This window comes from Podarcis erhardii, assembly GCF_964252035.2.
Source record: "Podarcis erhardii genome assembly, chromosome: 14".
Lineage (NCBI taxonomy): Eukaryota > Metazoa > Chordata > Lepidosauria > Squamata > Lacertidae > Podarcis > Podarcis erhardii.
Window position 1 is genome coordinate 16957148 of NC_138503.1, and position 72089 is coordinate 17029236.

At 44.3% G+C, this 72089-nt stretch overlaps 1 long non-coding RNA gene across 1 annotated transcript; it reads right to left on the minus strand.

Moving 5' to 3' along the window:
- Positions 1 to 6467: 6467 nt before the first annotated feature.
- Positions 6468 to 46110, minus strand: LOC309328934. Its single transcript, XR_014150912.1, has 5 exons — positions 45558 to 46110; positions 42359 to 42613; positions 37303 to 37493; positions 33021 to 35461; positions 6468 to 6661 (listed from the first exon to the last, which is right to left on the minus strand). It is a non-coding gene; the product is annotated as an uncharacterized lncRNA (long non-coding RNA).
- Positions 46111 to 72089: the final 25979 nt, after the last annotated feature.

A 72089-nucleotide genomic window follows, 5' to 3' on the forward strand; every position in this document is an offset into this window, starting at 1 on the left:
ACAACCTCCCTTTCTCCCTGCAACCCTTTGTTCTGAACTCAGCCTCTGATTCACAGATTCTCGAAGTTCTGAAGTGTCGTAAATCATGGATTCAAGTATTATTATTTTTATAAAAAAGCACAACCCAGCAACAAGTTGTTGAGGAAAGGAAAATATGAATAGGGTTGTTTTTAAGGATAAAAATTTATTTTTTATTTTTATAAATCACACTTCAAAATATTGTCTCAGATTTATTTATTTTTTTTGAAATAATTTTTATTAATTTTCATAAAACAAAAAACACAAAATTAAACAAACAAACAAACAATACATGACTTCCCCATGCCTCCCCTTCACTGCACCCCTGTGTCCGAAATTTTTAGCAATCCTTCATTCCTTTTCAAAGTTTGATTTCCTTCATGATTTTCCTAACTTAAATATTTCCAACTATAATTCTCTATTTCTTAACCCTTGACATTTTATCAGTCCGAAATTTTGCAACAGTTCTTAAGATATGATTTAAATTTTTTCCAGTCCTCTTCCACCGTCTCCTTCCTCTGATCACGGATTCTGCCGGTCATCTCTGCCAGTCCCATAAATTCAGTCACCTTCGTCTGCCATTCTTCCAGAGTAGGTAGTTCTTGCATCTTCCAATACTTTGCTAGGAGTATTCTTGCTGCTGTAGTTGCATACATAAAAAAGATCTTATCTTTTTTTGGTACCAATTGGCCGACCATGCCCAAGAGAAAAGCCTCCGGTTTTTTTACAAATGTCCACTTAAGGACTTTCTTAATTTCATTATAGATCATTTCCCAGTAGGCTTTAACCCTTGGGCAGGTCCACCAAAGATGATAAAAAGTTCCTTCACATTCATTACATTTCCAGCATTTGTTACTGGGCAAATGATATATCTTTGCAAGCTTGACTGGAGTCATGTACCATCTATAGATCATTTTCATTATGTTTTCTTTCAAGGCACTACATGCCGCAAATTTAAGTCCTGTGGTCCATAACTGTTCCCAGTCAGCAAACATAATATCATGACCTAAGTCTTGTGCCCATTTAATCATTGCTGATTTAACTGTTTCATCCTGTGTATTCCATTTCAGCAACAAGTTATACATTTTAGACAAATTCTTAGTATTGGTCTCTAACAGTTCTGTTTCCAATTTTGACCTCTCTTTCTGAAATCCTAGTTTCTTGTCCTGCTTAAAAGTTTCATTTATCTGATAGTAATGTAACCAGTCTCGAACTTTGGATTTTAATTTCTCAAAGCTCTGTAATTTAACTTTTTCGCCATCATATTCTATAATTTCACTATATTTTGGCCAATTAGAGTCCATGTTAAGTTTTTTTACCGCTCTAGCTTCCATTGGTGACAACCATCTGGGTGTTTTATTTTCCAGCAAATCCTTATATCGATTCCAAACATTATATAATGCTTTCCTGACAATATGATTTTTAAAACCTTTGTATATCTTTGCCTTGTCATACCATAGATATGCATGCCAGCCAAAATTGTTATCATACCCTTCCAAGTCTAAAATATCTGTGTCTTCAAGAAGTAGCCATTGCTTCAACCAGCAAAAAGCTGCTGCTTCATAATAAAGTCTTAAGTCCGGCAGCGCAAAACCCCCCCTTTCTTTTGCATCAGTTAAAATCTTAAATTTTATTCTGGGTTTTTTGCCCTGCCAGACAAATTTAGATATATCTTTCTGCCACTTCTTGAAACAATCCATCTTATCTATAATTTGCAATGTCTGGAACAAAAACAACAATCTCGGCAATACATTCATCTTAATAACAGCAATTCGGCCTAACAAGGATAATCTCAATCTAGACCATGTATCAAGATCTTTCTTCACTTCTAACCAACATTTCTCATAATTGTCTTTAAACAGGTTCATATTTTTGGATGTTAAATTCACCCCCAGATATTTCACCTTTTTTGTTATCTCCAAACCAGTTTCCCTTTGAAAGCTATCTTTTTCCCCCATCGTTAGGTTTTTTTCCAGTACCTTTGTCTTTTGCTTATTTAGTTTAAAACCAGCCACTTGACCAAATATTTCAATTAATTCTAAAACTCTTTTTGTACTGACTTCTGGCTGTTGTAATGTCAGAACTAGGTCGTCTGCAAATGCTCTTAACTTATATTGTTTAGCTCCGAGGTGTATTCCTTCAACCAGCTGATCCCTTCTAATCATATTCAACAACACCTCCAGGACCGATATAAATAATAGAGGGGATATTGGGCAACCCTGTCGTGTCCCTTTTTCTATTGAGATTTCATCCATAACTACACCATTCACAATTAATTTAGCTTTTTGCTCTGAATATATTGCACCTATACCGTTTTCAAAGCTTTGGCCTACCCCCATCCCATGGAGATTCTTCCTCATAAAACTCCAAGAAATATTGTCAAAGGCTTTCTCCGCGTCCACAAAAATCAATACTGCTTTTCTATTTAAATCAGTCTCCAATAGTTCCAAAATGTCTATAATATTCCTTACATTCTCTGACATATGTCTCCCTGGGAGAAAGCCTGTTTGGTCTTTCTGAATCTCCTCTACCAACACTTTTTAAAATCTTTTTGCTAAAATGTCTGCAAAGATTTTATAATCCACATTTAAGAGTGATATAGGGCGGTAGTTCTTAACTTGATGTTTCTCAGTTTCTGTCTTCGGTATAAGTGAGATGAATGCTTCTTTCCACGATTCGGGAGCCTTTTTCCCCTCCAAGATTTGGTTACACACTTCTTTCAATGGTTGTATTAACCATTCCTTCATTGCTTTGTAGTATCTCGCCGTCAGTCCATCTGGCCCTGGTGATTTTCCCAATTGCATATTCTGGATGGCACCCTCAATTTCCTGATTCGTAATTTTTTCATTTAAAGTCCTTTTATTTTTTTCCGAGATCTTTGATAGTCCATATTTTTTAATAAATTCTTCTATCTTTTGTTCATCTTTCGGCCCTTGTGCGTATAATTTCTTGAAGAAACTTTGGAAACAATTACTGATTTCATTTGGTTTGTTTACAAATTTCCCCTCTACTTCAAGGGACGTTACAGTATTCAACTTTTGCCTCTTTTTCAATTGCCATGACAGCAATTTCCCACATTTGTCTGCTGATTCAAAAGTTTTTTGCCTCATTTGTTTTATTTTCCATTCTATTTCTTGGTTCATCAGTTCCATGTATTGGGTCTGGTAGTATTTTATTTCTCTTAAAATCTCCTGGGATTTTGGTTTTGACCTCAGTTTCTTTTCTCCTTCTTTCATCTGATTCCAGATTTTTTCTTTCTTCTCATTTTGTTGTTTCCTTTTTATCGAATTTTGTTGAATTAGAAAACCACGCATGACAGCCTTACTTGCGTCCCATATTATTCTTCTTTCCAGATCTGTTCTAAGGTTTATTTCAAAGTAATCTTTCAGAGTTTTTTGGGCCTTTTTTAAAATTTCTTCATCTCTAAAAAGGGTGTCATTCATTCTCCATCTGAAAGTTCCAGCTGTTGTCAATTTCATTTCCATCTTTACTGCATTATGATCAGAGCAGGTTTTTGGGCAGATTTCTGTATTTTTAACCCTTGGTGCCAGATTACTGGAAATCCATATTTGGTCAATCCTGGTCCATGTCATTTTTGCTTCAGAGAAGAAGGTCCCCTCCCTTTCCAGAGGGTTCCTTGTTCTCCAAATGTCAATCAAGTCCATTGTGTCAGTCAGTTCAAAAAAGGTCTTTGGTAGTCTCCCATCCTTAGAGATTACTTGTCTTTGAGCTTTATCCATATTTGTGGAGACGACTCCATTCATATCGCCCATCATTATTATTTTATAGTCCATAAAGTCCGTTAATGTCTCATGCAACTTCTTGAAGAATTCAGCCTTCCCCTCATTAGGTGCATAAATTCCTACAATCAAGATTTTTTCTCCTTGTATTTGAATTTCCACTGCCAGAAACCTTCCTTGTTCATCTTTAAAGATCATTTTTGGTTCCCATTTTTCCTTAACATAGATCACGACTCCTCTTTTCTTAACTTTATCTGAGGAAATAAATTCCAGTCCTAATCTTTTATTTATCAAAAGTTTTCTATGTATTCTGGCAATATGAGTTTCTTGCAAACATATTATGTCCAGTTGCTCTTTCTTTAGTATATGAAAGACTTGGGTCCTTTTTCGGGGATGGTTAAGGCCGTTGCAGTTCCAACTCAAGAGTTGCAGAGACATTTTTGTTACTGGGTGTCTTTTCCACCAACCGCTCCAAGTTCTTGTTCCTGATCAGTCGGTGCTGGGTTCAGTCCAAATGATAAGTTTGCAATATCTGGTATTTCTCCCTCAGTCACAGTTCCTTTTTGAAAATCCTCGAAGTTTCTCTCCAAAAAGTGTTCCTTATCTTGAATTGTTTTTATTTTGATTTTCTTCCCTTTGAAGTTAAAGGACAACCCTTGTGGGAACTCCCATCTAAATGGAGTATTGTTTTTTTTCAGCAAATCCACTAAATCTTTAAATTGAGTCCTCACCTCCAAAAAATATTTAGGGATATCTTTATAAATCTGTATTTGAGAATTCTTGATAATCAATGCCTTCTGGAAATGTAGGTTCAATATTTTATCTCTTTCTTCCTTGGATCTTAAGGTGATTAGGCAATCCCTTGGTTTCTTGCCTTGCTTTCTGTATTGTCTCAGATTTAAATGACAAAGGCCACACTCCGTATCTAGAGATCAGGAGGTGAAAAGGAAATAAATGGGAACAGTGGGCTTAATCCAAGCAAGAGAAAGGCTCTCTGCACACCCCCCCTCTGAAAAAAAGACTGAGAATAAACCAAAGGATATGAGCAGAAGCAAAGGTGTCCTTTTTTTTTTTTGCAATTTAAATGCCTTGGCTTTGAATGCATTCTCCAGCTGAGTCTTTCCTCTTCATATCTGCAATGCAAAACTTACAGTAAATCCCACTGTTTCCTTTGGCATGCCTCTAGTGGAGTTTACCAATTCCAATTTCCATGTGGATTAAATGAGGCACAGTGGACCAGCGGTGTGCAATAACCCCGCCCCCCGTCATCTTCTTGACATGCATTTTCAAGTAATGAGCACCTTTCCCCTTCAACCTGACTAAAATGCAAAAGATAAAAATTCAGAAAAGAATTCAGAAAAGAAGTACAAATATGGAATATGAATATGAGCTGCTTCCACAACTCGAGTGCTTTGGATACATTGCTTTTCCCACAATTAACTGGATGTGGAGTTAAAGCAGAGTATGGGATGCGGGTGGTGCTGTGGTCTAAACCACTGAGCCTCTTCGACTTGCTGATCAGAAGGTCAGTGGTTTGAATCCCCGTGATGGGGTGAGCTCCTGTTGTTCTGTCCCAGCTCCTGCCAACCTAGCAGTTCAAAAGCACACCTGTGCAAGTAGATAAATAGGTACCACTGTGGCGGGAAGGTAAATGGCTTTTCCGTGTGCTCTGGGTTCCGTCACAGTGTCTTGTTGTGCCAGAAGCAGTTTAGTCATGCTGGCCACATGACCTGGAAAACTGGACAAACACTGGCTCCCTCGGCCTGAAAGCAAGATGAGCGCTGCAACCCCATAGTCGCCTTTGACTGGACTTAACCGTCCAGGAGTCCTTTACCTTTACCTTCCATACAATGTGAAGGTAGTTTCTTTTCTTTCTTTTTTAAAAAAGAAACCATCAAAATTCAAAGGCTGCTAGGACACATAAAATATCCTCCACCTTTTAAACTGAACTTTGGCAGGCTTCATTTACTCAGAACATCACCTGCAACTTTGTCCAGGTGTTGCCCAAAGGTTAGCAACGTTAAAGGCATGTGTTGATTTCACTCTTACAGTCAATGAGGCAGGATGAGTTTCGAAAGTGAGGCTCAGATCCAGATCCAAGGTAAAGAAGCTGCCCTCTGAAGCAGTCCAGGCTGGCTGAATCAGCAATAAAATAGGAATGACAGGAAGCTTTTAATTAAAGGACTAGTCACCCTTATAAGTCTCATTGGCGCTTTGCTTGTCCACACATTTTATTGCTTTCCCCCAGCCCTGATAAACTCAAATCAGGTGCAGAAAATACACAGGAGGATAACATTGAAAAAAAAACAGTGGAATGCAATGCTTTGATAATGTAGGGTTGCCATGTGTCCTCTTTTTCCCAGACACGTCCTCTTTTTCAGGGGTAAAATTTCTGTCCGGGTGGATTTTTTTAAATTAGCCAAAATGTCTCTGGCTATACGTTCTGGATGAGAAATTGACATAACTGGTGGTTGAAGACTTGCATTCCACTTCTCTTCTCCTGCCCCCCTCAGCAATATATCACAGCTTCTATAGCCTCCATATAGTAAGGTAAAGGTAAACTGTAAAAAGGTAAAGGTAAACCATTAGGTTCATTCGTGGCCGACTCTGGGGTTGCAGCACTCATCTGCTTTATTGGCCGAGGGAGCCGGCGTACAGCTTCTGAGTCATGTGGCCAGCATGACTAAGGCGCTTCTGGCGAACCAGAGCAGCACATGGAAATGCTGTTTACCTTCCCGCCAGAGTGGTACCTATTTATCTACTTGCACTTTGATGTGCTTTCGAACTGCTAGGTTGGCAGGAGCAGGGACTGAGCAACAGGAGCTCACCCCGTCGCGGGGATTCAAACTGCCAACCTTCTGATCAGCAAGTCCTAGGCTCTGTGGTTTAACCCACAGCGTCACCTGCATCTCTTAGCCTCCATATAGTAGGGGTATTTAAAATGGGAGTTGTCATAGCATCCTCTTTTTTCCTCTTCAAATTATCAGATAATGGCACCTGGATTCTCCATTAAAAGTGAGTGAACATATTGTGGAATTCTAGATAAAAAGAAGCAATGCAGGAACAACTGTGTTTTAAGCCTACATGTAACTTTAACAGTGTGTGTTCGTTTGCGTGTGTGTGATGTTTTACAAACAGAACATGGTGACTTTGACCCCTCAAAGCTCTTTCACACATACAGATGTGCATCTGCAAGTTTGAATCCCGCTCCTGACAACATGCCCTCTGCTGAGCAATCTCCTATGTTGGAGTAGCTGCACTGGAAACAATGGGCTTTACTTCTGAGTAGGCATACACAGAACCAGGCTGCAAAAATCCTATGAAGTTGGTTTGTATCTTTAACAATGCCATCATATACATGTCTACTCAGAGGTAGGGATGGAAAAATCTGCCCCTTTCCATTCTCTCCCCCCTCCCTTCTTAAATCCAGCTCTACACCTTTCCTCAGCAATTTGTGTGTTTTTCTTAAACAACCACTCTATAGCATTTTTGTGTGAATTTCTCTAAACCCATTTCTGAATGTGCTTTTGACTAATACACAATTGCAAGCAATTCCCCCCTAAAATAATGCATAGGACATTTTGACCAATTTATGCATTTTTAATGCATGGCTTCCCCTATACATGTCTTTTTGTACACATTGGAGAACTACATTGCAAAATTCAGAGAAATGTGGATTCCCAAAGACAGCTGCATTTCAGTTTGTGTATTGGCTTGAAAAGTGAGAATTGGGCAGTTTCTTATTAAAATGCAAACAAAACTGAATTTCTCTTTCATCCCTGCTTAGAAGCAAGCCCATGTGAGTTCAGTGGGACTTACCTCCAGGTAAGTATGTATGGGATGTCAGACTAAATCAGGCAGTACGTCTACACGAGGTTTGTAACAATCATCATCATAATTTTAATCATTTTAAAGGAGGTAGCGCAATTCATTAATGGTCTCTGCTAATGGGTTAGTCACTGATACAATGGCTCATTGGAAGGTTTGTCAGAAGCTGCCGTGATGGAGAGGCTGAAGGGATAAACTGCTGTTAGAGCCCATTGTCTGGCGAGGCCTCTTGTAATTGCCTCAAAGAAGCTGCATGGGAAAAATCCACCTCCACTGAGGCCTCTTTAAGTAATTCTGTAAGCCTGGTCCTACTTAAGCTTTTAAAGACCCATTCACAGAAAGCACCTTTGCAATCTTTAAGGAGACCCTCTTAGCTAGAAGGAAGAATTAAAAGAATTAATGATGATCAGGTACACAACACTTGTAAGCTCTTATTATTACTTCGCTTGATCTGGACACCATACTTTTGTTGATGCAGCCTAGAATAGCATTAGCTTTTTATTTTATTTTAATTTTTTTGCTGCTGCATCACGCTTTTGACCTGTTAAGCTTGTGGTCTACCAAGACCTTTAGATCCTTCTCACGTATACCACTGGCAAGCCAGGCATGCCCCAATCTTATATTTGTGCGGCTGGTTCCTCCTGCCTAAATGTAGACCCTTACATCTGCCCCCATTGAAATTAATTTTGTTAGTTTTGACCCAGTTCTCTAGTCTGCTAAGGTCATCCTGAATCCTGATTCTATCTTTGTAATAAAATCAAAAGAAATGTCTATACTGGGGCAAAGCGTGCCTATAGAAGGATATATTACAAAACACATTATTTTTGGGGGGGATTGTTTGCAAAAATGTGTATGTTAGGTAAAAGTGCCTGCAAATGTATATTAAGAGAAATTCAAACTTAAATGCTGGTGAATTTTCATGAGAACCTGGGTCGGGGGGAAGCAGACTGATGTGGAAATGTGGAGAACTAGACTGAAGAACTGATCCCCCCCCCAATTGACAGATTTGCCCATTCCTAGGAATGAAGGGGAGATGTTGGAATGCATGGTATCCCCTTTAAAAGAGGCAGCCTCTATTAACAGCACAGAATTAGTTTCAGCCTGCATGAACTGGGCTTGGAGGACGAGCAACGAATAAGCAGGCATTGCAAAGACAGATTGTAGTCTGTTTGTTGAAATAACCGCCCCACCTCCCCGTCAACGGTCAGTTTCATCTCTTCAAGCTAAGCAGAAGGTGTAGTTTCTCCTTCCTTTAGCCCACACTCATAAAATCTTCATGTAAACATACAAGCAACACTAAACCTGCCTTTTGGAAAAGGACTTTGGCTTGTGAGTATGAATTCCTTGGCTGCGTTTCCATTGCACCTATTTACCCAGGTGTGGTTGCCAATCAGCTTCCGTCTTCAGCACGAGAAGCAGGTTGCTCCAGGTGGACATGAATCAGTTCAGGATCAAGGCCAGACGCAGTGCACAGGCCATTAATATTCAAGCCAACAATTTATACCTGTGATTACACCTGAACCGGGCCTCATGCCTCGTGTAGCATGAACAATGGAGCTGCGATTGTAAGCCCCACAGGGAAAGATGCTGGCCCAGTTTTATTGCCTTCCACCAGGGGAAAAAACAACCCCCAGACAGATCAAAGCCCTTGAAAGCAAATTTAAGAATACAATCCACTCTCAGTGGGAGCTGCAGCGGCTGCTTCCCCCTGCAATGGTTTTCAGATGTCTCCTTAAAGAGAGGACTTATCACCTTGTTCTCCATCTCAATTTAATGATGTGAACCAGCTTGACTCTCGAAGACGCCTTCACCCCGGTATGGCTCCCCTTTATCACATACACAGCCCAACAAGAAAATGACAAAAATTCACCAACAGCATACAAATCAATATGGCTAACCTGATCCAAAACACCCACCCACCCCACTCACACATGAAAACAAAGACCACCACAGCCAATCACACACAAACGACCACACCCTAGGCCAACCTCAACCGCTCTCACCACCAAAGGAACACAAGTGAATAGCAGAGAACCTGCACAAGCGACGCTGACACAAAACCCCATATATATTAAGTATAATAGAGACATCACCACCCGACCCCACCCCCACTCACCTTTCTCCCCTCCCCCTCTTCTCCCCTTTTCTTCTTAATGTCTCAACAAATGAAACTGATTTGTAAAAAATGTTACAGTGGTGCCCCGCAAGACGAATGCCTCACAAGACGAAAAACGCGCAAGACGAAAGAGTTTTCCATTTTTTGAGTCGTTCCACAAGACGAATTTCCCTATGGGCTTGCTTCGCAAGACAAAACGTCTTGCGAGTTCTTGCAAGTTTGTTTCCTTTTTCTTAAAGCCGCTAAGCCGCTAATAGCCGCTAAGCCGCTAATAGCCGTGCTTCGCAAGACGAAAAAAACCGCAAGACGAAGAGACTCGCGGAACGGATTAATTTCGTCTTGCAAGGCACCACTGTACTTGGAAAGAGAGAGAGAGAGAGAGACATTGCACATACTTTTGTAAACCAAGAAAATCTTTAATAAAAATACACATATATATAAAAACACTTTCTGCTAAGCGTGGGATTGAATCCTGCCGTATAAACAAACTATTTGTTGTGAAGAGGCTCTACAAAGCTTAGATGTGCTCAGGCTAAATAAGGACCCTCAGCAATGCTTGGTGCGGGTGTGCAGAGTGCTCAGATGGTTGCAAAGCTTACCTGCAAAGCTACCGTATTTTTCGCTCTATAGGATGCACCTTTTCCCCCTCCAAAAATTAAGGGGAAATGTGTGCGCATCCTATGGAGCGAATGCAGGCTCCTTGGCTGCAGCGATACCAACACAAAGCCTCCGAAGTGCAGAGGGAGAGCTCCCTCCGCGCTCCGGAGGCTTCGCGTTGCTTTCGCTGAAGCCTGGAGAGCGAGAGGGGTCAGTGCGCACTGACCCTTCTTGCTCTCCAGGCTTCAGGGATAGCCGCCTGAAGCCTTCGGAGGGCAGCACGAGTTCCCGCTGCACTCCGGAGGCTTCAGGTTCCATTCGCTGAAGCCAGAAGAGCAAGACTCTCCTGACTTCAGCAGAGAGGGAGAGCTGCGCAGCTCCCCTTCAGCCAAGCGGGAGCAGAAATGGAAGGGGCCCCGTTTCTCCTGCTGCTTCACTGAAGGGGTGCTGAGCAGAGAGGGGGAGATTCCCCCCCTTGTTCTCCCTCTCTAAAATAAGGTGCGTCCTATGGTCCGGTGCGTCCTATAGAGCGAAAAATACGCTCTATAGACCAGTGGGGTTTATTCACTTAATAGACCAGTGGGGTTTATTCACTTACCTACTGAACAGGCGCATACACACACATGCAAAGGGAGAGAAGGCTAAATGACATTGGGTTGCAGGAGATGAAAGTCTTGCCGGTGCTTCACCCTCTAGAGAACACAGCAGTTACTATCTGCTCTCTTTAGTCAAGTGACTCAGAAGCAATTTGTGGCAGCCCGAACAGCTCCAAAACAATTATACCACCCAGAATGACGACCTAATTATCCCAACTGCTCCAGATATTCTGAAATTCCCAAGCAGCAACAATTAATGACCCAGTGACCAAAGACGCTTCAAGGGGTATGATATCCTGGCAAGTTGTCAGGAAACAAGTAAATAGCTGTTTGTAAAGGGTCAACGTGCAGCAACCTGAAATGCTGTTCTCTGTACAGGAGAGATTGGGGTTGCCCACCACCCTAATCTCAGAGGAGTGTGAGATTCCAGGGGTCCCTGGCGCTTATCAAGGGTTTGTCTTTCCTTTTGGGAATGAGGCACTGTGGTGTCTTTATGATACATGGCTTATTTATGTATATATGCAACCTGAGCCCACAATGGAGGGGCTCACAGCAGTAACACCCCAAAAAGGTCTTGATTCTCCCATAGCCACAGCCTTGGGTTCAAGCAGAAATCAGCCATGGCTCTCTCCCTGCATTTTTGAGCTTGCAGCTTTTGCTTCTAGGTCACACCGTAGCAAACTCCGCTCTCCAACTTTGTCCTTCTAACTACAGTGGTACCTCAGTTCTTGAACGAAATCCGTTCCAGAAGCCCGTTCGGCTTCTGAAACATTAAAAAACCGAGGCAAGGCTTCACATTGTTTGCAAGAGCTTCTTGCCTTCAGCGGAAGCTGCATCACATGTTCGGGTTCCAAAATACGTTCGAAAACAAAAGCATTTACTTCCAGGTTTTCAGCGTTCGAGAACCAAAACGGATGACAACGGAGGTGTTTGGGAACTGAGATTCCACTGTATCTCAGAGCTGGAGGAGGGGTTCCACCCATTTGCTGTCAGGCACAGAGGCCCCTCTCCTCTTAATGGCCTCTCCCCGCCCCCGGCTATTACCTCAGCACAAGAAACTACCTTGGCTTATTTTTTAACACTTGCTGGGTCCAAGGGTTGGAATGGGTTGGAAAGGGTCTGGCACCCACCCACACATAACAGTGTATTGGTGGCAATACCATCTGAAGAGATTCTACTTGTGTGCTGATCTTGCCCAACTAGAGATTGGTGGATCAGTCAGTTTCAGATCCTCCCAGGTGCACCCCACCTCTGTCCTGAATTCAGCTCTTCAAGGTCCTCGACTTGGTTCATCCTTTGAGGATTCTGTGCCTGGTCCCAGGTCAAGGCTTAGGTATGGCAGTAATAATGGTGCAATTCATAATGTGATTCATAACCTAATTCAGTTACAGTGAGCCGAATAATGCAGTTTTCATCAGAAGCTGAACTACAGAGGAATGGAAACAGCATTGCATGAGTTGACTGTGGGTTGCAAAATTGAAAGCAGCCATTTCATCAACTTCCTCCTGCAGTTTAACAATAACAATTTTATTATTTAAACCCCATCCATCTGGCTGGGTATAAATAATAAAGCCACTCTGGGTGGCTTACAGCAAAATATAAAAAAATAATAAAATGTCAAACATTAAAAACTTCTCAATACAGGGCTGCCTTCAGGTGTCTTCTAAAAGTTGTGTAGTTCTTTATCTCCTTGATATCTGATGGGAGACTGTTACACAGGGAGAGTGCCACTGCTGAGGTGGCCCTCTGCCTGATTTCCTGTAGCCTCACTTCTCGCAGTGAGGGAACTGCCAGAAGAGGGAAGTGGACCTCAGTGTCTGGGCCGAATGATGGGGGTGGAGACGCTCCTTCGGGTATATAGGGCTGAGGCTGTTTAGGGCTTTAAATGTGTACCAACACATTGAATTGTGTTCAGAAATGTACTGGGAGCCAGTGAAGATCATTTAGGACTGGTGTTAGATGGTGTTATATAGCATCTGTGATCCTGCCCACCCAAAGGAGTCAGGGGGCAGGGACCTGTTGGCAAGAAGAACAAGATGTTTCTGCTTCTGGCTCGGTAACACTGTCTTCAGGAGCCAAGTGGTGCCTTGGAGAGTGTCTTAGCAATCACACCAAGTGCGAATGCCAAGTGTGCACTTAGAACACTCAGAGGCTGCTTTCATCTCTCAAGACCATATCACTGATCCTTCTTAATTTATGTCTGCTGGGGCTGTGCAAAAACTAAGGCTAACATTGCTCTTTTCTGATCTTTTGAAGTATCAGATAAGGGATGCTGCTGAGAGTCTAAAGCAGGAATGGGAAGACTGGAGCTCTCCCCATATCATTGCACTTCAGCTCTCAGGATTCCTGACCATTGGCTATGCCAGAGGGCACTGATAGATTTCTATTTATGAGTTGCCACTATCTTATTACCATCATTCAGCCACACCAAAATAAAGTGTTGCTGATCAACCAGCTGTTTTGGTTAACTGTCTATCCAACAGTGCCTTACATGGCTTTGTAAAAGGGATGGCAAAGTAGACTAGGCATCAATGTGCAGTACCTGCAGGTAGCAAAGGGGTTTTTTTAAGCCATTATTTTAAATTTCTGACAGCGCTTGATGTAGTTTGGCTCTGGGAAATGTACAACAGCATCTCAAAAGCCACCTGCTTTTGACAGAGAACCACAAACTGGCAAGTAATCTGAAGAGAACAGACACTTTTACCCCAGTTCGGTATTATTTTAATACCAAATCAATATCAAGATGCCAAGATCCCCAGCCAATCAGCATTGGTTCAACTATGGCTGGTGTAGACAGAGAAGATACAATCCAAGAAAGAGGGATTCTGGGGAGGGCATCAGCAAGGGGGAAAGAACAAGGGGGAAGGTTCAATGATAAAGAAGGTTCAGATGCAAAAAAGCAAACCATTTTATAGGTTTTCAAGACCACTAAACTTAAGACTAGTTGCTTAGCTCTTTAACTAGTAGCCCACATTAATGCATATAAATATAAGCATTTTGAAACATGAACGATTACAGAGCTGTATGGGTTTTACATCCTATCATTATTCATAACAAACACTGTGAGCAAAATGGAAAACTGTCACAGATGGGTGTTTATTTTATGATTTGAAATTTGAACTTGAACCTACTTAGTATGTTGATTTCCTCCCTCTCTTTAATTTAATTATTTCTTCTTATTATTCTCATTTAAAAGGCAAGCTGTATGAAGTATGTATCAGGCTGAATTTTTATTGACAGTGTTTTGCTGATCTAGAGTATTTTGTATCCATTGTTTGGATTTTCAGTATGCAAAATTTAAAACAAGTGAAACCTCGAAAATTTTAAACTGCAAGTCATTAAAATCTCAGAGAGAGAGACAGAGAGACAGAGAGAAACTTCTGAGAAGAAATCAGGGTGCAAAGTCCTCCTGAAATAAAACTTTCTTGACCAGGCATCTGAAGTTGAGCCAGGGATGGTATCTGTCTAGCTTATTATGGGAGGGAATCCCATAGCTGGGCCTGCAAAACTGAAGGCATGACTCCCTGTTGACCTGGGTCATGCTTCTGTCTCAAAAGATAGTGTCGTGACTAGTAATGGTGGAGAATTTGGATAAATTTCAAATCGGTAGCAGAAATCACATCAGTTCAGGTGTTTGTGTTCCACCTGGAACGGAAATTCTGCTTGGAAAATTGGTATTTACTGGTTGCTGGGTTTTTTTTTTTTTTTTTTTTACATCCACAAACACAATGCGATTGATATTGTTTCTTAACATTTACTTCCATTGAATTGAATGGTGTGGCATCACATAATAGTCAACCAATAAATGAGATGAACAATGTGGGGTTTTGTTTCAAGAAAGGTGAACTTCAGCTCTTGGGCTGAAAAACGAGATACAGTGCTGCACATGATGAATCCCTTTTGTACATCCCTAGTCATGAACCACAACCCAGATACCATATGCTAAGTGAAAGGCTCCAAGGAGAATTAGGCTCTGGCCCTGATTTAGGGACCTCCTCAGGACCCTCCCGATTGGAAGGCACAGCTTTGCCTTCTTCTGTTTTAAAGGAAGAATCATTCCAAGGTGCCCTGGTCTCTCCAGGCTCACAGCAGCCAAAAGAATAAGGCAAGGGCCCTTTAACAGTGGCCAGCTCCTCTTAGGAGGCATGGCTTCCTGAACTACAGCCCATACATAGGCTTCCATACAAGCTTTGTTGTTGTTGTTGTTTAGTCGTTTAGTCATGTCCAACTCTTTGTGACTCCATGGACCAGAGCACGCCAGGCCGTCCTGTCTTCCACTGCTTCCCACAGTTTGGTCAAACTCATGCTGGTAGCTTCGAGACCACTGTCCAACCATCTTGTCCTCTGTCATCCCCTTCTCCTTGTGCCCTCCATCTTTCCCAACATCAGGGACTTTTCCAGGGAGTCTTCTCTTCTCATGAGGTGGCCAAAGTATTGGAGCCTCAGCTTCAGAACCCGTCCTTCCAGTGAGCACTCAGGGCTGATTTCCTTCAGAATGGAGAGGTCTAATCTTCTTGCAGTCCATGGGACTCTCAAGAGTCTCCTCCAGCACCATAATTCAAAAGCTAGCCACTTGCCAAAACTATAGGTTGCAAAGCTATCCAAGCAGAGCCCTGAGAGCTCTCCAAGGTCCTGTAGGTACCCTAGGTGTCTGGAATGCCTGCCTCTTGACAGGACACAACCTGGCTTTCCCTGGGAGCCCTGAGCTCCTCTAGAACAAGACCAATAGAAGGCCTTCAGTTCAACACAGAGCCAGCCCGAGACATTTTGCTGCTGCCTGAGGTGGAGCAGCCAATGGCACCCTGTTGCCACAACAAATCAAAGTGTGCGATGCCCAAGGGACCTGTCACAAGCACCTGCCCCATTTCCTGGTAGTAAAAATACAGGGAGCAGGAGAAATAGGACTACTCAGTTTTTCCTTTGTTTGACTTTTGCAGGTTGGCTGCAGCAGTTTGGGGCAGAAACCATGGAAGGAGAGTGAGGAGAGAGATTGAACAAATCACAGGTTAGAAATGATTGCATAGGAAATAATGGACATAATCAGTGCTGTTTTTCTAGAAAACAAGCTACCATAACTCACCATGAAGGCCTCCCTTCTTCACTTAGGCCTACCTGAGAGGTGCCGGAACTGAGTTTCGGTGAGTTCCAGCTGAAAAAAAACCTGGGACACCATTAGCTTGCTATGTGAACATTCGCCCAATGAACCGTTTCCTGGGACTGCGTTGTGCTCAGAAAGTGGGACCTGCTTGTAATTTGCACTTCCTAAAATAATATGTGAACAAAAGCACAGCTATCCTTCAAAACCTGCACTTCTCTGATGCAGGTCTCCAAACCAAAAACGTGTACATAAAGACCTATCGTGGGGGAAATCATGCGTATATGAGAATGAAAGGAACGTTTTAAAAAGTGTTTTATATTAGGTGAAACTGCTTGCAAAATGCACATGTTTTAACACAAATATGCATGTTAGGAGAAATGCTGTTTATATAATCACAAGCTTCTGTGGTTAACTGAAGAATGAGAAACTGCAACCACCCATCCCTGACTACCAGCAGGCAGTGTTGGAAATGGCAATTTCCGGGGTTGACCTCCAAACCAGAGTCAGCCCTGGACGCAAGATTGTGGAAGATGTTTTCATAGGGTCTTTCTGCTCGTGCAGTTGAACTGACCTTGATCCCCCCTGCAGTTTTTATGATACCTAGTTAAAAACATTGCTGCTCCTCTCTGCCTCTTTTTTTCTCACTCACACAATACCCAAACCTGTGCAACTGCATTTCACCTAAGGAAAAGGAAAATGTTGTGATTTTAAAAAGCACACACTCAATAGATTCCCACAAATCGATTTCAAATGTGCCAGTAGAACATTTGGGTTTCTTTATCAAGTCCTATGTGAAGCAGCTGTTGCCAAGGTAACGGCGATACTTTTAATGACAGTAAAGGAAGCTTATAAAACTTGCACATTTTCATCGGCTATGAGATGGCTGGCCTCGCGCTACCTTACTTTTGTGGTACATGCTCTTTTTTGTCCACAAGCTGGAATGTCTGGTGCTTCGTCATCTAAGACAAATGCAGTCTAGCTTGCTTGCTGAACTGTGTCCCTATTTCTTCCAAGAGGAAAAAAATAGTTTTCAGGTAGCTAGTGTGTTGGTCCCGAGGGTTATCTGTGAGGCGAGGTCCGAGTCCAGTCCAAGGTCGAGGGTGCAGTATGGAGGCTGTCCGTCAAAGCTGAAGCAGGGTACAAGGCAGGGAGTCGGGTGAGGTCAGGAACTCTGGCAGAAGAGCAGGACAGGGTGCAGGCAGGAACAGGCTACCAACAATGTTGCTCCCGCAACCTGGGACTGGGCTGGCTGGCTTTTATCTGCCCTGAGGCATAGGGTGGCCCCGGTCCACAGGTGACTCGCCTCTCCTGGCCTGGAGGCGAGCACTCCTCCTGTGGGAACTTAGTTCCCTCCGCCTCTCTGCCCTGAGCCTCTGCAGCTCAGGAGAGGCTGGAGGGTTACCGGACCCAGAGGCAACCTCAGCTTCCTCTGACGGGGCTGAGAGTGGAGCACCTGCAGGCAATGGGTCCTCCATCCCCTCAGGAGCCAGAGCAGACTCAGCTGATGCCTGCACCTGAGGATCCAGTACAGGTGAGGACCCTTCAGGCTCAGGCCGCAGCCCCGGCTCAGCTTGTTCTGGAGGCGGGGAATCCTGTGTAGGCTGGGATTCCTCACATTCAGCATCTGAGTCCAAATCCCAGGCCATCACACCTAGTCTCTAATATCAACTGCATTCGTGCATTTAACACAGTCCTCAAATGTATGCGCACAATCTTTAATGGAAACATTAATTAACTAAGACTGGATTTGTACGGACTTCCGGAGGTGGCGCCTCCGACAATGGCGGATTCCCTCTAACCTAGAGGAAGAAAGCCCCGCAGAAATCGGGTCCTACCGTTGCAGCGAAGCGGGGACCCTCTCAAAAATTGCAGGCGGGTGAAGCCTGCGACCGTGGGACTCGGTGGGCACCTTTTGCGCCCCCCTGACTGGTAAAGGAGCCCTGCAAAAGGCTCCGGAGCGAGACGGGGTGCTGGCGTGGTGCTGAGAGTCAATCGCTACTTCTGTGGAGTGAAGCTGCACAGCTGATGTCGGAGAGCGCTGTCCTCTTTCCTGTGAAATTCGGCTCTTAAACAACAACTCATGAGTAAGATAATTGAAAGATTGGGAGATCAAAGGAACGGCTCCTTTGATCAAAGAAACAATCTGGAATTTGGCACCGAAGCGGGAAGGTGTAAACAGGAAGTCCGCCTCCCGTTTTTTGTAATTAGACTGAAGCAAAGATCTTAAAAGCTAAAAGCCGGAAAATTGATCTTAAAATTGAAATCTCTTGCATCTATAACCATCAAAACCCCCCTCGACAGCAGGAGAAAAGGGGGGACGGAACTTTGACACTTTAATCCTGCAGAGAGAGTGAAAGAATATAAGCCTCCGTTGTCCCAAACCTGGGGACGGAATGTCAGGACAGAAAATAATCGGTGATGCCTATTAACTGGAAACGGAAAAATCTTTGACAGATAGAACTCAAAAGAGAAACAAAATAACTCTAATGCTCCTTTCTGCTTGTTCGTTTTATATCGAAAGGAAACAAAGCATTTGAAAATCGAAAGTAATTTTCCCCTTGCTGGTTACATTTTAAAGATGGATGTTAAACAGTAACTGTATCCTTCAGAGGGAGCTAGCTGCGTGTTTGTTCCAACTCACAGGGAAGGAATAAGAAAATTAGACCGTGGGAACAGCTATCTGACCTTGACAGAAATGATTACGGAGGAAGCCTTTCTTGATGCCCTTGGCAAAGTGAATGCTGTACTCCTGCAGCTGGATGAGAAAGTGACTTTGATGAACCAAAAAGTGACATTGATGAACCAAAAGCTAGATTTGATACCTGCAGCAGCAAGTAAAGGTGGATTGACAGAAAATGAAGTGAAAGAGACCGTACAACAACCAACCCAGGTGACTGGTTTGGCAGGGCAGGTTCAAGGGCAGAGGAAAATGGAAGAGGTTGCGATTGCACCTCAGGAGACGTGGAGACTCAAAATCCCGCATGACCAGAAGATGCGATATGGGAAGACTGAATTTGGAGAACATTTGCCAAACTTTGGAGTTGAGGACGCCCTTGGCTCTGGTGGGACTGTGAAACAAGTTGAAGATTACTTTTGGATTAATTATCTTTTGGATTACAAATCAAACATCGGGGAGTGGATCACCGGGGATTTAGATATTCTGATAAAAGAAGATGGAGAAAACTACTGTATGGACTCCCCTGGCGATCCGCTCCCCAAGGAAAAAAGGAAAAAAAGATGCAAGAATCCAGCAAGGGACAAGGATGTGTGCAAGCATAATTGGGTACAAGAAAACCTGCAGAAGGGGCATAGAAAGGACTTGAGAGCCTCAGATATTAGAACACCGGACTGATGGACAGGATATAATGGTGTAAGGACTGGCATTATCCGAAACCAGGAAGAAGGGACATTGGACAAAATTAGAATGAGAATTTCTTTTTATAAATTACTTTATTTTTGGATACAGATAGGTAGCCGTGTTGGTCTGCCATAGTCAAAACAAAACAAATTCCTTCCAGTAGCACCTTAAAGACCAACTAAGTCAGTTCTTGGTATGAGCTTTCGTGTGCATGCACACTTCTTCAGATATCTCTGAAGAAGTGTGCATGCACACGAAAGCTCATACCAAGAACTGACTTAGTTGGTCTTTAAGGTGCTACTGGAAGGAATTTGTTTTGTTTTTATTTTTGGAATTAGTGTAATATTAATACAGTAATGAAATATTAAAATGTGCATGAAAGGAACTAATTGGCTTTAGCAGAAAGGTTGGAGGGAGTTAAGTTTAAATATGGTTTAAATTTTGAAATTTTAATGTTTTGAAGGTGAGATAAGGTTAAAGAAGTTATTAGTAAAGGGAACTGTAAAATTTTCAATGTCAATGACTCTGAAATGAAATGAGGTACAAGTAATAAGCTAAAATAAGAACATGAAAGAATGGATTGACACTAGATGAAAATTTGAAGTTAGAACATATGACGATGAATTTAAAGGCAAATCAAGAAGGTATGAATTTGCTGAATTAACTTTTAAATGGAATACAAAAAAGGGAGGTGAGAGGAAGGAAAATAAGTAAATGAATAGTAAGAAATTGAAAAAAGGGATTTTTATTTTTTCTGTCTTTTTTCTTTTTCTTTTTTCTTTTTATGTTAAATTTTTGGTTTCCTGTATATTTCTGGTGTTTTCTTTTTTTTGTTAATTGTAACTTTTTTCTTGTCAAAATCTAATAAATAGCATTTAAAATAAAATAAAATAACTAAGACTGGATTTGTAAATGCACTTGGATGACTTGAAAAGAGGATTAGATAAATTCATAGGGGATAAGGCTATCAGTGGTTACTAGCCAAAAGGGCCATGTTCTTCCCGGAAACTACAATTGATCCAGAATGCGGCAGCTAGACTGGTGACTGGGACTGGCCACTGAGACCACATAACATCAGTCCTGAAAGACCTACATTGGCTCCCAGTACGTTTCCGAGCACAATTCAAAGTGTTGGTGCTGACCCTCAATGGCCTCAGCCCAGTATACCTGAAGGAGAGTCTCCACCCCCATTGTTCAGCCTGGACACTGAGGTCCAGCTCTGAGGGCCTTCTGGCAGTTCCCTCCTTGTGAAAAGCTACAGGGAACCAGGCAGAGGGCCTTCTCGGTAGTGGCGCCTGCCCTGTGGAACGCCCTCCCATCAGATGTCAAGGAAATAAACAACTACCTGACTTTTAGGAGACATCTGAAGGCAGCTCTGTTTAGGGAAGTTTTTAATGTTTGATGTTTTATAGTGTTTTTAATATTCTGTTGGGAGCCACTCAGAGTAGCTGGGGAAACCCAGCCGGATGAACGGGGTAATAATAATAATAATAATAATAATAATAATAATAATAATAATAATAAAAATATGATGGCTGGAGACAGTATAACAAGATAGACAAGGCCACTGTATCAGGCCAATGGCCCATGTAGTCCAGCATTCTGTTCTCACTGTGGCCAACCAGATGGCTATAGGAATCAATTAACAACCCAATATTTTTTCATCCCATGTTGCCTGATTAAACCACACAACTCTGATGGGCAGTTTGTGGACAGCACAATGAGATTCAAAAGCATTAACAGGTCATGAGCTTCACTGCCAATTCCATGGGTTTGAACTAAGTTCTTTTCTTAATGGCTGCATGTCAAAAGCAAATCTATGGTAGTGCTAACTGCTGAGCAGATGGTTATGGAGGAGCACTCATATCAACCTTCTAGTGCCACTTGCTTTGACAGACAGCAGACACTGCAGTTGGTGGTGCTGGGAGTCTGGCTCACTGAAGCCACCGAGTCCTGCTGAATCAACCCTGTTTGATTTGGGCTTCATCTGAATTTGGTTCACAGCCCGAGTAAATACAGTAGCATGACCATTACAACCACCCACCTATAAAAACACAAGTAAAACTTATCAGCATAAAAATCCAAGAATTAGAATGGATCAATCATTTTAAAGGTTATCATAGCCTATCTAAAAATCTCCTCCAAGAGAGAATTCCACAACCGTGATGCTACCACTGAAAAGGCTCTGTCCCTGGTATCCATCAGTTAAATGCTTGCAATGCTGGGGCACAGAACAGAGCACTAGATGCCAATCTTAGGGGCTGGGTAGATTCACATGGGTGAGGAAACTCCGTATGACATTCTGTTTGTGTTGTTGCTGTTCCTATGTTTTTGTATAACCTGCTGGAAGCCATTCAGAGTGGCTGGGGCAACCCAATCAGATGGGTGGGGTGCAATCAATCAATCAATCAGTAAAATTCCCCAACCTACTATCCCTCAGATGCTTTGCACTACAACTCCCACCATTGCTGAACCTGGCTGGAGTTGATTGGAACTGTAGTCCAAAGTATCTGGAGAGCACCTTGTTGGGGAAAGCTGATTTAAAGGAGGGCCTGCACCCATCTGAATCTATCGGAACCCCAAGACTGGCACCCAATGTTCTGCTTTAGATCAGTCAGCCTAAACTGTTCAGGGCTTTAAATTGGAAATGAACTGGTAATAACCAATGAAATTGGCAAGGGATCATTCCAATATGCATTAGCCATCTTTGCCCATGCTAGCATCCTGAGTGCTACTTTAAATAATAATATATATATATATATATATATATGCATTTCTGAATTGTTTTAAAAGACCGTTTCATATAGAGAGAACTATGGTAGCCCAGTCCATACATGTTGCACTGCAGCATCAATTTCATTTATTCAGTCTCTTGGATTTAGGCATTCCTTTGCCGCTGTCTTGTAACACCCCACAGAAACAGTGTCAAACTTACAGCACAGCAATCTCACTGGTAACTCTAATAGATACTCTTTGAGCCAAAGCTGTGATATTAGCAGAAAAACCCATTGCCCAGGGAAGGCATTTGTCATCAGAAGTCTTTGTGCTATAACCATGGTGGCACTGATTGCACCAATTGCCGGGTACCGTTCACCAGAGTCACACATATAATTGACAAAAGGTGAGGACTGGGGAAAGTATCTTGCTTATGCACTACTCACCAATTGAATGCAGTTTAATTGCACATGTCATTTGCTTTCCAGGTGAGTGACAAATAATGCCAGTGAAACAAGTCTGGAATTCAGACTCTCGTGGCCTGCAGGAAGCTTTCCTCACTCCCTCAAAGAAGCCCATTATACTTACCAAAAGGACCACGAATGAGACTGATTGTGCCAAGAATATTCTGCCTAGGATGAATGAGGTTGACACACTTGAAAGGTCTTGATGAGTGCTGTTCCAGCATTCAAGGGTGCTAGCTGGACAGTTAATCCACATCAGAGAAGTCTGGACCATGGGGCAAAATTAGGCATGTCACAGGTGGCTAGGAAAGATTAGTCCACTGTCCCCATGAATGGCAAGCAAGTGGTGAGCAATGGAGGGTGGTCTATTAGGGCACACAAGGCACTGCTCCCCTAACCTCAGTCTGCTATCAGCCAGCCCTCACTCACATGCTGTCATGAATGAGCCAGACCCCAGGAGAAGTTTGCAGCTAGCTCCCAGTGAAGAGAGGAGCCAGGAGGACAGAGGGTTAACTACAAGACAAGAGAATTATAGTCATGAGCCAACTCCCCCACACGTAGGAATGCCAACTGATAGCAATGTACAGTGGTAACTCAGGTTAAGAACTTAATTCGTTCTGGAGGTCCGTTTTTAACCTGAAACTGTTCCTAACCTGAAGCATCACTTTAGCTAATGGGGCCTCCTGCTGCTGCCGTGCCGCTGCTGCGTGATTTCTGTTCTCATCCTGAAGCAAAGTTCTTAACCTGAGGTACTATTTCTGGGTTAGAGGAGTCTGTAACCTGAAGCGTCTGTAACCCAAGGTACCACTGTATTAGAGAGCCAGCCAGCAGCTTGCCAGCGTGCTAGTGAAGAGTTAGAAATGAAACCAGCTTAGAAAGTGGGAAAGAGCATGGAAGTAAACTCTCAGAGAATGAGGAAGAGGTGAGAGCTGACCCCCTCTCCCCTAGGTCTAGGCATATGGGGCATCCTCAAGACAGAATACGTCACAAGAAGTTCGGCTACTTCTGGCCTTGCCGGAAACATCCACCTTAGAAGGGACATCTTTCATTAATGGACGATGGCTGTGCTCGCCGCTCCGATGAACTTTGTTGCTTTTGCAATAAATCTTCCTTTTAATTAACTCCGCTCTTTGTGTCACCAAGACTCTCTGACACATGCCTTCTTACTTACAAACAGTAGGAACAACATCTAGGCCAGGAGGACAGGGAAGCTGCAAACATGTAGTTCTTCCTTCAGACAACTAACTTGCTGGAAGTTAGCGGTCCCATGGTGTCTAGAGAGTTGCTTGAGGGTTTTGCTCTTGTCTTATGGCAGGTGTTCCAGACGTTGAAGAAACAGCCACCTGGTAGCCCCCAAAAGTAAAAAAAATAAAAATACACAAACACACCAAACTACAACTGGACAACATAGTCCTTTATACCACTGGAGCAGGAAAACAGTGTCTTTGAATTACACGGTGTAGAGCAGCTGGTTCAATTTTTAAAAATGATTTCTCATTTTGCCAGCTTTTTCCACTATCCCTTGCAATCCTTTAATGGGAGCTGTAAACCCCCATGTTCCTTCCTTTGCTGAAAAGGGCCCTCATTTCCTCCGTCTTATCTTCTGTTTCAAAGGCTTGTGTTTCAGCCTGACGGATTTCACCTCCGCTCCTTGTAACAATAGCCATTTCTGGTCTGAGAGACCCTGACTTTCCTGAGAAAGGCCAGTGCCACTGGATAATGAGGAAGCCCGCTTCACCTCTCTGGCCAAGGCACTTGATAGAACCCAGGTAAATTGGGCAAAAGTATCTGGTGATTTCTTAGCTAGCACTGTCAAAGTCATGTCTTTTAACTAGGCAGTTAAAAATAATAAAAGAGTAAAACCAGCATTACCTTTGCAAATGTATCCAGCATTGACATACCCGTTGGTTGAAGGAAAAAATAGGTATATGAGGGGAAATTTCTGGATGTGGGGGGAGTACTTTTTGGTGAGAGGACCCCAGCAGAGATTTAAAATCACAAAACGTGCAGCAAAGTAAAGTGAGGGAATGTTGGCTGTTAGACCTTTAAAACACCCCCTTGTGAGTTCCAAAACTTCCCTCTTCATCTAGCGTAGAAAACCCCCCATACATTTGGTAAGTTAAAAATTGGTTTACTTACAAACTCAAAGGTCAGCTTCATGTGCTTTTCCATACATCAGTCAGAAAGGTTGCACAGGCAGTAAAACTTGGCTTAATTGCAAAGTGGTGAAACTCCTTAATTATTGGTACAGGAACTCAAGAGAGGCTTGTTAGAGCCATACAGCTAAGCTGGAGCAACCAGCTTAGCCTCTTCACACACAGCCTTCCTGCTCAGGGTTTCAGTTAGCCAGCCATGCCTTTCTTGGTATAAAATATTGATAGGAGGGGAAAAGCCCAATGCAGACTTTAAAAACAGTACACGTAATATAATTACCAAAATACAGGAAAAACCAACAGATTTTACACAACTTTCAGAAGACATCTGAAGGCAGCCCTGTGTCGAGAAGTTTTTAATGGTTGACGTTAATGTTTTCATATGTGCTGTAAGCTGCCCAGAGTGGCTGGGGGAACCCAGTCAGATGGGTGGAATATAAACAACAACAACAACAACAACAACAAATGTAAATAACAAAATTACATGACTGGGGAGGCTTGCTTAAATAAAAAAGATTTTAGCAGGCAGCAGAAACAATATGATGAAATCACCTGCCTAATATCAAGAGGCAGGGAGTTCCCAAGGACAGGTGGTGGCACACTAAAAAAACCCTATTTCTTGCAAGTGCAGAATGAACATTTCATGCAAGATGTAACAGAGGGGTGTGTGTACGTGTGTATGTGTTATCCTTAAAGAGTATGAAACAATTTACAGATAGTTTGTGAGGCATCATTGTCTTGTGTGCAGCTCCTAGGAGTTTAGCCCTGGAAACAGGGGCGTATGCAGCGGGTTGGATAGGTTGCCCCCCAGCAAGGGCGCAGGCCTAGGGGGCACCAAAATCGCCCCCTCCACTCTGGCTCTGGGTGGCTAGGAGCCCGTCCGTCTGTCCACATGCTCCCCAGGCTGTTCCACTGATGCTGTGGGTGGCCAGGTGAGGTGCACAGGCTCCTCTGGGTGGAGGAATCTGGTCACTGGCATGGGCTATCACAGCAGCCCTGCAGGGCCTAGGAGAGAAGAAAGATGGAGGGAATGGGTGAGAGTTGCAGGAGGAGGATAAAGGAAGGGAGGAAAGAGGCAGAAGGGAAAGCAGTGAGCAGAGGGAGGCAGGAAGGCAGGAAGTCACTGGTGGAGCAGGACAGGAGATGAAAAGCAAACTTTTTGAGTTTCTGGTCCATGGTCTCTCCCGGCTTCAGAGGCACTGACACATCAACTTGCCAAGGGTGCAAAGGAGCCTAGGTATGCCTCTGCCTGGAAAGATGGAACTCCTAGATATCTTCTCTCACCCAAAGCCTCAACTGATTTTGGGCTCTCCATAAAATAGACTTGGATTACAGTGGTACCTTAATTCGTTGTGGAGGTCTGTTCTTAACCTGAAACTGTTCTTAACCTGAGGTTCCACTTTAGCTAATCGGGCCTGCTGCTGCCGCTGTGCCGCACAATTTCTGTTCTCATCCTGAAGCAAAATTCTTAACCCGAGGTACTACTTCTGGGTTAACGGAGTCTGTAACCTGAAGCGTCTGTAACCTGAAGCGTATGTAACCTGAGGTATCACTGTAATAGTTAGGAAAGCTAGACATCAGTTTCCCAGAACATTTCAATCTGATCTTACCTTTCATTACCGTTTCAAACTTGCTTGGTCGAAAAGAAGAGCAGCTAATTCTACTCAAAACAACAACATCTAATAATGTCATTGCACGCCAGAGTTGTGTTTTACATGGTTTGAATTTGCTTTCTCTCCAAAGACACCCCCCCTTCCCCTGTGTGTCTTAGGAGATAATAAAGCAGCGCGTAGGCTGTTTAAAAATAAATCCTCATCAAGTTGGGGTGGAAAGCGATGACAGAATTCCTTCCTGATCTTGAAAAGCTGTCAAACCTGGATATAATTCCAATGGCTAGCTCTGCTCAGCACCAGTGCTTTGGCATGAAAGGGAAGCCCACACATCCACACACTGGGATTTTCACACCGTTTGCTTTAAAATTAAGCCGCATCCAAGCAAATGGGTTTGGTGCAAAGATTCATGAAACAGCACCATGTCTGGCTCCTGCAAGGCATCTCTGCAGGGCTACTTTAACACAAGGCGAAACTGTGTTTTTTAAAAAAGTGAGAATTTCAGGCCCAGCATTGAGTGTTGTTTTTTTAATAAACAACCCCAAGGCTTTCCAAAGGGTTGTCCAATGCCCCTTGTTGTTTAGTCGTTTAGTCGTGTCCGACTCTTCGTGACCCTGTGGTCCAGAGCACGCCAGGCACTCCTGTCTTCCACTGCCTCCCGCAGTTTGGTCAAACTCATGCTGGTAGCTTTGAGAACACTATCCAGCCATCTCGTCCTCTGTCGTCCCCTTCTCCTTGTGCCCTCCATCTTTCCCAACATCAGGGTCTTTTCCAGGGAGTCTTCTCTTCTCATGAGGTAGCCAAAGTATTGGAGCCTCAGCTTCACGATCTGTCCTTCCAGTGAGCACTCAGGGCTGATTTCCTTCAGAATGGATAGGTTTGATCTTCTTGCAGTCCATGGGACTCTCAAGAGTCTCCTCCAGCACCATAATTCAAAAGCATCAATTTTTTGGCGATCAGCCTTCTTTATGGTCCAGCTCTCACTTCCATACATCACTACTGGGAAGACCATAGCTTTACCTATACAGACCTTTGTTGGCAAGGTGATGTCTCTACTTTTTAAGATGCTCCAATGCCCCTTACTTTAAAGCAATAATGGGGTGTGTGGCTCTCCAGATGTGTTTGGACCATGACTCTCATCATCCCTGACTATTGGCCATATTGGTTGGGGCTGATGGGAGATGGAGTACAGTGGTGCCCTGCAAGACAAACGCCTCGCAAGACGGAAAACCCCCTAGACGAAAGAGTTTTCCGTTTTGGAGGCGCTTCGCAAAACGAATTTCCCTATGGGCTTGCTTCGCAAGACGAAAATGTCTTGCGAATTCCTGCGGGGGTTTTTCCCTTTCCCCCCCTTTTCCTAAGCCCTAAGCCGCTTATCAGCTGATCCGCTAAAAGCCGCTAAACCACTAATAGCGCTAATCCGCTAAGCTGTCAATGGGCTTGCTTCGCAAGACGAAAAAACCGCTATACGAAGAGCCTCACGGAACGGATTAATTTCGTCTTGCGAGGCACCACTGTACAACAAACTCTGGAAGCGACATGTTCCCCATCACCACTTTAAAGGGTTAAGGTTAAGGATGTATTGGGAAAAATGAAGGCGACATAAGACAAAAAATTGTTTGTCCTGGGAGTGGGGATTAAAAAGCAACAGGAAAAGGATGCCTTTATCAGGAGCAATGTATCACTATGAAGCCCAATCAGAGTGAGGACAAACTGTCCTGCCCTCCATTTGGTGTCTTCTGAATAAAATAAAGGCACACAGTAGCAACCAAGATCACAACTGCTATCACTTCACTCCCATTTCCACCTGCTAATTCTCTCTCTCTCCCTCTCTCCCTGCAGCCTGGTGTAGTGGTTAAGAGCGGTAGACTCGTAATCTGGTGAACTGGGTTCGCTTCCCCGCTCCTCCACATGCAGCTGCTGGGTGACCTTGGGCTAGTCACACTTCCCTGAACTCTCTCAGCCCCACTCACCTCACAGAGTGTTTGTTGTGGGGGAAGAAGAGAAAGGAGAATATGAGCCGCTTTGAGACTCCTTCCGGTAGTAATAAAACGGGATATCAAATTCAAACTACTACTACTCTTCTTCCTCTTCCTCTTCTTCTTCTTCTTCTTCTTCTTCTTCTTCTTCTTCTTCTTCTTCTTCTTCCTCTCTCTCTCTCCCCATATGCAACCTATGGGCAGGATGCTGAAGTCAGAGGGGAATTTTAGCTCAGAACCAGCTTCAGTACCATCATGTCTCAACTCCTCCCCCAACATCTCTTTTGGCCATAAGAGGCCAATGCTATTATTAGGACCAATCAAATTGTCACAAAGTCATAGAATCATAGCTTGTAGAGTTGGAAGGGATCCTAATGGTCCCTTGCAATGCAGGAATCTCAACTAAGACATCCATGACAGGCGGCCATCCAACCTCTGCTCAAAAGCCTCCAATGAAGGAGAATCTAGCACCTCCCGAAGGAGTCCGTTCCATTGTCCAGCAGCTTTAACTTCCTGATGTTTAGTCGGAATCTTGTAACTTGAAGCCTTTGGTTTGGGTCCTAGACTCTGGAGCAAGAGAAAACGAGCTTGTTCCATCTTCCACGTGACAGCCCTTGATATATTTGAAGATGACTATCATATCTCTTCGCGGTCTTTTCCAGGCTAAGCATGTTCAGCTCCCTAAAGCATCCCTCATAATAAGGCTTGGTTTCCAGACCCTTGATCATCTTGGTTGCCCTCCTCTGCACACATTCCAGCTTGTCAATATCCTTCTTATTTTTATTTTTTTGTACATAATTTTTTTTAAAATTAATTTAAATCCATACACAATCTTAGGTACATGTACAGCCTTAAATAATTATACATTAAATATTGATTTAAACTTGTATTTGTATATGCTCTTTTCTTATAATTTCTAACTAAACAAAAATAAACCAAAGTAAAAAATCGAATAAACTAAATTCAATATCCTTCTTAAATTGTGGCGCACAGACTTGGACACAGTGTCCCAGGTGTGTTCTGACCAGGGCAGATTAGAGTGGTACCATTACTTCCCTTGATCTGGACACTAGAGTTCTGCTGATGCAGCCTAGAATAGCATTAGCCTTTTTTGCTGCTGCATCACACTGTTGATTCATGTTAAGCTTGTGGTCTACTAAGTCCCCTAGATCCTTTCCACATGTCCTACTGGCAAGCCAGGAATCCCCCATCTTATATTAGTGCAGCTGGTTCTTCCTGCCTTAGTGCAGAACCTTACATTTGGCCTTATTGAAATTCATTTTGTTAGTTTGGGCTCAGTTTTCCAGTCCGTTAAGGTCGTATTGAATCTCGAGTCTGTCTGCTGTGCCCTTAGCTACCCCTCCTAGTTTGGAGTCATCTGTAAATATAATGAGAGTGCCCCCTCAATCAATTCATTCATCCAACTTCTAAGTTCTCCTGAAGACTTCCTCAAATTTGATCATACAAACAGAGGTAGAAGTAGGGAGGGAGAGAGAGGAGGGAAGAGAAAGAGAGAGAGAGTTGGAAAAGAGATGACCCTATAAATTCAGAAAATCCACTGTTTAGTCTTTGGCACATGCCTGAAATCTCTAGAGAGCAGCTTCCAGTCTGCGCAGATATTGCTGATCTCGCTGGGTGAAGATACCTGTGTTGTATTGTTTAGGCTGTGACAAATATTGATGCATGCCTCCTCCTGCAAACAAAAAAAATAGAAAAACTCCCACTTTCAGTGGGAACCCATGACTGTATGTAATTTATCTTGAAAGTGATGCTGTTGTCATCACTTTGATGTGTAGTTAAGACTGGTGGCATAAACCTGATCTTAGTTTACACTTCCTGTGTTACTAGAGATCAAAGGCTGGAGAGATCCATGTGGCAGCTCTTCAATTTTGCATGTGTAATGCAATTCCGAGTCACAGCTTGATATAACAACATGGTGCTCCCCCCCCACCTCCCCCCAAAGTCTTTTCCTTTAGGCAATGCACATTCGGAGCAGTCAGCTACCATTCGGGCCTGCATTGTAACTGATCAGTTCTACTATTCCAGTAGTGACTTTGGAAATAAAATCATCTATTCATGGTCCACATCTGCTTGTACTGTGATCAGGTTATGCATTACTAATCCTCTAGGAACAGGCAGAGTGAGGGGTAGTGAATCTTTTCCAGTGCAATGATACAGGAAGCTATCATCAGTGAATTTCTATTTTATTTTATGCTTATTGCATTTATAGTCTACATTACCTCCAAGCTTGAAGGCCTCACAAGTGCTTCCTCTGCACCCCATTTGAAGGACATAAGAAGAGCCTTCTGGATCTGCCAATGGCCCATCTTAGTCTAGCATCCTGTTCTCACAGTGGCCAACCAGACGCCTGGGGGAAACCAACACGCAGGAACTGAGCCCTCTCCCCTCCTGTGGTTCCCATCAACTGGTATTCAGAAGCATTGCTGCCTTCAGGGCATAGCAAACATGGATAGAAGCCATTGCTAGCCATATCCTCCATAAATGTATCTAATCCTCTTTTAAAACTATTTAACTTAATGGCCTTCACTTCATGGCCATAGCTTAACTATGCACCGTGTAAAAAAGTACTTAATTCGATCTGTCCTGAATTTTCCAACATTCAGCTTTATTCAGTGTCTACAAGCTCCAGTGTTTTGAGAGTGTTTGTTTCCCTATCCATTTTCCCCATGCATAATTTTGGTAAAGTTCTATCGTGTCACCTCTTAATTTGTTTTTTCTCTAAACTAAAAAGTCCCAAACAATGCAACCTGTCTTCATAGAGGAGTTGGTCTGTTCCCTTGATCATTCTGGCAGCCCTTTTCTGAGGTTTTCCTGACCCTACATTATCCTTTCCGAGGGGAGGTGTCCAGAACTGTAAAGGTAAAGGTAAAGGGACCCCTGACCATTAGGTCCAGTCGTGGCCAACTCTGGGGTTACGGCGCTCATCTCGCTTTATTGGCTGAGGGAGCCAGCGTACAGCTTCCGGGTCATGTGGCCAGCATGACTAAGCCGCTTCTGGTGAACCAGAGCAGCACACAGAAACGCCGTTTACCTTCCCGCCAGAGTGATAACCTATTTATCTACTTGCACTTTGACGTGCTTTCAAACTGCTAGGAACTGTACATCGCTCCAAATGTTGGGGCACAAAAAGATCTGTATAATACTTGCAATTTTATTTTCAATTAGTTCCCTAATGAACCCTGGTATGGAATTTGCTGTTTCCATGGCTGCTGCGCACTGAGTTGACATCTTCATTGGACTATCTTCTATAACCCCAGGGTCTTGTTCTTGGTCCTTTCACCCGATGATATGTGAATGATACTTTTGCCCTAACATGCATTGCTTTACACTTGTTTACATTGAATTGTATTTGCCATTTTGCCACCCATTCACTCAGTTTGGAGAGGTCCTTTTGGAGCTCTTCACAATCTCTTTTTGTTTTAATGACCCCGAACAATTTAGTATCATCAGCAAACCGACCACTTCACTGCTCACTCTATCTCTAGATTGTTTATGAACAAGTTTAAAAGCCCCAAGACTGATCCTTGGGGAACTCCCCTTTCTACTACTTTCCATTCAGAGAGCTGTCCATTTATTCCTACTCTTTGGTTCTAGATACTTAACCAATTACTGATCCACAAGAGGACCTCTCTTCTTATCTCTTGACCAGTAAGCTTACTCAGGAGTCTTTGGTGAGGTACTTTGTCAAAAGCTCTGTGAAAGTTCAAGTACAGTCATACCTTGGGTTACAGACGCTTCAGCTTGTGCGTTTCCGGGTTATGGATGCGCCAAAACCCGGACGTACTGGAACAGGTTACTTCCGGGATTCGGTGCTCGCGCATGTGCAGAAGCACCGAATCGCAACCCGCACGTGCGCAGGTGTGGCGCTGCGGGTTGCAGGCACTGCGGGTTGCGAACATGCCTCCCGCATGGATCACGTTCGCAATCTGAGCATCCACTGTACCCTATGTCCACCACATCACCTCTATATGCTTGTTGGCACTCTCAAAGAAGACTAATAGGTTTGTGAAACAGGTATTTTCCTTGTGGAAGCCTTGCTGACTTTGATGCAGTACTGCTTGCTCATTTAAATGCTTGGTTATTTTATCTTTAACATTACTTTCCACCATTTCATTTCATTTTCATTTATCATAATTATCCAGCTTCCCAAAAATTCAGTACTTCTCGATATGGTTTAACCCCTTTCTGTTTTCACAATACAAATTCCACAAATATCTTCCATATTTCCTCAAAGTCATTTTCCCCTTCTTACTTTGCTAGCACACATTAATTTATCATATATGTCCCACACTTCTTTATGCCATTCTTCTATTTGATACCCACCTTGCTTTTTCCATTTCCTAGCTATGATAACTCAAGTTTGTGAGTAAGTCCTTCATAAAGGTAAAGGTAAAGGGACCCCTGACCATTAGGTCCAGTCATGGCTGACTCTGGGGTTGCAGCACTCATCTCACTTTATTGGCTGAGGGAGCCGGCGTACAGCTTCCCAGTCATGTGGCCAGCATGACTAAGCCACTTCTGGCAAACCAGAACAGCACACAGAAACGCTGTTTACCTTCCCGCTGGAGCAGTACCTATTTATCTACTTGCACTTTGACGTGCTTTCGAACTGCTAGGTTGGCAGGAGCTGGGACCGAGCAACGGGAGCACACCCCGTCGCGGGGATTCAAACCACCGACCTTCTGATCAGCTAGTCCTAGGCTCTGTGGTTTAACCCACAGTGCCACCCAAGTCCCTAAGTCTTTCATAGCCTCCACCAATTTTCCAGGGACATATGTTAAACTAACCAGCCTGTAATTTCCTGGATCCCTTTTCTAAATTTGGTGTTACATTGGCTACTTTCCAGTCCTCGGGTATAAGAGGCTGACCCAAGGGGCAAGTTACATATTTTTATTAGAAGATTAGCATAGTCACATTTGAGTTTTTTGAGACTCTCAGAAGGATGCCAACTGGACTCAGAGTTTTGGCAGTTTTAACTTTGTTGGGCCTAGAACTTCATATCTCATCTCCATTATCCATCTTAGCTCCCCAGACTCATCTTCTGCAAAGGTACTGGGTTCTGCCCTATATCTCCATTGTGAAGACAGATGCAAACAAATCATTCTGCTTCTCTGCAATCTCTTTGTCCTTCTTTATAACTCCTTTGTCTCCCTTGTTGTCAAAGGGTCTTCCTAGATGGTTTCCTGCTTCTAATATATTTGAAGAACTTCTCCTTGTTGGTCTTTATTTTTACAGTAATGTGTTCCTCAAAGTCTTTTCTTTTTTTAAAGCATCCCTTACTGTTTGTTTGCACTTTTTGGGCCACAGTTTGTGTTCCTTTTCGTTCTCTTCATCTGGACAAGACTTCAGTTATTTGAGGGAAACCTTCTTGCCTCTAATAGCTTCTCTCACTCTCCTTGTTAATCATGCCAGTGTCCTCTTGTCTCTTATGGTACTTTTCCTGGATCTGTGGTATACACTCCAGCTGAGTATCTAATAGCATGTTTGGAGCTAAAAGCATTTTGGAGTGATTTGACCCTCTTGACTTTCCGTTTCAAGATTTCTTTTTTTAAAAAACACACCAGTCTCCTCATTTGTTGGGATACTTCAGTCAGTAGAGCGTGAGACTCTTAAATCTATGATATTCACCTCTCAAAATCAGATGTGACCGTGTTGGATTTTCTAGGCAATTGGCTACTTACATGTTTATTTAATATAACAGGACTATGGTGTCCACTCCCAATTGGCTCAACAGTGCTCCATCTTGCACCAGGCCCTGGGTGCTACTCCAAGATGGCTTTCTCTGAAATGCTACCAGTTCCATGTGCAGGGCCAGACAGACAGGCTCAGCTTTGTGGTCTCAATATCGAAATGAGACGATGGTGTCAGGAGGAAGGGTTTGGATTCTTAGGCACTGGGGAACATTATGGGGCAAGCTAGGCCTGTAGTTGAATGTTCATGAAGTAAGTTATATATTTATTAATTTATTAAACTGATATGGAAATGTGGAAAATTGAACCAAAGATTGGAAAAATGAGGGGGGAAACCCCCTGAAATTGAACGTTTCACACTAGGTGCAAATTTGCGATGGGTGGAGTAGTCAGACCATAGGTTGAATGATTGGTTAATGGTACTCAGTTACTACAGAACGGAAATAGGCCCGAAAGCTTATTATGTCTGCCAGCAGTTGATTTAATTAAAACAGCATCTTTCTCCACAGAGATTCTTACACCCACAAGCACTTGCCACTCTTTCTCGCAATAGATAAATAATTAGTTCGCTGTACCGAAAACCTCACAACTTAGACATTGCTAACTCAGTGGTTACATCAGTTAATTAATGTCTATTGATAGACATTGCATCATGGTAAGGAACACATGATGTCCTCTGCTGCTGAATAAGTCATAGCTTTACCTTTCAAGACAGAATAGACTAAATGTAGCCACATAGGCGTTGTTGTTGTTGGCATTTGTCTGTCTCAAGAGACAATGGAATGCACCCCCAGGGGTGTAGTCAAACCGCAGGAGGATAACTGCGCCCGAGACTAGCTGCAGAGACTAATAATTCAGCTTGTTATTTGACTCCCACAAAGAGCTGATTCACACCCCTAGCAGATAGTACTGCGATGATGGACCAGTGGTCTGACTTGGTTCAAGGCAACTTCCTACATTCCTGAAAAAAGTGTGTTCTGCCTGTAAAAATGGTCGATTCCCACTCATCCAGACAAGCTTGGCACCCATTCCAAGTCTCTTTTGTCAGCTCTGAAGTGGCTGTTTGCTTCTGCTCATCAATCTAAACCTGAAGGAAGCCTTGGCTGGTGTTGCAGTTGGCACAGATTCTTCTAGGTGATTCATGAGGACCGAAGTGCCTCGGCACACAAGCCACAAATTGAATTTCACCAGCTCTTCCCTTCTGCCAGTTAGGAGACAAAACAAATAGTTGCTATTTCCACCCCTGTCCTCCTCATGATCCCTTTGTTCTATCTGAAAGCTCAAGTCCTGATGCTGATGCTGCAGATGTGTGCTGGAAATGTTTACTGCTGCTCTTCAAGCAACTTGGAGAAAGACCCCCTCTTAAACACTGGTGTTGGATAATTTCCAGGTATTTGTGAAACCACGTGGAGCTGGACTCGGGAAGAGCGCCCTGCTGTCCACATTCCCACCAAGATGGCGCAAGAGAGAAGTGTGTCCTGGGGAAAAAGGAGAAGAAATCACTAAGGCACTTGTGGTCTGTGGATAATCAGGTAGAGTAAGGACGTCTGGAGAAGCAGGCTGCCACTCTGCCAGGGAGCTGACAAGGAGAACAGGTCATTCACAGATCAGAGAAAGGCAGTGAAACACGGGCTAACTTACAGTTAGGTAAAGGTAAAGGGACCCCTGACCATTAGGTCCAGTCGTGACCGACTCTGGGGTTGCGGTGCTCATCTTGCTTTGTTGGCTGAGGGAGCCGGCGTACAGCTTCCGGGTCATGTGGCCAGCATGACTAAGCCACTTCTGGTGAACCAGAGCAGCGTACGGAAACACCGTTTAGCTTCCTGCTGGAGCGGTACCTATTTATCTACTTGCACTTTGACGTGCTTTCGAACTGCTAGCTTGGCAGGAGCTTACCCCGTTGCAGGGATTCGAACCGCCGACCTTCTGATCGGCAAGTCCTAGGCTCTGTGGTTTAACCCACAGTGCCACCTGCGTCCCTTGACTTATAGTTAGTTTCTTTATTAAGGAAGCAGAACAGAGAACACAAAGAGACTTCTAAGGGTTGCTCCTGTCTAGATGAAGCATTTGCCTGAAGTGGCTTGTAACTCCCTATCCCTCTGTGTCAGGCCCGTTCCTCTGGCTACAGCAGGGTCCCCAAACTAAGGCCCATGGGCCGGATAAGACCCGAGGGACTCGTTCATCCAGCCTGTGGCGACCCCCGCCACCTGCTGTCACCGCCCGCTCTTACCGGCGCTGTGCTGTGCAGCTGCCAGTTCCGGGTCGGAGGAGCACTGGAAATAGCTTGTGTGCATGTGCAAGCGTTATTTGCGCATGCACAAGCGTTATTTCTAGTGCACATCCGGGTCGGAGGAGGCCCGTGCACATGCGCACAAGCCATTTCCGGTGCAGAAGTGCGCCGGAATTAGCTTGTGTGCATGCATATGGGCACGCGCTCCCCTGCCCTCCGGCCCGCTTCACGATCGCGCTGGAGACACCGGCCTGAGTCGTGGTAAATTCGCTGACCCCTGGTCTACAGCAAGCCCCAAGGGACTCTTTCTGTTTCTAAAGGTAAAGGGACCCCTGACCATTAGGTCCAGTCGTGACCGACTCTGGGGTTGCAGCGCTCATCTCGCTTGATTGGCTGAGGGAAGCCGGCGTACAGCTTCTGGGTGATGTGGCCAGCATGACTAAGCTGCTTCTGGTGAACCAGAGCAGCACACGGAAACGCGTTTACCTTCCTGCCGGAATGGTACCTATTTATATACTTGCACTTTGACGTGCTTTCGAACTGCTAGGTTGGCAGGAGCAGGGACCGAGCAATGGGAGCTCACCCTGACGCAGGGATTCGAACTGCCGACCTTCTGATAGGCAAATCCTAGGCTCTGTGGTTTAACCCACAGCGCCACCTGCGTCCCTCACTTCTGTTTCTACCTGGCCCTTTATTCGGTAACATGCCATAGGCGGCTTGTTCTGGGAGTGGGGAGGGGGCTTGGAGGCTGTCAGCAGAGAAGCTGTCAGAGTGGCTCTGTGGTGGAATTGCCAAGTCTGATCCCTGTCTCTGCCCTGTGCTGGGGCACCTGCCTGTTTCCTCCTCTTCATCATCTTTCAAGCTCCCAGTGCTTCTCAGCTCTTCCCCTCTTTTGGGGTGTGGATGGTTTCTCACCACCAGAATCCAGGATTCAAATACTCTCCCTCTGTACTTTCCCTGGGGGGCTCTTGGTCAGGCAGTTAACACCATTCTCCCTCATCCAGCCAGTCCCTGACACACCCAATGGTAGTCACTTCTGGATTATGTAAGAGCTGTCCTATACTGTGGCAGATAAATTGGCCCACTTACCTTGGTTTCGTCTTCCCCGACTGGCAGCAGTTTGGCAGGACTTCAGGCAGGTGTGTCTCCGAACCTTACCTAGCAATGCTGGGGATTATACCTGGGAGCTTTTTCATGCAAAACAGATGCTCTACCACAACTGAGTCTTCTTGCTCTGTTCCAATAGCATGAGCTCAGCATCTCCCACACTGGACATTCCCCTGTAAACATAACCACAATTTATTGGTTGCCAAGAGTGGACACTCACCATCATATCAGTTCTGAGTGGATGAGAGGTACACAGAGGTGCTAAGATAGGGTTGCCATATTTCAAAAAGTGAAAATCCGCCCCAACAAAAATTTAAAAAATTGGCTGTATAATTTGGAACTAATGTGATTTGGAACTAATGTGATTTGATTGGCCTGTTAATAAAAATTATATTAAAAAAAAGTGAAAATCCGGACACACACACAAAAAAGAAGGCTTGTGGGTTCTTTTTAATGAAATTCACCAAAATCTACACTTCTGCCAAACACCTGGATTTTCCTGGACATTTCAGCGATTTCCGCCCGGACATTCTTTACAAGGGCTGAATAATGGCTATGTCTGAGAAATTCCGGACATTTGGCAACCCTAGTTAAGACCTTCTCTCTATGAGCGAACATGGAGGTGGCTGATGAAGGTGCCTTTTTCCATTTTGAGGGGGCAGCTGAATGGGGTGGGGGCATACCCATGCCCTTTTGTGGTCCAGTCACCTTTTCTGCTCTTTTAGATGTGGCAGCCATTTTGTGTTACGCCATGTCCCCACAGCAGCCATTTTTTGTCCGGCATCTGCAGCACTTCGGCAAAACTTCGAATGTGCCCATGTATCCAAAAAAGTTGGCAGCCCCTCTCCTCGAGGGCCACAGGTTCCCCATCCCTGGTGATAAGATGAATGATAAAATATATATATAAAGAAATAAATACAATCACCCACATACACACTCACACCCCTTTACAATGGTACCTCGGGTTAAGTACCGGGTACTTAATTCGTTCCGGAGGTCCGTTCTTAACCTGAAACTTTTCTTAACCTGAAGCACCACTAATGGGGCCTCCTGCTGCTGCCGCACCACTGGAGCACAATTTCTGCTCTCATCCTGAAGCAAAGTTCTTAACCCAAGGTACTATTTCTGGGTTAGCGGAGTCTGTAACCTGAAGCGTATGTAACCCGAGGTACCACTGTACTTGTATTTCTAAATAGTTGTTCACTTTTGCAGGAATCTAGAGGAGGTTCACACATAAAACCAGTTACTTCTTTTATTGTCTTATTTTGGATGTAGAACCCCTCCTCAATGTGTTGGGCGAGATACACATCAGGGTGTATTGACGCTAAAAAGAATAAATCCCTCTAACTGTGTTACTTTGGGCTTGAAATTGCATTGTGAAACATCATCCGCAGCTGATATCCTCTACAAAGCTACATCCCTAAATGTGGATGCCGATTTGGACAGATGAACTACTTATCTTAATATACATGTTGCAATTAGGATGGATGGATAATGCTTATCATTACAGTGAACTGACACCCCCCCTTTCTGTTATATTTGCAATAAAAATCTGTCTGTCTGTCTGTCTGTCTGTATAAATGTACTGACCTAAATCCCAGCTTCAATTTCTGCACCTTTAGCCTGAAGGGCACAGTTAGAGCAGATTAGGCATGTGTCAATATGGTGTCTGCAAATTGGCTCCCACAAGAACTGAGCTGCTCATTGTTCCCAGCTAACACTGTCTAATAATAATCCATTTTCTCCCCATTTCGGAATAGCGAGCTGCATTTGCATTCAAAATGATTTTAACAAATACAGCACAAGGAGGCAGCGCCTGGTGCAAAATGAACTGGGAATCGTTTCACGCATTTGGGGTTGTTAACAAAGTGAGCCTGCCTGCCTATTGGATGCCATCTGTCTGGTTATGGACAGCCTTGTCAAAGAAGGGGAGGGAGAAGATCTTGAGAGAGTTGGCAGCTGCCCAGCTTGCCTCCGTTCTGCTTTCTAGTGTTTCCATAACAGATGTTCTGCCACATGCCCGGGGTTGTTGCAGAAGAGTTGATGTGTGCACTCAAAAATAGGTGATTTTCTTCTAAGGCACAAGAGATGGTCTCTCGCCTTCTGCAAGGCAGGTTTCGAAGATAGGAGTGCGTCTGTGGGAGAGAATCCTGCCTTCACTTTTATTTTTATTTCCCTCAAAGATGGGGGGAGATTTGGAAGCGAGGCATGGTTGCCCACCTGTTTGAATTTTGGCAAGCAGGCAGCACTGTTTGTTGCGAGCAAGACCTTCTTGTTTGATTCTAGGGGAGGCTGGTCGAAGAAGGGCACTGCCACACCGACCTCACTCTGCCCACCAACTACCTGCGTTCTTACCTTCAACCAGCCCAGAGGGTGGTACTGTCTATCAGCTTCTTCCTCCTAAGTCTCAGTCTCACCTCTGTATAACTCAGCAGTACAAGAGGATGAATTAGCTGGGTCTCCCTGTCTTCCATCCTGCTCACCCTCAAAATTCCCTCTTGCCAATGCCTGTTGGTTGATTGTAGAAGGAAGCTCCCTCCAGGGCCTGTTTGAGACATGTACTTCCTGAGGCAAAGGATAAGAATGCACCTTCCTCTTTTAGAGGTGATATCTGGTGCCCTAGTGATGTATGGAAGTGAGAGCTGGACCATAAAGAAGGCTACTCGCTGAAGAATTGATGCTTTTGAATTATGGTGCTGGAGGAGACTCTTGAGAGTCCCATGGACTGCAAGAAGATCCAACCTCTCCATTCTGAAGGAAATCAGCCCTGAGTGCTCACTGGAAGGACAAATCGTGAAGCTGAGGCTCCAATACTTTGGCCACCTCATGAGAAGAGAAGAGAAGACTCCCTGGAAAAGACCCTGATGTTGGGAAAGATGGAGGGCACAAGGAGAAGGGGACGACAGAGGATGAGATGGCTGGACAGTGTTCTCGAAGCTACCAGCATGAGTTTGACCAGACTGCGGGAGGCAGTGGAAGACAGAAGTGCCTGGCGTGCTCTGGTCCGTCCATGGGGTCACGAAGAGTCAGACATGACTAAACGACTAAACAACAACAACAACGTCTGGTGCCCAAGATGAGGGGGCCTGGCACATGTGTGTGATGTCATGCACATGACGCATGGCGCATGCATGGTGTCGCATTGTCTGGAGGAGCCTGAGTGTGGAGCCCAGTGCGGCTTCCTCTCTCACACTCAAGAGAAGCCAACCACTGACCCACTCCATGCTCAGCTTCCTTTGTCCCCTCAACATTGACGAGGCCTGGCCCCTGCCAGCAGATTTTGAGGGGGCCCAACACACCTCTGCCCCTACGAGCTGGTGTGCCTGCCCTCTTTCCACATACAGAAGTGAACTGGATGAGTAGCTGAATCTAACTGTAACATTGATGACAGGGCAACAGCCTCAGGGCATCAGGACAACTTATGGGTGGCAGACCAAGCTGTGTGACACCCAGAACAACTCAGTCCTCCTCCGACAGAGGTGAGGAGCAAGGGAGGAACTGCTGAGGGGGTTGGCACTGCTGCCCTCCACCCACAAAAAACCCCCACACCCACTCCAACATCTGCCATCTCAGGCAGTCACCTCACTCTGTCTAATGGTAGAGCTGGTCTTGGCTTCTTCGCAGATGGAAGAGGCTTCTTGGACAGAAATAAGTTGAGCACTGCCCATTTTGCGATGCTGGGAGTATCTTTTGCTGCCAGGACATCTCCCACAATTCCCTGGAGGCAAAAGATGTTGCCAGCATCTCTGTGCTGCTATCACTTTACTTCAGGGTTAGGGAACCTCAGGCCTTTGCGGAGGCTGAATGCAACCTTTCACCAGTCAGCCCCCTCTCCTCAGGCCACATCCCTCACCAGCCCTGATTTGTACCCTCCCTGAGTGTTTTTGCCTGGATGGAATGTGTCCTTGAACTAAGGAAAATGTTTCTTGCTTCCCTGGATGGAGGATGAAGAGGGGCGCATGAGTGCAGAAGCTAGCCCACTGTACAACAAAGTTAAAATTTGCATCTCAGCCGGGAATGCTGCCCTTGTGCTGAAAAAGGTCCTCCACTCATTTGACTTAATTCTGTCCAGGAAGGAGAAACCCAGCATGCCTCACCTGTTTCAAGAGAGCCCTCCTCACCTGCCTGCTATAGAGATTTCTTTGCACCAAGGTGAGGTTTTCGTGGGGTGTGGTAATGGGCAGTATAGGTGATTGGGCTCCTCCTGCAAAATAATAATAATAATAATAATAATAATAATAATAATAATAATAATAAAGATTAGGGTGTGGAGAAGGCATCAGGGAGAGAGGAATGAAGAACCCCCTCATGTTCTGATTGCCTATGGAGCACCAGCAACTGAAAATGGGGAGAGCTGAATTAGGGAAGGTTTGATGAATCATGGAAGGATATTGGACCCTCATCCAGCCCTCTGGAACCAGTTACCAACTAATATTAGATAGTTGCGCAGCATCATGATGCTTAGATGCCTACTGAAGATGATTAAGAAGTTTCTCCCTGAGGTGCGACCCAATCATTTATGAAAGGCGAATTGTACATCTGTGGGAATGGCTTTATTTTTACAATTTGTATGAAATTTTAGCTACCGGTAATTGTTATCCTATTGTACACAGGCTATGAAATGGTTTATCAATTAATAATAATAATAATGCCCTTAATTGGGAGTTGGATGGGGTCTGGTTCACTTGGGAATGCCTCCAAAGAATCCTTATTTATTAATTTCCCCTTTTTATTTTGGAGGAGGGAACAGCATGTCATCGTCTGAGGCAATACGGCGAGAGCTTGAAAAAGTTTGTCCACTGCTAATTCTGTATTCTGCACTTCCCCCTTTCCCCAGCCTGACCTAAATCCTCCATGCACATTCTACCTTAGGAGAGCCAGGGATCCATTTTGACATCCCTTCTGCATCCACCACTCGCCCTGGTCTTTCTGAATCTGACGTTATCCACCCAGATGCTAACAACAACAGCAAGATACCGCAAAGAACTCGAAAACTGTGTAGTGTGTGACTGTTTTTTGTTGTATTTTGTATTATTACCTCCTGCTTCACGTAATCCCAACAAGTGATGTCGTTCATTCTGCTTCTATGTAATTCAAGCAAGGTGTGAAGACATTTCAGCAAGCACAGACGGTGCTTTTTAGTTCCTTAAAAAAAAGCAAAAAAGCGATTGCTTCCCTTTGGTCCTTCAGTCTGTCAAGCTTCGTTGGCTGTCAATGAGGTGGCAGAACAGAGTTATCATCTGCCTGCAGCAAGACCTGTTACTGCTGATAGGCGAAGGGATTTCTTTCCCCCCTGTAGCAATAAAATGGAGACAGACAGAGAGGCAAATTCAAGCATGCAACATACAACAGCCTATATATCTTCTTAGCAAAAGCAGTCTGTGTGCACTTTCTGTTTCAGGAACTTGGACGTTCAAAATGCTTAACAGGATTATCTTGTAGAGGCTGTGTGGGTGTGTGAACAGGATGACAATGGGGCATCGTTTAGATAAATCCTCTACTTCCCAAGGATGATTTTGGTGAGGCAAATTCTGTGCTGTGGAAAGATGCTCCCCCCCCCCACAAAAAAATAACAAAAATGATACTGTGGTGTAATTAGTTTGGGAAGAACCATAGCTCAGTGCTAGAGCAAGTGTTTTGCATGTAGGAGATCCTGGATTCAATCTCCACTATCTTCAGATAGGGCAGGGAAATAATAATAATAATAATAATAATAATAATAATAATAATAATACACAACCTTGATGACAGAAAGTGAGGAGGAATTAAAGAACCTTTTAATGAGGGTGAAATAGGAGAGCGCGAAATATGGTCTGAAGCTCAACATCAAAATAACTAAGATCATGGCCACTGGTCCCATCACCTCCTGGCAAATAGAAGGGAAAGAAATGGAGGCAGTGAGAGATTTTACTTTCTTGGGCTCCATGATCACTGCAGATGGTGACAGCAGTCACGAAATTAAAAGACACCTGCTTCTTGGGAGAAAAGCAATGACAAACCTAGACAGCATCTTAAAAAGCAGAGACATCACCTTGCCAACAAAGGTCCGTATAGTTGAAGCTATGGTTTTCCCCGTAGTGATGTATGGAAGTGGACCATAAAGAAGGCTGATCGCCGAAGAATTGATGCTTTTGAATTCTGGTGCTGGAGGAGACTCTTGACAGTCCCATGGACTGCAAGAAGATCAAACCTATCCATTCTGAAGCCCTGAGTGCTCACTGGAAGGACAGATCCTGAAGCTGAGGCTCCAATACTTTGGACCATAAAGAGCTAGATGGACCAATGGTCTGATTCAGTACAGGACAGCTTGTGATGATCTATCATGAAGTTGCTGGTCACGTCGCCTGAGATATGTCTGCAGGCAGAAAGAACAAAGATCCTCAGCATCGCCTTCTAATAGATTCTGGCCACAAACTAATCACACACACCCTCCACACGCAAGTCACCCATGATAATACTGAATGTTTGGGTTTCCCCCCTCTAATCATATTCTAAAATTAGTCCGTGTAGTAAATCGATCCGTCAAATAATAAGTATGTCAAGGAAAATAAAATAAATATTTGAGAAGAAGAAGAAGAGTTTGGATTTGATATCCCACTTTACTACTACCCTAAGAAGTCTCAAATCAGCTAAGAATCCCCCCCAACAAACACTTTGTGAGGTGAGTGAAGCTGAGAGACTTCAGAGAAGTGTGACTGGCCCAAGGTCACACAGCAGCTGCATGTGGAGGAGCGGAGACACGAACCCGGTTCACCAGATTATGAGTCCACTGCTCTTAACCACTACACCACACGGGCTCTCGATCTTAAGGAGCTTAAGATAGTGCACAAGGTTCCTCTGCTCCCACATCACAACAACCCTGTGAGGTAGGTTACACTGCGGGTAGTGACCATCTCAGGCCATTCTGGGAGTTTCATCGCTAAACAAGGATTTGAATCCAGATCCTCAACGCATGGGACCCCAGTGGCTTTTAGCAATTATGTTCATGTCTTCTGATCCATAGATCTGCGGTCTTTTGTAGAGAGGCTTTTGGTGTTTTATATCTTCATTGTAAAAAACAGCAACACACCAAGCTCATGCAGCGATGTGGGGTGATTGACCGGTGCTGTGGTGCTAGACAAGGAATGGTGAATGGTTCACTGCTACGGATGCAGACATCTGCCACCCAGCAGCAAATGTCACTCTCTTTTTGCAGATGTCCAAATGTTAAAAATGCAGGTAAGGAATAAAAGTTTAATGCCTGTGAAATGACTGGGAACTCTGGAAAAGACACAGCATATGGTATATATAATTCCAAGTGATAAAAAGATAAGCACCACAAAGTATTTATGATTATGGAAGGGGGCTATAGTCCTGAAATCTGTCATATATAAACTAAACCAGAAAATAAAAAAATTCCTTCCAGTAGCACCTTAAAGACCAACTGAGTTAGTTCTAGGTATGAGCTTTCGTGTGCATGCACACTTCTGAAGAAGTGTGCATGCACACGAAAGCTCATACCTAGAACTAACTCAGTTGGTCTTTAAGGTGCTACTGGAAGGAATTTTTTTATTTTGTTTTGACCATGGCAGACCAACACGGCTACCTATCTGTTACTAAACCAGAAAATGAGCTTTGAATCCGATTGCAGACAACAATTATACCAGGGATTGCACTGAACAAATGAGAACCACTGTTCAGGAGCATTTCGTGAAATTAAAGGGGAGGCAATTGTGGTTTAACTGATCTGTGACAGAAAGCAGAAAAGGTGCACTCTTGTCTACTATGAGAATATCAGATAGTGAGACTTGTGAATGCCAAACAGAACACACACACACGGGTGCACAAGTATTTGTGCCTAGGTACGCACTTATGTGTGTAGGCATGTGAACACATTCACACTCATACACAACCCTCGTTGTCGTTGAGGATACATGATTGCAAACATTCCACTTGCTTAGTCAATCTCAATATCCACACTGATTCCGATACTGTCTGAAGGCTGTCAATCACCTCCAAGTGACAATTCTGACTTAAAGGGCAAAATAAAAAGGGTCTGCGTCCGTTCATATGCCATATTTCACATGTATGTGAAGGCTCAGTTATGTAGACATATTAGCTGCTGCAAGAAGCCTCCTAGCTCTTAGCCACATCAGAACAAAGTGACAGGATTATTTATAAAGACACAGTTCTCCATGCCCCAAGCCATTCAGCAAATACATAGAACAATATATATATATTAAAAACCCCATTCTTACCTTTTGGATCAGAGGCAGGTGCCAATGGTTCAGGCCCCTACATGTGGTTAACCAGTATACTAGGACACAGACCATGCTCTCCGCCTGCAGGTGATGCTTGTGATGTAGATACTAGACCACTTTTTGACAGCTGATAGTCTGGGAGAGAGGCTGGAGTTATTTAGCATCTTTGCATTCACGGCAAGTCAGACCGTGCAGCGGGAGCATCTATATTTAATTTGGCAGTCGCTCTGGATGACCTCAAAGGCTTTTTCATTTTCTTGCTCTGCTTCTCTCTCTCTCTCTCTCTCTCTCTCTCTCTCTCTCTCTCTCTCTCTCTCTCTCTGCCTTCGTCTTCATTGCTTAGCAACAATCAAGGGTGAACTTGCTCTTAAGCCAAGCACCACTATAGATATGGCTCCGATCTCTGCCGGCTGAGTGCATCCTAGTCAACCTTTCCTTTTCGCGTCTCCCACCGCTTGGCATTTCCCTCCACCCTTTCCTGTCCTGCTCTTCCTCTCAGGCAGAAGTTTTCACTCTTTCCCCCCTCCCAATTTCAAACACATTGCAGTAGATGGGGAGGCAGCTTCTAAAACAAACGACAAGGCGGCGGTGGAACAAGGAGTTTTATTGGATGCCAATAGGTGAATGCAAGGTTGGACTGCACAACTGAGTAACAGCCAGGAAGGGGGGGGGGGTGTCAGGAAGTGGTTAACCCCTGCTTTTCCTTGAAATTAATTCCTGTACTTGATAAGAGCCCATATAATTAGGACTATCAATGACAACAAGTCATGATGGCTAGGCTTGGCTTCCACAGTTGGAGGCAGTAATGCTTCAAAATATCACTTGCTGGAAACCAAACCAGGGGAGAGTACTCCTATGCTCAAATCCTGCTTGTGGGTTTCCCTCAAGCATCTGGTTGGCCACTGTGAGAACAGAATGCTGACTGAATGGACCTTTGGCTGCTATGTCCCACAGAGGAACTTACGGTCTTCAAACAAAAACATCTTGGAGATCCCGGGCCACAGAGAGGTTAGGCTGGCCTCAACTAGAGCCAGGGCTTTTTCGGCTGTGGCTCCGATCTGGTGGAATGCTCTGTCACAAGAGACTAGGGCCCTGCGAGACTTGACATCTTTCTGCAGAGCCTGCAAGACAGAACTGTTCCACCAGGCCTTTGGCCAGGGCACAGCCTGACTCTCTCCTTTGGCAATCTTCACAGAACTCTAGCCCAGTGGTTGCCATCAATTTGATTTGAATTAATTTTATAATGAAATGATTTTAGAATGTTGTACTATTTTATTGTTGTTAGCTGCCCTGAACCCGGCTTTGGCTGGGGAGGGCAGGATATAAATAAAATTTATTATTATTATTATCCAGCAGGCTCTTCATAGGCAGGGCCGTCTTACCCATAGGTGCTAGGGGTGTAGGGCACCCGGGCGCCGGGCTCTCAGGGCCACCAGGCTGAGAGTCCAGGGCCTGAGAATTGAGTCCAGGGAAGAGCCTGCCCGTCGGTCAGAGCACCGCGGCAGGATCTTCTGTTCCCATGGCTCTGCGCCATGAGTTTGGGGGCAACCGAGCCAGCAAGACACTGAGGTGGCCGGCCGGCCGGCTCCACCCTCCTGTGCGCCTAGAATTGGGCAACCTGGGGGGAGGGGGCCCAGGCTCATCTTTGCACCCCGGCGCTGCATATGCTTAAGACAGCCCTGTTCGTATGTTGCTATGTGCATTAATAAATCTGCTGCCTTGCAGGAGTGCTGGCTACTTGGACTCCTGCAAATACACCAATAATTGCAAAAATTGTTATCACTTCCCAGTGATCTGTGAGAAATTGGAACACACAAGGATCTCTGGCGCCAGAACTTCTCAATGCTCAGAGAACATGCCCCTGCAATGGACTTCTTTTATCCTGCCATTTAACGTGGAAGACCTTGCGAGAACAATCTGATGGCCTCTCGACAGCGGTACTTAGAACGATCACCTGTGCAAACCCACATTGTTTTGAAGCCCATTCAAAGTTGCCTAAAGGAGCTGGCTGTCAAGTTCATTCAGTCGCTAAGCTGGATTTCATTGAACAGCTAATTCTCTCCCACTCTCTTTTCTCTCGGCCACCTAATGGATCAAGCAAGTTCAAGTGGAGATAAATGGATACAAGAGGCTAGCAAATAACTAAGCATCACAGCATCCTCTGCTGATACGCTTAGCTGAGGTTTTAGCTCCTAAACCTTGCAAAATCCAGCACCCTGCTGCCCCTCCTAAGGATTAAGAACAGGCTGTAAACTAGTTATACTCCTGATTCTCAAGAGAATCAGAATGATAAGAAATAGCGACGGGCAAGGAATGTGTTTTAAATGCATATATACATAAAATGTGTCTGTTCCAACCTGAACAACCTTTGCTTGTATCCCACTGCCTCTCGCACTGAGTATCCCCTTATGTCTAAGCCACTTGTGCATTAACAAAAAGCTATTATGTGCAACATTTAATGCGAAAAGCATTGTATTATATTATAAGCCTCCTTTTGAGCATGATCTGCATGATCACCCCACCCACCTGTCCTCGATGTTAGAGCCTCAGGACCGAAAATGAATTTCCCCCTCCCAACCTCCCATATTTCCCACAGGGGTGGGGTGGGGTGGGGGAAGTCTTACTTATGTATATGACACCTACAATAATGTATTTAATAATATGTATAATTAGCTATAATTGTGGTTTTAGCAGAAAATGCACTTTTGGGGTCTGCAATCTTGCGTGGTACCCTAAAACATGCATTTTGGGGCACCATGTCCCCCAACCTGCTTTTTTGGGGGGAGGGGAAAACTGTGGTGCAAAACTGCGCAAGATCATAGCAACCAAAATGGCCGCCATGCTCTTGTGATAGAAAACAGGAAAATGGCATTGGGGAAGATGGTGTCCCAGATTTTGGCTTCAAAGTGTGTGTGTGTGTGTGTGTGTGTGTGTGTGTGAGTGTGTGATGTATTTCGCAGGTACGTGCAGGAATTTCACAAGGTGGAGTTTGGTGGGTACTTTTAAGATGAAAGGTGAGACCCAAGACTTGTCTTCCAGGTTGTAGGACCTGTTGGCTGTAGGACCTGTTGGTTGTAGGACCTGTTAGCCACCTTTGGGGCTAACCTGTGACCCCCACTCAGAGTTGTGGGGCCCTGAAAGAGGATGGGGGAGGAAGACCTCCCTACCCACCCTGAGGTGTGTGTTTGACAGGAGGGGTGAAGTTAAAGCCACCCACTTTTTGTGCTAAAGTTAGCTTGGTTCCCGCACAGGCAAGCAGCAAAGAAATTGCATGAAACTAAATATATGTGGCTCCATGTTTTACCCAAGCTCGCCCTGTGTTACACTCCTTTATTTCATGGCTGCAGTCAGAACTACAGCTGTCATTAGACCCAATTTGCATGCATGATTTGCTTCTCGAAGCATCAACGGCTGAATTTATCTGGAGACAGGAAGGTCAGAAAAGTTTAATTGATTGTATAATGCAATTTAAAAAGACTGGCAGGGAATCTCGGGCAATTTTGGGACAGCTGCCTGCCAAACCTAAAACGCACAGCAGCTGCGACAGCAGTGGGATTATGATGAGCTACACACACACATTTGCAATATCATGCAAAACGGGATTGGGCAGACACTTGAAAATGGGCAGCAAAAAGTATGCAGGGGTTCCCAAACACATGGAGTTGGACTTAATGCTAGTCCTAGCCAGAGCAAACCATTGAAGCTATCTTAGGTTCATTAATTTCAGTGGGTCTACTCTGAGTTGGATTACCATTGGGTACAACTCCATGTAACTGGGGCAAAATACTTGACCATTTTCAACCTGGATCCTGGCCTGATTATGGGGCTTAGATGGACTTTAGTAGCTTTGGAGGACAGTAGTTCTAGGTTACCTCAGGCTTGGGGGCTAAACTTCAAGGTCTCTCTGCCTGGCTCTCAAGACTCTCTCAGTAGGGTTGCTACCCATCTCTTGTCCCATTTGGGCTTCAAACAGGACAGCTTTCTCCCGTACTCATGCTTGGTCAACCCAAAATGGTGGTTGCATTGCTGTTGGTGCAGCTGATGAGCAGTCTGGCCCGGTGTGAGCGACAAAAGAGAGAAGGGGGAAGGAACAACCTCCTTTCCCTCTGTCAGGCTCCAGGGAATCGGCTTAGTAAATAAGAAGAGATCAAATGAAAGGAACATCTTACCAGTTAGATTTTTTAATAATCACAGTGAGAGAACAAATAACAGGTCTACTAGACATGGGGGATGCTCCCAATTAAGGCTCACTCCCCCCTCCCCATCCCTATTAATCTACATCACTCCTACATCTTGTAATCTGAGTTGTACCTTCTACCTTCTTTCTGTTGTAATATTTTCTGAGCTCTCTGTGTCTTTGGAGATGGAGGGTGGGTGCTGTCCAGAGACTGTGTGTGCTGGTCCCGGGGGGAGGTTACCGTGGGGCGAGGTCCAGGACCTGAGTCGAGGGACGGCAGACAGTCCTCCACGGGCGAAGCGGGGTTCAAAGCGAGGAGCCGGGCAAGGACAGGGACACTGGAGGAACAGGACTGGATGTTGGCTGAAACAGCTCTTTAACGATGTTGCTCCCGCAACCTGGGACCGGGCTGACTGGCCTTTATCTTCTCTGAGGCCAGGGGCGGTCCCGGCCCCCAGGAGACCCACCTCTCCTGGCCTTAAGGTGAGCACTCCTCCTGGGAGAAACCAGTTCCCTTCGCCTCTCTGCCCTTCGCCTCTGCAGTTCAGGAGAGGCTGAAGGGTTACTGGACCCAGGGGGAGACTCACCTGTAGGCACTGAGTCCTCAACCACCTCCGGAGCCAGAGTGGATTCACCTGGTGCCTGCTCCTGAGGATCCGGCACAGGTGCAGGCGCTTCAGAATCAAGGCCCTGCCCCAGTTCAGCCGGCCCTGGAGGCGGGGATTCCTGTGCAGGCTGGGATTCCTCTGGTTCAGCCTCTGAATCGGATTCCCAGGCCATCACACTGTGAATCTGTCAACACTCTCTCTTCCAGTGTCACTTCTCCTAGCTGTTCCCCATGCAGTATTTCCCAGCTTCTACCTTCTGAACTATGCCCCTCTGCAAACCACTGTTCACAATCTACACTGTCCTCCTGCTCCTGGGAAGATTCAGGATCATGAGGAGGGGGTGGCTCCCACCATTCTTCCCCAGTGCATCCCTCCTCAGCACGGTCCCTGACACCCTCCCTCACCCCTCTTTCCTTTCTCCTCGCTGGTACTCCTCCTCAGCCACTGCCCGCCAGTCTAGCATGGTGCATTGCTGCTTGGTCCCCTCCGCCACCCCGACCTGACCTCTCCTCTTCCCTCCTCCTCCTCCTCCTCCTTTGTGCTCAAGTCTCTTCTGACGCAAACATGGCAAGAGGCTGGACCTGTGGCTTAGTTGACTATGGGAGCCGACGTCTACCCCTGTCCCCTGCCTGTCCCGTATTTCACCTGAGCAAATGTGGCAACCTTAGATACAGAGCTGGTCTTACTTGTGCATAGCCTTCTCAATTCAGGCCCCTGGCTTCCATCCAAACCAGACTGGATCCAGCCCTGAATCCACTCAGGGGGTGGGACTAATGTTTCAGGGATGTGGGTGGCACTGTGGTCTAAACCACTGAGCCTCTTGGGCTTGCCAATCGGAAGGTCGGTGGTTCAAATCCCCGCGATGGAGTGAGCTTCCGTTGCTCTGTCCCTGCGCCTTCCAATCTAGCAGTTTGAAAGCACACCAGTGCAAGTAGATAAATAGGTACCGCTGTGGAGGGAAGGTAAACAGGGTTTTCGTGCACTCTGGCTTCCATCACGGTGTCCCGTTGCGCCAAAAGCAGTTTAGTCATGCTGGCCACATGACCCAGAAAGCTGTCTGTGGACAAACGCCGGCTCCCTTGGCCTGAAAGTGAGATGAGCGCCACAACCCCATAGTCACCTTTGACTGGACTTAACCGTCCATCGGTCCTTTACCTGTACCTTACTAACATTTCATTAGAATTTTAACCCCCAACTAAACATATGGTTGGGAGGGGGAAGAAGGAGGTGCTGCGTCTCTTCCCCTGTCCCCCTCCTGACCGAGGGCAGGAGCATTCAATCCTACCAAACGCTGCTTCCTTAGTGTGTTCCTGGGCATCGTCCAACTGCAGGCCAATTCCACCCCACACTGGAAAATATTCTTAAATGCTGTCTATATTCTGACTGAGCCCTACACAGGAAGGCCTGACCACGGGCCCTGTAAAAATGCCTGCTTTCCATCCCCAACAAGGCTGCCTTTCACAAGCCACCTTCCCCTCACATTCTTACGCAAATAGTTCTATTTTAATAGCCAAAACCGATATAGCCCCCCAAAATAAAACAGATCCACAATGTTTTAGGAAATGTAAAACTAATTGCTTTCCTTGTTCCTTACGAGGTTGCCAGGCCTTTCGTGTACTTAGAGCCCCACTGGAATCAACCCACAGAAGAACACTCCTTTGTGGTATGTAAAATGAGGTGAAGGGAGATGGCTGCTGGGTTTATTATTACTATTATTATTATTATTAAAGCAGGGCCCTTGCTGCCACCACCACCTAGCTCCAACTTCTTAAACACTTAAGTAAATATATTAGTTTGGCTCACCTCTGGGGATTGGGTTGGACAAGAGAAGCATTCTCTGCTGGTTAGAGTCTGATAATCCCACTTATGCTGAGACGGCAAAGGTAATAAAGCCAATGTTAATGGTGACTTCAGCGAGAATAGGGGGGTGCCTGCACTACGATGTGCCTGGCGATTTCCCCAGTCCAGTGTAAACTCTTTTGCACTTAAGCACTTCTGCACTTAACCAAATGGTCCTTGTTCACCTCATCTTGTTCCCCCTACCCAGTGGCATTGCAACGGGGGGCAGGGGGCGGTGCGCCCCGGGTTCCATGCCTGCGGGGGTGATAAGAAGTCAGCCCACAGGGGCTTGCAGCAGCGCCAGCAGCCATCGCACCACTGCAGCCACATGTGGAAGATCCTCCGTTCATGGCTGCAGCCTCGAGCAGAGGATCCTGGCACCATCCGTACGGCTGCCAGCAAACCACTATGTACAGCGCAGGTGTGGTGTCGCTACGTACGGCGCATGCGTCATACGTAGTGATGCCGCACATGAGCCCCATGTAGCAACGCCCACCCCAGGTGTCACGACACCTTCCTTCGCCATTGCCCCTACCATGAACGCAAGCACCCCCTCTTTGTGTAGTGGGCATTTCCTCTTTGGCTCCAGATCTGAGAGACATACAGAGAGCTCTGGTCCTGCAGCTTAACTCTCTCTATGGCTTAAAATCAGGGTGGATAAAAAATGATGCTTTTTTTTTTTTTATTTAAATCGGATTTTTAAAAATTTAAATTGGATTTTTAAAATAAAATGCTTTTGGAGGAAAAAAATTTCTGATGGTTGTTTTCTGTTTAAGTTACAGTATAGTCCATAGGCTATTCACCAGGAAATAAGGATTTGTTTTAAGTTTTTCATGTGTGCTAAAAATCAGTCTAAGTTTCTTCTTCTTCTTCTTCTTCTTCTTCTTCTTCAAATAATTGTTGATCCACATCAGTTTACAAACATGGATCCATACATTATAATTTTATTGTTTTAGTTAAATAAATTGTTTAAATTGATATTAAGGAAATTTTATTTTTCTCCTTCCAATAAAGTACAGCATAAAAGTTGTCCAAATATAAACAGTTAACTTATTAAACCTCACAATAATTTCATAATTATCTGTCTATGTATTTCTAAGAGTATAACCAAAACAAAACAAAACAAATTCCTTCCAGTAGCACCTTAAAGACCAACTAAGTCAGTTCTTGGTATGAGCTTTTGTGTGCATGCACACTTCTTCAGATACACACGAAAGCTCATACCAAGAACTGACTTAGTTGGTCTTTAAGGTGCTACTGGAAGGAATTTGTTTTGTTTTGACTATGGCAGACCAACACGGCTACCTATCTGTAACTATAACCAAATCAGTAATTTTTGATATAACTGTAAAAACTGCTCTGAAAAACTATTATTTCAAAAGTGAAACCTTCCTCTGGTCGTAAAGATTAAGATTATACCAGCAAGAATGAGTCTTTCTGTAAAAAAATAATGATTTAAATCAAGACTTACTGACTAGGGATTCAAATCATGATTTAAATTGCGATTTAAATTGATTTGATTTAAATCAAATCCACCTTGCTTAAAATGAACCAGACTAGATTCCTAGAGAGGAAAAGGATTTGGGGAGATGGGGAGGGGTCCTTCAGGGCAGAAACGCCTCTCTCCAAAGCCTCTTCCTGCCTGGTTTCTCATGTGGGTGGAAAATTTCAAAAGGTGGCTGTATATTGGTCCATATATTGTTTCAGAAAGCACACGTGGTGTAGGTTGACTTTAAATTGGAATTAAATTTCTCACCCATTCCTACACAGACTTGATGCTGTTATCTCCAGGGTCAAAGCAAAAGGAGAGTGTTTTCCAGAGCTCTCCCAATTAGCACAGCACCTCTGGATTTCTGCCATCCTAGGGTAGCTGCTTACCTTACCTTCCCACCTTATAAAGAAGGCAATGGTTTAAATACATCAGCATCCCTCCTAATCCCCCCTGAGAGCTTTCCCTCTAACGCTTCAGCAATATCCCAGTTTATAGTTGGTTTCTGCTTGAATTCTGCTCACCTAGCGTGGAAGTGTTTTCTGAAGTAAGCTGATAACCGATCCGGCCACCTAAAAGAAAAACACATTGCAAGACTTACTGCAGCACACCTCCCCATTTCTCTTCTTTGATTCCTAAGTGTTAAAGCTGTCTTGTCTCTCCTCGTGGTTAATAGGCAGATCCTGACACCAGTTTAATCTGGTCCATTACATTAGTAAGTGGTTAAAGGAGCAGGGTGCTGGAGGAATGCATGGGTCAAATGAAGATTTGGACCTGCTCGTAAGAAGATGAAAAATACTGTAATGTAAAACAATGAAGCAGACATCAGCCTTGGGCCAGTTTGTTCCCTAAAACAAATCTTTTTCCAAAAGAAGTAATCCTAGAAAGTTGTCTTATACTGAATCAGACCATTGGTCCATCTAGTTCAGTGCTGCTCCAGTGACCACCAGCAGCTCTCTGGAGATACTACCTTACCTGGAGATGCTGGGAATTGCATTTGGGATCTTCTGCATGTACCACAGATGCTCTGCCACTGAGCCTCTGGTCCTCCACATGTGAAGAATGCAGGAAGCTGCCCTGTACTGAGCCACAGACTTTCTGTTATGTGTCTATTACTTATTTCAGAGTGCACTTGAAGCAAGCTTTTATGGCTTTAACTGATTTTGTCACTACTGTATCCTTTTGCTACCTTACTGTAAAAAAAAAAAAAAAGGCCCCATTAGGTAAAGTGGTACTTCAGGTTAAGAACAGTTTCAGGTTAAGAACGGACCTCTGGAACGAATTAAGTACTTAACCCGAGGTACCACTGTAGTTACTTATCTCCCAAGCTCTAACGTTTCTTTGATGAAAATTGGGACGTCCTACCATCTCCACTCATATTTCTCCAGTGAAAATAGGGACGTCCTAAGGAAAAGCGGGACATTCCAGGATCAAATCAGAAACCGGGATGACTTCTGTAGATCCGGGACCATCCCTGGAAAATTGGGACACTTGGAGGATCTGCATACAATTCTCCTTGCAATCTTTTGCACACGTACTGGACTGGGATTCAACCCCACTGAAGCCCCAAGGAGGCTTACAGCACAACCCTGCGCCTGCTTCCTCAAAAGTTAAATTCATAACATTCAAATAGCCTATTGCAAAGCATTCAAACCCTTGTCTGTGCTTCTGCTTGGACCCACTTCGATTCCCCACTCCTTCTTTTCAAAACTGTAAACACTGATGTAAACATGACAAGAAAAGGCTTTCTGTCTTTCTTTTGCTGTTGCTTATCAGCTTTGGCAGATTCCACGGTACAAAAGACTGTGTGGTCCTTCTATTATCCCGCCGTGTGGCTCTGCAACAGTGGAGACCACTCTCTGTTTTGTACTCAGGGCTTTTTATTATCATTGCCCAGAGAGAGGGGCTTACTATAAATGTAAATGCCACATTTACGGGAAGGCTCAAGGCTAAGTTGGATTTTATTAAAAAGAAGGCCGCTCTGTTGCCGGCTGCAGCGAGCTCTGAAAACGCACAACCCATAGGGCAGACATCCTGTGCGAAAACAGAGCTGGCTTAATTGCATACGTAATAAGGGCTCTCTTCTCAACTGGCTTAGCTTTCTCCAGAGAGGGAAGTGGTGGTGGTAAGCCACAAGTTCTGGGCTTGCCACACACCTTGCTTCCAAGTGTGAATTTTCAACAGGGAAGTCGAAATATGGCAGCAGAATGCATAGGAGTAACCCAGCCCCATATTTATTTAAACATGCAAGCCAAAGGCCTATAGGGTCCCTCCAGATAGGGGCTTAATTGGCAAAGTGCTGTATTTTGTTACTTATAAGGGGGCTGTAGCCAGCTGAGTTCTACTCCAAGTAGTAGTAGTTGTTGTTTAGTCATTTAGTCATGTCCGACTCTTCGTGACCCCATGGACCAGAGCACGCCAGGCACTCCTGTCTTCCACTGCCTCCCGCAGTTTGGTCAAACTCATGCTGGTAGCTTCGAAAACACTATCCAGCCATCTCGTCCTCTGTCATCCCCTTCTCCTTGTGCCCTCCATCTTTCCCAACATCAAGGTCTTTTCCAGGGAGCCTTCTCTTCTCATGAGGTGGCCAAAGTATTGGAGCCTCAGCTTCACGATCTGTCCTTCCAGTGAGCACTCAGGGCTGATTTCCTTAAAGAATGGATAGGTTTGATCTTCTTGCAGTCCATGGGACTCTCAAAAGTCTCTTCTAGCACCATAATTCAAAAGCATTGATTCTTTGGTGATCAGCCTTCTTTATGGTCCAGCTGTCACTTCCATACATCACTACTGGGAAAACTCCAAGTAGACCCACTGAAATTAATGAACCTATGCCAGTTATGTCAATGGGTCTACCCTTTGTATGATGGACATGGATACAACTCATTATTTCTGACCTGCCTGTCACTATAAGGGCCCCCACTGAGCTCTACAGGATTTCTACTACGTAAGCGTGTATAGGATCACCTTGGAAAACTCAGTGGACGTTTTTATGCAGAGGCTGGATAGCCTGCTGTCACGGATACTTTAGTTAAGATCCCCGCATTGCAGGAGGTGGGAAGAGATGATCATCAGGGTCCCTTCCAGTTCTACAGTTCTGTGATTCTGTTATTCTTCTGTAAGGGTCACATAATTGCTATTGGTAACATTTTTTTTTTTTTTTAAATGGCCCCAATGCAAAATTCTTCTACAGTGGTACCTTGGGTTACAGGCACTTCAGGTTACAGACTCCTCTAACCCAGAAATAGTACCTCGGTTTAAGAACTTTGCCTCAGGATGAGAACAGAAATCGCGCGGCGGCAGCGTGAGGCCCCTTTAGCTAAAGTGGTACCTCAGGTTAAGAACAGTTTCAGGTTAAGAACGGACCTCCAGAACGAATTAAGTTCTTAACCCGAGGTACCACTGTATAAGAAAATAGTTATTAAAATTATTTTTTAAAAAACCAAACCAAAAACACTTCATTGATGCAAAATGCTTGCATTAAAAAATGGCCCACCATTCCACAAGGAGGATAAATGAGCATAGCTGTTCTTTTGACTTTTCCCCGATGCAGCACGTTGTCTATTTGCATACCTTAGCTGTAGTATTCCTGCACAGTTGAATACATTATTCCTGTCACAGATTTGCCACTCAGTTGAACATTTTATGCTGAGTGTGTGTGTGTGTGTGTGTGTGTGTGTGTGTTGGAGAGAGAAATTAAAGGATGTTTCTTAGCCTCGGATGCTGCCGAGTCTTATTCATTTAACAGAATTATATGGGTATTACAGCACACAAAACTTGTTCGCCTAAGCTTGTTTTTATTATCACTGTTTGTTTAGGAAGATTTATTTAGCTGCCAGTTTCTAATAAGTCCCTAAGCAATGAGTATATTTGCTTAGCAAGTTGATTATTTACATTGGCCGCAATCCAGCAGCTTGGGTGCACATGGAAGGAGTAGCCTGTGCATGAGGGGGCTTTGTGTGCATAGGAACTGCCCAGTCAGGGCTGGTGCCAAAAACCCTGGGGCTCTGGAAGCCATAACAATGATGCAGCTGGATGGTCCCATTTCTCATGAGAATGTAAGAACCCAGGAAGGGCCTGCTGGATCAAGGCCAGTAGCCCATCGAGTCCAGCATCCTGTTCTTACTGTGGCCTATCAGATACTTGTGGGAAGCCTTCAAACAGCTAGAACTTGGTGCTAGGTGCTTGTGAAAATCTGAGGCAGCAATGGAGATTCAATCAAGGGGCAGGTGAGCTAGCCAGAGATGGGAGGGAATAATAATAATAATAATAATAATAATAATAATAATAATAATAATAATTTATACCCTGCCCTCCCCAGCCAAGACCGGGCTCAGGACGGCTAACGACCAATAATAAAACAAGTTGATTAAAATACAGCTTAAAAAACAAGATTGAAATGCAAATGCATCCCTTCTTAGAATATGTATCACACCTTCTCTACAATACCTCTCCCCACTTGAACCAAACCAGCCACTTCATCACCTTTAAAGCCCTAAACGGCCTCGGCCCAGAATGTGGCAGCTAGGCTGGTAACTGGGAGCAGCTGCCAATACCATATAACACCGGTCCTTAAAGACCTACATTGGCTCCCAGTATGTTTCAGAGCACAATTTAAAGTGTTGGTGCTGACCATTAAAACCCTAAATGGCCTCGGCCCAGTATAGCTGAAGGAGCGTCTCCACCCCCATCATCCAGCCCAGATACTGAGGTCCAGGGGGCCTTCTGGCAGTTCCTAAATTGTGAGAAGTGAAGCCAAAGGGAACCAGGCAGAGGGCCTTCTCAGTAGTAGCGCCTGCCCTGTGGAACACCCTCCCATCAGATTGGGACACCTGCACCAATCAGAAGCTGCACCTTAGTTTTTGAACATTTCAGAAGTCAAATGGACTTCTGGAATGGATTAAATTTCACGCTTTTGTTTTTGCTTTTTATTTTATTTTGCGTTTTCATTTTTGAGGCTTTTTCGGTTAATTTGTTTTTGTGACTGTGTGGAACCCAGTTCAGCTACTGATTGATTGGTTGATTGTATGACTGCGGAAATGGATAAAAAACCACAAACCCATTCAAACAATGACTATCATAAGCACAGGTAAGATTTTTTTTTACTGTCTTATTTATTTTATAGTAAAAAGGTAAAGGGACCCCTGACCATTAGGTCCAGTCATGACCGACTCCGGGGTTGCGGCGCTCATCTCGCTTTACTGGCCAAGGGAGCCGGTGTACAGCTTCGGGGTCATGTGGCCAGCATGACTAAGCCACTTCTGGCAAACCAGAGCAGCGCACAGAAACTCCGTTTACCTTCCCGCCAGAGCGGTACCTATTTATCTACTTGCACTTTGACATGCTTTCGAACTGCTAGGTTGGCAGGAGCAGGGACCGAACAACAGGAGCTCACCCCATTGTGGGGATTCGAACTGCTGACCTTCTGATCGGCAAGTCCTAGGCTTGTGGTTTAACCCAAAGCACCACCCGTGTCCCTATTTTATAGTACAGTGCATTGATTATTGCTTTCATTTTATGGCTCAATGGCATCATCAGATAGTAAAATTCATGTTAAATTGCTGTTTTGGGGGTTGTTTTTAAAAGTCTGGAATGGATTAATCCATTTTACATTACTTTCTACGGGAAAGCGTACCTTGGTTTTGGAACGCTTTGGTTTTGGAACGGACTTCCGGAACAGATTAAGTTTGAGAACCAAGGTACCACAGCACTGCATTTTAGGGCAGGGGGTGGGATGGGGACTCAATTTAACTGGTACACTGGCTTTATGCTACACCTTTGAATCAAAAGAGGGGTGGCATCAGATTTTGCCTGCAGCCCCTTCCTGCTCTAGGCCCATTATAGTTAATGGGAGCTGCACAAGGCGCATCCTTATGTGTTTCCCCATCTGCTTCTGTGGGTCAGGCGCAGGGGAAGGCCCCTGTGGGTTGTGCTGCGCATAGGTCAATTTCAGCACATGGAAGGGATCCTTTTAGTCATTCGTATGTGCTGCCAGGCTTAAATTACACTGCCTCTTTGACCTAGTTTTCAGCCAGAAACTAGGGCAGATCCTTTGGACAGCCTTGCCATATCCCTGGCAACCCCTGCTGTTTTGCATTCTCCATATCTGACATTATAAGACTTAAGCACCGAGCCAAACTGTGGGATATTCCTCAGGGTTTCCCCCCCTCCCCCCCTTTTATCGCCTTCTCCTTCACTGAAACACAGATGGAGCAGATGTCTGCCCATTGAACAGACCAAAAGGGTCGCTGGATAACAATAGCTCTTCCAATAAGTGATCTTTCCTTCTAGTTTATCAAAAGCTGATGCGTTCAAGAGCACTTTCCAGAACAGGACATGGACATCTGCCGGAAACAATGAATAAGACAGGGGTATATTCTCTCCCTGCTCCCCACATTCTCCTTCCCCTTCCCTGCTTCATATCCCACAGGTTATTTTGCAAAGGAGAGTCTTGAAATCAAAAACACGTCAGCTTATAGCGCAGGAGCTGCTAGCGAGGGCAGTCTCCAACGAGCTGTTATCCACATCCTCTAGAAAGTGTATTTATGGAGGGTATCTCCCCCCCCCCCCAATAATAAAATGTCTACTACTTATTTATCTGTAAAACATATTAACTTCCATTAAAAAAGAGGTTCACGGCAGTGTATCAGAGAGGACGTGAAAAGGGGGAGGAGGAGCTATTTAAAATCAATTGGGGGAATTCAACGCCACACACTTCCAATTGTTCAGCCTGCTTGCTAGACAGAATGATATCTAGTCTCCTTCCCAGAGGAATACCAAACAGGGATATGCTGATTGCTAGAATTCAACATGTTTAATACAGGTTTGGGATGGGTGACTCTGACAATTTCAGTTTCTCTCAGTTCCTCCTTTTTCCTTTTTTTTTATTAAAAAAAGTATATACAGTATTTAGTATTTTATTTAGCATTTTTTAAATTATTTTTTTCAAACATTTTTGCAAGAATCTTCATATCAAATAGTTTCATAAATCATAGCTGTCAACTTTTCCCTTTCCTTGAGAGGAATCCTATTCAGAATAAGGGAATTTCCCTTAAAAAAAAGGAAACGTTGACAGCTATGTCATAAATTGACCCATCGCCCACGTCTGCCACGTTTTTACTCAAAACTTTTCTACTGCATTATATCTTTTATCTATTACAAAAAGTTTCTCTGTTACAGATAGTTTTCAGTTTCTCCTATTTCCAAACTTATGTTCAGTTCTCCACATTCCCACATCAGTTTGTGGCTGTGTTGTTGTTGTTTTTAAATCCCCATGAAAATTCACGGGCATTTTAGGGCACATTTCCCTGTTTTTTGTATGCACATTTGCTCAATATACACATTTTTTTGCAAAGCAACTTTTCCTAATGGAATTCCTTTTCGGATATTATTTTTCACCAATATAGTGGTACCTTGGGTTACAGATGCTTCAGTTTACAGACGCTTCAGGTTACAGACTCTACTAACCCTGAAAAATTACCTCGGGTTAAGAACTTTGCTTCAGGATGAGAATACTAATTGTGCTCCGGCAGCGCGGTGGCAGCAGGAGGCCCCATTAGCTAAAGTGGTGCTTCAGGTTAAGCACAGTTTCAGGTTAAGAACGGACCTCCGGAACGAATTAAGTACGTAACCAAAGGTACCACTGTATATGCATTTTTATGCATACTATATGCACTTCAGTACACATTACTTAACCGAAGAGCTGCAGTACAAAATTCAGAGAAGTACAAATTTCAAAAGATGACTATGTTTTGGTCCGTGCATTGTTTTTGAAAGTGTGGGTAAGGTAAGCTTGTCTTTAAATGTGTACCAAATTGGATTTCTTCCCCATTTCTAATACAGGGTTCGTATGGATTGCTAATATTGCAGTGCCTTCAGCCTGTGCCTCCATCCCGGTTCACACAGCCACACTACTGAATTATACACTCAGTGTCCATTGTATTTCATTGCATATTTCCCTACCCTTATTGAAAATTCTGTTGATGGGTGGTGGGAAAGACAGAAAAAAATGACACCTCTCCCCAACCCACTCTACTGCCCCCCTCCCCTTGTCTAGCATCTCATGCTCTTTGCCAACTGCGATTCCATTGGCTAATACTAAAATAGGTCACCCAATGAATATCAAGGCTTTGCACAGGCCGTGTAAACCAGACAAGGTGAAAAGTGATGCCCTTCACAGATGATTAGAGAGAGCAAAGGACCAATGTCCGTATTATTGATGATCTCTCTCTGTCTCTCTCTTTGCGCATAAAAGGTGCTCTTCTTCAGAAAGGTCAACTTGGGGCCAAATTTCAACGAGTAGCATTGGCTCAATAAAGCTGGCATCGTGCACTCACACATTTGGGCTTTCCTCATTCTGTAATGGTTCCCCAGTGGATATGGTGGAAAGATTCTGAAGTCCCTCTCAGGCCAGGAAGATACAGGGCTATAGATATACACACATACCATAAACACATGCAAGCTCTCCTCAGGGATTTGGGGTGAGCACACATGGGGAGAGGGGTGTGTGAGCATGCGTGCAAGACCCGCTCTTAATAGCAAACACATCCTACATGCTGTGTGAAGGTCTGAAGGGAAACACCAAGGAAGTCCAGGTAAATGCATTTGGCATTTTTTCCCAGTGCAGGGAAGCCAGGGAAGATTCAAAATGGATTCAGGGGAAGAGACTTAGAATCCCCTTTCAGATATTTAGACTGAACGAAGCCCACACTTCTTTGCCCTGAACCTCTGAACACACACACACACACACACACACACACACACACGGATATACAGTGGTACCTCGGGTTAAGTACTTAATTCATTCCGGAGGTCCATTCTTAACCTGAAACTGTTCTTAACCTGAAGCACCACTTTAGCTAATGGGGCCTCCTGCTGCTGCTGCGCCGCCAGAGCACGATTTCTGTTCTCATCCTGAAGCAAAGTTCTTAACCCGAGGTACTATTTCTGGGTTAGCGGAGTCTGTAACCTGAAGCATATGTAACCTGAAGCATATTTAACCTGAGGTACCACTGTATAGTAGATGGCACACTTTGTTTTTTTAAAACAAAACAAAATAAAATAAAATAATTCCTTCTAGTAGCACCTTAGAGACCAACTAAGTTAGTTATTGGTGTGTGCTTTCGTGTGCATGCACGCTTCTTCAGATACACTGAAACAGAAGTCACCAGACCCTTATATATAGTGAGAGGGTGGGGAGGGGTATTACTCAGAAGGGTGGTGGGAATGGGTGATTGGCTGATAGGTGTGGTAAACCTGTTGACGACTGTTAACAACTGCAGTTGGTCTTACAGGAAAACACAAGGGGTGAGATGGTTAAAAATAGCTTTATCGTGTTTAATGAGATCAGAATCCAATGTCTCTATTCAGACCAGGTCTCTCCATGGTGTTAAGTTTGGTAATAAGTTGCAATTCAGCAACTTCTCTTTCCAGGCTATTTCTGAAATTCTTTTGTAATTAGACAGCTACTTTGAGATCTTGCATAGAATGTCCTGGGAGATTGAAGTGTTCTCCTACTGGTTTCTCTGTCTTGTGATTCCTGATATCAGATTTATGTCCATTTATCCTTTGGCGTAGGGTCTGGCCTGTTTGTCCAATATAGAGAGCTGAAGGGTACTGTTGGCATTTGATGGCATACACAATGTTAGAAGATGAGTAATTAAATAATCCTGAGATGGTATGTTTGATGTTGTTTGTTGTTTTTTAAGCAAGCCTGGATTTGTGGGTTGTTTCCAATGTTAGTCCTGCACAGAATAAACCTACTGGGGCTAATGGACATGACTGACTCAGTTCCACTATATTGTATTTCTTGTACGTTGCTTACAGACTCTTGTGGTTAAGCAGCATATAAATTATTTAAACAAATATAACAAATAATTTCAGTCGGGTCTACTCTGAGTAGGAAAAACTTTGGATACAATGCAGATTTGTAGTCGACATCTGTTTATTTGCATGCCACCTTTCCATAAAATTGTGCTCAAAATGGCTCAGAACATATCAAATGAACAAACAATTCACCAATGGACAAATTGGCAAATTTATGACAGACCAAGTTCTGAGATCTGCAGCTGCTACCTAAAAATCGAGGAGAATGTTCATTGAGGACTGTAAAGATTGAACTGAGAACGAAATATAAAAACCTATTTTTATTAGTTTGTGTATCACCTCCTGGCAAATAGAAGGGGAAGAAATGGAGGCAGTGAGAGATTTTACTTTCTTGGGTTCCATGATCACTGCAGATGGTGACAGCAGTCACAAAATTAAAAGACGCCTGCTTCTTGGGAGAAAAGCGATGACAAACCTAGACAGCATCTTAAAAAGCAGAAACATCACCTTGCCAACAATGGTCTGTATAGTAAAAGCTATGGTTTTCCCAGTAGTGATGTATGGAAGTGACAGCTGGACCACAAAGAAGGCTGATCGTTGAAGAATTGATGGTTTTGAATTATGGTGCTGGAGGAGACTCTTGAGAGTCCCATTGACTGCAAGAAGATCAAACCTATCCATTCTTAAGGAAATCAGCCCCAAGTGCTCACTGGAAGGACAGATAGTGAAGCTGAGGCTCCAATACTTTGGCCACCTCATGAGAAGAAAAGACTCCCTGGAAAAGACCCTGATGTTGGGAAAGATGGAGGGCACAAGAAGAAGGGGTTGACAGAGGATGAGATAGTTGGACAGTATTCTCGAAGCTACCAACATGAGTTTGACCAGACTGCGGGAGGCAGTGGAAGACAGGAGTGCCTGGCATGCTCTGGTCCATGGGTTCACGAAGAGTCGGACATGACTAAATGACTAAACAACAACAACAATAGATTGCTTGTAATAGATAGATGATAGATAGATCAATAGATCGATAGATAGAATGAAACTTTATTTGTGTCAGCCATCGGCCATAGCAACATTAGATGATAGATAGATAGATAGATAGATAGGGTAGATAGATGATAGATAGATAGATATAGATAGATAGATGATAGATAGATGATAGATAGATAGATAGATAGATAGATAGATAGATAGATAGATAGATAGATAGACAGATAGATAGATAGATGATAGATAGATAGATGATAGATAGATAGATAGATGATAGATATAGATGATAGATAGTTATTGTGTTTCAATGTTGATGCAAAATATATGTTTTAGAAACATGGAAACCTAGATTAAGCTTCCAGCTCAAATCCCAGCCCAATTTTATGGTTACAATTATTGAAATTCTTGCCAGTGTTTAAGTGCACAATGTGTATAAGTACACATTGCAGATCAAAATACTTTTCAGCCTCTTTTCAGGCAAGACCCACACAGACATGTAATTTTATTATGTCTATGGCCATATCTGCATTCTGAGATTTTCCTGGAGTGCTGCAAAAGAGTCTTGTTTGGAGATAGACAAACAAGCAAACAGAAATGCAATGTCATCAGTACATAAAAGGGCCTGTGGTTTTTCTGAACATCTTAGGCCGCCAGTTTGTTACATGCAAGAATAATAGCCTCCTCTTGCCAGACCATTCAGAGGGCCAATTTCTGTAAGAGCTTAGTCAGGCAGCAACCCATCAAAATCAGGACTCTTGGACTCTTGTTTTCTAAGATAAGATTGATACCGCTGCAGAAACCTCAGCCAGGAAACAGTGCTGGATCTCATTTGAATGCTATTTTTTTAAGAGTGGTGCAGCAAGTTGTCAGATTCTAGAATCATTCGATCAACAGCTCAGTTGGCCTTGAAGCGTGGTCAAGGACTTGTGGACTGCTCCACAACATATTTTTAAGCATATACCTTAAAATACAAAAAATATAATTGAGATCAAAACATCTACAGTGAGAAGAGCCTGTTTTGAATGTTTTAATGAGTTGTTTTTGTACTGATCATTTTATTCTCTTTGTAAACTGCTTTGAGGGTGTGTGCTTTTATTTACAATCAAGCAGCATATTTTAAAAAATAAAATAAATAAAAAAGGTAAAGCTAAAGAACCCCTGACAATTAAGTCCAGTCGCAGACGACTCTGGGGTTGAGGCGCTCATCTCACTTTACAGGCTGAGGGAGCCAGCGTTTGTCTGCTCCACAGTTTTTCCAGGTCATGTGGCCATCATGACTAAGCCGCTTCTGACGCAACGGAACACGGAGCAGCGCACAGAAATACTGTTTACCTTCCCGCCGAAGCAGTAACTATTTATCTACTTGCACTGGCGTGCTTTCAAACTGCTAGGTTAGCAGGAGCTGGGATTGAGCAACGGGAGCTCACCCCATCGCTGGGATTCAAACCACCGACCTTCTGATCAGCAGGCCCAAGGCTCAGTGGTTTACACCACAGCACCACCCGCTTTCCTAAATGAAATAAATAAAGGATAATAAAGAATTATTCAGAATTCAGGATCAGTCCAAGCCATTTTGCTACCTGAGGCAAAGGATGAGTCATCCCCTCCCCATTTCAATATATATTAACTGTTGAGAGTGATAATTGACTATTGCTTCTGGGCTGCTGGTCAGATATTATCCTCTATTGCACCTGAGCAAAGCACACTGCTCCCCCTCAGTTTCCCCCTGAGGAAACTGCCTCACTCTGCCTAATGATAGAGCCGGTGCTGCTCGAAGGGATATTTTATAAATAACCTTATCATTTTCTGTCCCCATGAATCAACCACTGACCACTTCGAATCCCCCAAAGTCTCTAACATGGCTGACTTTCTGCTGACTGCCTTGGTGAAGGATCTATTATTTATGACATCATTTGATTTCTGACCTCCCTGGTGTGATCCATTTCCATCCATTAAGACAGTAGCTACTGAAGTATTACGTGCATCGTAAATGAAATATTGATTCTTTAAAAAAAACAAAAACCCAAACCTGGTATGTTGCCCTCGCCACCCCCAAAAGAACTACCATCCATCAAAACATTTTACTCTAAACTACACAGCAAAAAAAGTAGCAAATGCTATCAATAACATTAAGGATTTTCCTGTACCTTAGGCATATTATTCAATTATTAGAAGACGTATTACTGTGGTGCTGTAGTTTTTGCAGGAGATATAGCTAACAAAAAGCACATTTAGATACTTGACGAAATTAGAGGAGGGAGAGAATATGTAGGGGCAGCTCACCCACTATTCCCACTGTCTCAGGCAGCAGATTGAGAAGGGAAGATGATGTACACACTCTTATCCAGCCAGGTTGCTCTCCTGCCATAATTGAGCACCCCAAGGCCGGTCTGCACTATACATTTAAAGCAGAATCGTACCACTTTTAAACAGCTATGGCTTCTTGCAAGGAATACTGGGAGCTGTCATTTGTTACAGGTGCTGAGAGTTAAAGGTAAAGGACCCCTGACTATTAGGTCCAGTCGTGACTGACTCTGGGGTTGCGGTGCTCATCTCGCTTTATTGGCCGAGGGAGCCGGCGTACAGCTTCCGGGTCATGTGGCCAGCATGACTAAGCCGCTTCTGGCGAACCAGAGCAGCGCATGGAAACGCTGTTTACCTTCCCGCCAGAGCGGTACCTATTTATCTACTTGCACTTTGACATGCTTTCGAACTGCTAGGTTGGCAGGAGCAGGGACCGAGCAACGGGAGCTCACCCCATCGCGGGGATTCGAACCGCCGACCTGCTGATCGGCAAGCCCTAGGCTCTGTGGTTTAACCCACAGCGCCACCTGCATTGTTAGGAGTTGTTAGGAGATGTTAGGAGAACTCTATTCCCTCCACAGAGCTACAATTCCAATCAGGCATGCCAAGTTGAATCAATTTTTTTTCGGGGGGGGGGGGGCGCAGAAAGGACCTAGTCCCCTAGGAGTTGGCTTCTATCAGGGCCATCTTTATCTGGGGGTGCAAGGGGTGTGGGGCACCTGGGAGCCGAATTCGGGGGGGGGCACCAGTTGCCGGCTGCTGAAGCTGCCTAAGCTCTTAACTATCTACCTGTTATGAAATAATATATTGATATATATAGACTGATTTCACAAAGTTAAGTTAGTTAAGTTAATCAGATATATAAGATTGAATGTTTAATTATTAAGATACAAAATTACAATCTCAATAATAGAGTTACAAAATAATAACAAGAAAGTCACGCATGGGTAGAGGGAAGACACAGGGCAAGAAATAAGAAATGGATAAATGTTGGTACATAATGAAATGTGAAAATGTGAATTTAGGAATATAATGTGTATGTATCATTATGTAAAGATTTCATATATGTATTGCAACATTAATAATAAATAAATAAATGGGGGAAAAATAAATAATGAATAATTGTGATCAAGCTAGAAAAACAAAACACATATATACCTAGGTATTACCAAAATGTACACCTACTGTTCACTAAAGGACTTTTGACTGCGTGCTCATTTACCAAAGACGCGCTGTGCCAGCAGCAGCGCTTATCATTCACAACGGCGGCGCTTGTCATTCTCATGCATGCGAAATTAACTCTTACATCATAATAAAAGTTAATTTGGGGGCTAAACTAAATTTTGGGGTACTGGGAAGATATTTGCACCCCGGTGGCGTGTATGCTAAAGACTGTGCTGGCTCCTGTGATTCCAATAACTCCATTCTCCCTGCACCACCCTACGCAGGGCATTGTGGGGCATGCAAAATGGTGGCCAGGATGCCAATACTGTTGCAGCTGCTGCTCGCAGTGGTTGTGTAAGTGCTCTCTCTCGTACACATATCTCAGGAAAAAAAGGGGGGGGGAATATCTGTGCTACTGCCTCTGCTAATGGTGAGCCGCACCTCTGAGGACCTATTGGAGAATTTCTACTCCCCCGCGCCCGGGAAAATGGTCCCTCAGTTTCCCTGCGCACAAATAGCATGGAGAACTGTGAGACTCTGTGCTGTTCTGCAAAAAGGTTGGTACACCATAGCAGCTAAGAGGCTTTTGTTGTTGTTTAGTCGTTTAGTCGTGTCCAACTCTTTGTGACCCCATGGACCAGAGCACACCAGGCACTCCTGTCTTCCACTGCCTCCTGCAGTTTGGTCACACTCATGCTGGTAGCTTTGAGAACACTGTCCAACCATCTCATCCTCTGTCGTCCCCTTCTCCTTGTGCCTTCTTTGTGGTCCAGCTCTCACTTCCATACATCGCTACTGGGAAAACCATAGCTTTTACTATACGGACCTTTGTTGGCAAGGTGATGTTAAATCAGGAAATCACTGGTTCAACTCTTGTCCCAGGGTTGCCATACGTCCAGAATTTCCCAGACATGGCCAGACTACTGCAGTCAGCAGCAGTGTCCGGGTGGGAATTGGCCCAAAAACTCCCCACAAAACAAAAACACGTCTGGGAAAATCTGGACGTATGGCAGCCCATGGCAGCAATGTCATTTTTGCTGATTTTCCATAAAAATAGCTCAAAAAAAAATCTCACTAGGTGACAGTCTCTCTCTCTCTCTCTCTCTCTCTCTCTCATTATCTCACCTTTTGCAGATGGCAGGGCAAATGCTGGCTTACCTTACAGGGCGGTTGTAATGTTGACATCTAGATAGCGCTTTGAACACTTTTGAAAGAGAAATGTTGCTATTAAGAAAGGAGCTAGGCGGAAGATGTCTTATCAAATGAGCTGTTTTAAATCTTGCATGTTGTTTAGAGATTCTTTTATGTAGGAAGCAACCAATCATCATCATCATCATCATCATCAGGGAAGTGGGTTGTTTCATTGCTGTTGCACATTTTCTGTCCATTCATAGGGCTTTGTGGGGTGCTCTACACCTGCCCACACTTAAAAAATAAAAAATAAAAAATAAAATTCAATGCTGTGAAGCAGAATATTGATGACAACCAAACATCAAGGGGAAAGGGGGAAAGGAAGTGTATCAAAACATTACAGGTTACATAACATACCATTATCAAAAGGGAAATAAAATAAAGTAAAAATAAATAAAAGCATTTGAGAAATAATATCCTTTTTACACACAAGGGGCAGCATAGACAGTTGTAACACAAATTATGGCAAACCCATCATATAGAAAGCAGCAAGCATTGTAATCTGCCTACATTCTTGATTTGCACGATGGGTATTTGATTTCCAGCAGGGTACAGCTGCAATGGTTGACTTGTGGCCAATTTAAAATATCGTTTTCTTTATTGGATCCTGAATTTGCTTTTTTTTTTAAAAAAAAGCATCAGAAAAGGATTCTCCGAGCTTGTCCAAGGGTTTTTTTTTTTTTGCCACCTGTGCTTTTTTAACTTGAAAATGATTGTCCTTGTTCATTTGGACCAAGCTTTGTAACTCATTTCCCTGAGCAAGCTAGGAAAACTCCTAGTTGTATCCCCTCAGGTTTAACGTGAAATTGCTCCGGACAGGTTTGTAATAGACTTGCTGTTTCAAGACTGGTTAAATCATTAGCCGCAGCGTAGATGGACAATGTGACATTTTTATTTGGGGTGGAAACAGCAGCTTTGCTTGGTGCTGAAACAGTGGTTTTCAAATGGTTTGCTGCACTAGGAACTGAAGTATGACTTGAAATGCTACACGGTCCTATTAGGGTATGCCTACCATTCTTAGTCTTTTCAGGTGCTCCCTGCAAGAGGGTGAGCGCAGACCTACAGCCGTGATGTCCCATGCTAGACCTGCCTGCAACTATCCATGCATTGGGGGCTGTTATGTACTTAGTTGAATTGGATCCAAAATGCAGCAGTCTGATTGGTCCTAGAACAATAGGATTCAGAATGCAGCAGTCTGATTGGTCCTAGAACAATGCAGCAGTATGATTGGTCTGCAGGAGCCACCCAATCCAGCTCCAGATGGAAGTGAATCCACAACCTGATTGGCCTACAGGAGAATTCCGAAATTAGCCAATCAAGTGCTGCCCATTGTGTACACAATGTATATAAAGCAGATACTTTGGGGAAACTTTCATTCCTCCTCACCACTATGAGCTGAATAAAGAGCATGAAATCCACTCTCGACTCTGAGTATATTTCAGCGGCATCTATACACAAGGAAACTGCTGTATTGTCAGGCACCTGTAGGTGCTCTTGGGAGCTAGGGTCCCAAGCTGAGGAGATATAAGGCTCCCAGGAAAACATTTACTAAGGACAGCAGGGTTGAAGGAGCAGTGAGCTCCAAGGTACTTACCTGACCCCCCCCCCAGCAGATGAGTCTCTGCTGCTTACCGGAAGCGAGACGTGGTGGGGAGGGTAAAGGTAAAGGTAAAGGGACCCCTGACCATTAGGTCCAGTTGTGGCCGACTCTGCGGTTGTGGCGCTCATCTCGCTTTATTGGCCAAGGGAGCCAGCGTACAGCTTCTGGGTCATGTGGCCAGCATGACTAAGCCGCTTCTGGCGAACCAGAGCAGTACACGTAAACACCGTTTACCTTCCCGCCGGAGCGGTACCTATTTATCTACTTGCACTTTGACGTGCTTTTGAACTGCTAGGTTGGCAGGAGCAGGGACCGAGCAACGGGAGCTCACCCTGTCGCGGGGATTCAAACTGCCAACCTTCTGATCGGCAAGTCCTAGGCTCTGTGGTTTAACCCACAGCGCCACCCTCATAGTAGAGTGCAAAAACGCTGACAGGAGTGCTGAACTGGCTCTGCCGGTGCGTTTGCACCATCCTGGTCTCATCACCATCTCTCCCCCTCCTGGTAAGCAGGAATGACTCACCTGCTAGGAGGTCAAGTAAAGTGGTACCTCGGGTTACAGACACTTCAGGTTATAGACGCTTCAGGTTACAGACTCTGCTAACCCAGAAATAGTACTTCGGGTTGAGAACTTTGCTTCAGGATGGGAACAGATATCGTGCAGCGGTGGTGCGGTCAGCAGTGGGAGGCCCCATCAGCTAAAGTGGTACCTCAGGTTAAGAACAGTTTCGGGTTAAGAACGAACCTCCGGAACAAATTAAGTTCTTAACACAAGGTACCACTGTATGTGTCTCTTGCCCATCACAACCATCAGCCACACACAGGAAGGGGCTCTACAGCTGCCTGGGGGTGCAGGTGATGCCTGTCCAGTGTGTGTGTGTGTGTGTGTGTGTGTGTGTGTGTGTGTATCTTCTGCCAATACAAAGTAAAACACCAAGTTGTAGAAACAAGGAGATCCTGTAAGTAACAGCTGCCCTGTTAGACAACACTCTGGAAACTTCAGCCAAGTTCAGGTGCAAATGGAGTGCAGACAGCTTGCACAATTATACTAACCAGCCAACAAAAGCTTTCTTTTCTCTGCTCTATCTCCAGCTTTGCCACAAGTGCTTCTAGGCCTAAAGAGCATCTTGCATTTGAAATTGCAGAGTGTTATTAAAATGCATTCATTCTCCTCCCTACCACTAGCCATCTCTCTCTCTCTCTCTCTCTCCCCTGAAAATTCCCCCCCCCCCGAACCAACTTGCGTCCACTGAGAGATACCCTGCAGTCAATTAAAATTATCTTCACTAAGCAGTAGCTTTCAAAATGTTGCCTAATAGCTTGTGTACGCGGTGCTCAATGAGAT